Source organism: Adiantum capillus-veneris, chromosome 29, assembly GCF_014529385.1.
Source record: "Adiantum capillus-veneris isolate H3 chromosome 29, ASM1452938v2, whole genome shotgun sequence".
NCBI classification, from domain to species: Eukaryota; Viridiplantae; Streptophyta; class Polypodiopsida; order Polypodiales; family Pteridaceae; genus Adiantum; species Adiantum capillus-veneris.
Window position 1 is genome coordinate 108,704,766 of NC_140959.1, and position 72,089 is coordinate 108,776,854.

At 43.3% G+C, this 72,089-nt stretch overlaps 1 protein-coding gene and 1 pseudogene across 1 annotated transcript; one reads left to right on the forward strand and one right to left on the reverse strand.

Annotated features, from left to right (window-relative positions):
- Positions 1-18,182: 18,182 nt before the first annotated feature.
- LOC147419730 (uncharacterized) lies at positions 18,183-23,172 on the reverse strand. Its single transcript, XM_086506358.1, has 13 exons — positions 22,884-23,172; positions 22,216-22,760; positions 22,078-22,122; positions 21,889-21,945; positions 21,679-21,796; positions 21,513-21,608; positions 20,625-20,665; positions 20,544-20,548; positions 20,376-20,449; positions 19,963-20,184; positions 19,867-19,879; positions 18,953-19,780; positions 18,183-18,866 (listed from the first exon to the last, which is right to left on the reverse strand). Exons 1-13 carry the CDS (start codon positions 23,142-23,144, stop codon positions 18,511-18,513), a joined length of 2,661 nt encoding a protein of 886 aa, XP_086362484.1. The 5' UTR covers positions 23,145-23,172; the 3' UTR covers positions 18,183-18,510.
- A 30,543-nt stretch (positions 23,173-53,715) lies between these two features.
- On the forward strand, positions 53,716-54,644 carry LOC147419731 (uncharacterized; annotated as a pseudogene).
- The last annotated feature ends 17,445 nt before the right edge of the window (positions 54,645-72,089 follow it).

Here is a 72,089-nt window from a genome sequence, read left to right on the forward strand (position 1 = left end):
ATGAGAAAGCTGACACTCATTTGGTCAAACAAGGCTTTCGTAACAGTCCAACAGAAAGCACATTGTATGTAAAGCGTGAGGGTGATGTACTTCTCATTGTGGTTCTTTCTGTCGATGATTTGCTAATCATTGGACCAAGTGAGAGACATATTGTTGAATATAAGGCTGATTTGAATGCTACTTTCAAGATGAAAGATTTGGGGTTGCTGCATCATTACTTGGGTATACAGTTTAAGCAGTGTGACTTCTTTGGTGTCATTTCTGTGACATTGATGGGGCAGTAAGAAATGGCAACCTGTCATGTAAAAGTGTCATTTCTTCAGCAAGAAATGACAAGCCATTTTTTGGGTGCCATTTATGTGGCATAAATGGCAGTAAGAAGGCAACCATTATGCGAAAGTGTCATTTAGTATGTAAGATATAGTGGGCCATTTATTTGGTGCCATTTACATGGCGTAAATCTCAATAAGAAATCGCACCCATTATATAAAAGTTTCATTTTTAATGTAAGAAATGGCAAGACACTTGTTGGGTGCCATTTATGTGTCAGAGTGAGCAACAGAAGGTAGAGAGAGAGGAAGAGACAATGGAGACGACATGGGACAAGTGTGGAAAAGACTGGCAACCCAATACTCCAAATGGAAAAACACTGCTATTGTACAAGATGAGTGGAGAGTGCAACCCCCCCACCCTATATATATAGCAAAAGGGGGGAGGTCGAGCACCGACCTAGAGGCCCACGACCTAGCAGGTACAAGCCATAATGGACCAAAATAGGTCTAGTGGACAGCGTGTTGGAAAAGCTCTATGTGTGTGCCTGATATTTTTGTCCACAACGGTGTACGGGTGGCCAATCCATAACCAAGGGCCATTGCACGTGATGAAATGGAGCATGTATGCAGGGTGCAAAGAATTTGGAGATGAAGAATCTAGCACCCCTCCTCAACGACAGATGCAGAGTCGCTAAAGAAAAAGATGCAACATGCCTGGAAAATTTGGATTGTGAAAAGGAGCGCCAGCCAAAGAAAATTAAGAACCATACAACACTAATGAGCAAAGCTAGGCCAGGCTGATCAAGTCGCACAAGGTAGTTGATGTCAGAGTGCTAGGTGAAAAAGTGACGCACGGTGCATGCGGAGTGCAAGGGAGGAGAAGGGTAGAAGACACATTGTGTGGGTGGAGCAAGACTCAGGAATGATATGCCCCTTTTTCTTTGTATATATACAGAAGAATAAGGTGTTAGTGGATGGGCACCCATAGCCTGGGCAATTGGGCAAGGCACATGCGCTTGTACCGCAACAATGTCCCACTTAAAGGCGAATGTACTGATAAGTGTGTTCTACTAGCTAAACTACTAGTATGTACAAGAAAATAGGTCAGAGACTCTCTCAACCTATGTCCATTGGCTTGCTCAGTCTATCTACATGCAGTCGTATCGGCTCTTGTGGTAGGTGAGCGTGCGTACCCACGCTAGAGTCTGCATGTAAATCTCGCAAACAACTCTGTATGCTCTGTAAAACTCCACTATGCATCATGCTTGTTGGAATTAGGGTTGCAAGGAAACGTACACAGCCTGGAGAAGACGAAGGAAGCTCAAGGCACACAATAGAGAGTGTGTTACTTAGTGTGCAATGAAAAGATAGATAGCCCTAGAGAGATGGGTATATATACAATGCACGGGGGAAAAAACCTCCTAAAGAGGAAAAAAATGCCCCAGCGGTCCTAGTGTGTTCACACACATCACTACCACATGTATATGGTAACAAATCCCCCTTGGAGTGATGCGGTGAACGAGAGCTGGCACATGAGTAAAGGGAAGTGCCATGCCCTGAGGACATGATCGGTCCACAAAGGGGAGTAAGCCCAAAGCTTTGTGGAAATCTTCAAGCTTCTCACGAGACAATGCCTTTGTGAAAAGATCTGCAAGGTTGTCTTGTGTTGGCACATAAGCCAAGCTGATCTCTCCTGCTGAGAGCTTCTCCCTGACATAGTGGTAATGCACCTCAATGTGCTTTGTGGGAGCATGAAAAACTAGGTTTCTCGCAACTGCCAATGCGCTTTGACTGTCAGTGTAGATAGTGTTGGCAGTGTCCTGTCCAACACCCAAATCAGCCATAAGGCGTCTGAGCCATACACACTCAACCGTAGTTGTGAAGACTGCCTTGTACTTAGCCTCACAACTAGAAGTGGCCACAGTAGGTTGCTTCTTGCTCAACCATGATATACATGAATTGCCAAGCATGAAACAAAAGCCATTTGTGGACACTCTCGTGTCAAAACAACCAGCCCAATATGAGTCCGAAAAGGCATGTAAGTCTGGTGGCAATGATCCCCCCTTGGGATAAAACAAGCCAAGATGTAAAATGCCACTAAGGTAGCGGAAAATCCTCTTGACAGCCTGCCAATGCTTAGACCCTGGGCTATGCATAAATCTACTGACTTGTGAGACTGCAAACTGAATATCCAACCTCGTGCTGCATACATAAATGAAGCATCCAACAATATTTTGGTAAAGAGTGACATCTGCAAGATCACCAGCATCATGAAGACTCGATTTCAAACCTATTTCCATGGGAGTGGCAATAGGTTTGCAATCCTCAAGTCCAAACTTACATAGCAATGTCTCTATGTAACTTTTCTGACACAAGGAAATATTTTGGTATGGACAAATGACAGCATGGTTTCAGTCACATGGTTGCAGCATGGATAGATTGCCTCCATTTCAATACTCCCTTGATGCACCCTCTCTATCTCTCACACGGACAAAGATCACCAGACTCATTCCGTACTCATACATGGTATCAGATTCACCAATTGTAACTTTTTGGTCTCATAGGTCATTTTGGCCTTTTGAAGATGTTAGTATAACATTTCATTTCTCTCTCTCTCTCTCTCTCTCTCTCTCTCTCTCTCTCTCTCTCTCTCTCTCTATATATATATATATATATATATATATATATATATATATATATATATATATATATATCTATATATATACATACTTTCACCCCCTACATATATTATACACAGTTCTAGCTAGCTGCTTAGTTCACATCTAGCAGTTAAGATTTTAGTTTTTCACTTTACTTCTTATTATTTTTGTACCCAAACATTGTATTAGATCCACCAAGATTGTATCAATTTGATCTCCTAGGTCATTTTGGCCTTTTGAAGACATTTAATATAACATTTCATTTTCAGCTCTCTCTCTCTCTCTCTCTCTCTCTCTCTCTCTCTCTCTCAATATAAAGCATTTCCTAGCAGTAATATACTAATTAATTAAAGGGTGTCGTGAATATGATGGAGGAGAGTTTGTTGGTTTCATTGTAAGGAAAGAATTCATTTGTGAATCCTTGAGGTGATAATGAGGTTTGTTGCCTTTTGGAATGATTTTCTTTTTGTTACGTTAAGACATACTCTTTGAAAAAAAATTGTGGTACTAGCACGGATGTAAATTCTAGAAAAAGCTCTAGAAAAAGAAAGGTATAATTTTTAAGCACAAGTTACTCTTCTTATTCTCTCCACTCTATTGAAACTTGTTTTAAATGTTTTAACTAAGCTCAAAGAGCTTCTAGAAACTCATACAACGTTTTGGTTTCTTGTAACTAAGCTTATGTTGCTTATGATTTCGGAACCATTAAGAGAGGGTTCACAAGAAGTTTTGGACAAATTCTCACAATATTTCCCACATTGCGACTCACCTCAACATCATGAGCTTCTAAGAGGGAGGCGTTGCATACCTAGCTAGGTATGCGGTACCTCTCGAGCAAAATCTCATGATGTTATGCATTGTATGAGAAACACTGAGAAAGACTCTTGAGAAAGACTCTGTTTTTCTACATGAGAAAATTTCTAAATCTTCTTGTGGTTATGTAGCTTGGAACCAAAATAGTGGAAGAAACTTATGTGTTGATGAAACTTCTGCTCGTCTTTCAACTTATTAGATGACTTACTACATTATCTTAAAATTATTTGATCAATTACTAGTTTGTACTTGCTAGTTTCAAAGCTCACATCTTAAACTAGTAAGTATTAAACTCTCTTGTTCCTTTGGCAATTTTCTTACCATATAGCAACTGAACTTCCTATATGGTCTACTTGAAACATCTAGGAGTATTCTCACACTTACTAGTTTGCACTGTCATTAGATGTGCGTATTCAAACTAGTAAAACATCTAACAATTATATATTTTTTCCTATGTGGTAAGTTGTCCAAAATTTCTTGTGACGTGCTCTATGGAGACTTAACAATGGCACAAAACTCTCGCCAATACCAATTGGGTTCTCTAATAACCTTTTCAAAATAGATTACTATCAATCATATGTAGCCATAAAGGATCTACTAAGACAAACCCAATGATATGCATGACAAAAGCACAAAAAGTTAAAGAACTCATCATACTTAAAGCATTATCATTCTCTGCTTTGTTCACATCTCCACAAATAACCTTAATCTACTTCACCTTCTGTACACGGTTGCACTTGAGACCTTTCTTGACACAACTTGCACTCCTTGCCACCTCCTCGCTCACACTCTCTATATGACACAAACTGAAGATCTGGCAGTAACGACGGACACAAATTAGCATTCTTCTCTAACCTACACTCCTCGCCTCCTCCACACCATCTCTATTCGCCTCTTTGGGACACTTAGGATCTTGCTTTGCCCAACAGATATCTGCACCACAAATGCATCTATACTTGTTCGGTGCGAGCCCATAATTGCTCCTCCCCAAATCCTAGTCTTTCACGTCTTCTTTTGCCAACACAACATGCACAACCATACACTCAAATACTAGCTCATCGTCCTTAGCAATGCATATCGAAATTCCAGCGTGATGAAATACATGGAGCCCACTACAAATTCTCACAAGCTCTCACACTACCATTTGGAGTGCTCGGTAGCTTCTTAGCAACCCCTTAATCACTTGCAGCAGAATCATAAGCAAGAATATGAAACTTACAGTAAAGACTGTCGCAACAAAAGTAGACCCTGCTCTCTGTACGCGTCTGCCGCACGTGTCGGAGCTAGGGACTTGCCGAGCACCGTGTGCGAGCCACGAAGGCTGCAAGTACACAACTAGCAGGCTTAGCAAGCTCACAGAGAGCAGGGGTGTGTCACTCACCTCCTTGCGCTTGTCGCCGTGAAGGATTCCTCGCCGTGAAGAAGAGGGAGCCGCCGTCGTACTGCACTCAACCGTCTCGTCGCCGCAGGTGCCGTCGCAATGCTCGATCACACACACACTCTCCCTCAAGCGCGCGCGCACACACACACACACACACACCTGTGAACACACAATGGAGATGGGGATGGAGATAGGGCAAGAGCACTTCTTCTATTGCACACTGAGAGAATGACTCAATTTTAGGTTTAGGTGACTTTTAAATGAGCTCGCCCCATTCACATTTGGGCGCCCATGCTTAGCCAACTAACCCTTGCGTGTTCCAGTTAGAGTGCGCCTCTCATCGGCGATCACTCTACCCTTTTCCTATTGGATCGACAAGCCCGGTGCCTGACTCTACTAAATAAATAATAAGGCGTCCGTCGTAGGTGATAGGGTGTCCGTGAGCCACGAGGGTTAACATGCCCCCCTTCCTGATGTAAATTCCGTCCTCGGAAGCTATTGAGTTGAAGCTTGTTATGTCCATGTTGTAGAGCATCTGGATTTGAATCTGCAGGGCAAAGTCATTGTTTCAGCAAGCGGAATTATATGGCCATAAATCAGGAGGAGAATGTAAAGTAGATGTGGAAATGAATAAATGTAAGATTTATGAAATGTTAGACTACCATTAAGGACAAATAAATCGCACTTTGAGTAAATTAATTAATTAAGAGTTTTGGGCTTATGGGTGAGTCTATCAATTAGTTAGCTATGACTAAGGTTAAAACAACTACTCTAGTACTAGCTAAGCTAATACGATTATCTAAATGCAAGATTTTCTAATTGTGCTTTTCAGCTTTGATTAGCCAACTAGCTCTCACAACTGCAAACAAAAGTTTCAAATGTTAACTGTAAGCGCGATGGAAATCTTTTAAATGTCATTCATTTTTTTTCTTTTTCTTTTTTGGTTCACAATCATTTGACACGTGTGCTTATTTGTATATCCGGGGCTTTTTGCTTCTCAAGAAAAGCGTCCACACTGGGAACCTCTAGGGCTCTAGTATCATAGACAATACATGTGAGTGAAGTACCAAATCAAACCAGGATTTCTCTTCCAGCATTAGATTTTTTATTTGTGACACTTATGTTTTTTGCTTCCATTTCCTTTGTATTCTCACTAGTGTTTTGTTGTTTAAGTGAGCAAGCTTCTCTATGCCTTAAACATTCCTAAGATCTCAAATACTTAGATAACTTTATTAGCTAAGCGTAGTGGTCAAGTAAATGAGTTAACCTAAACTCACGGTCTCCTAATCTCAAGGCTCATCCATAAAATTAAACTCTAGTTCCATGAACTTAAGCAAAGACAAATTTATACATCTATAATGGCAGATAACAAACATAACTATTGCACTCAAATAAACCATGAAAAATCATTATTAGCAATTATACATATCCACCAACATGAATCATGGAAAGTAGTACACTTGGAGGTATGGAGTTGTTCATTTCGTCGAAGCAGATGTCCTCAGCCATGTGGATGGAGATCCATATAAGTCCTACCTAACATATCCAAAAAACAAGCACTATACCTCTAGGAGGCATGTTAGTGTGAAAAAATTAAAACTCCTAGAAAATAAACTCAAAACACAATTCAGACCCCTAACCTACCATATGTCATCCCTTTTAGAATCAAGGAAAGAGGATATTACATAAACCGGGTGGCCACCCTAAGGCTAGGTCTCTATCCTCATCATCTAGATAAACGAAATCATTTTCCGTGAGACCATAGTCTTCCTCGGTCTCTATTATTTCTTCATCATCCTCTTGCGCAAGCGTGTTAATCAAGAACCTCGCGATGCGTGGATACTCATCCTTTGCAAAAGAATAAGGATGTGCCACCGAAGAAACATTCGCTACTGGGTAGGGATCACTAGTTATCCATAGACGTATCAGCCATTCTAACTCCTCAAAATTTCGCTCATGTGCAAGTCTCTCTACCAAATCCATTCGCAAGAATATACAGGGTAGCAGATGTGAAACACTTGAGAAAAAGAAAAAGGATACCTTTCATAAAAAATAGAAGCGCATGTCTCTGGTGAACTAACCATATCTGAGAATACAAATAGATTTGGTTAGGTCTTTAAAACATGAGTTGTTTTTGTGTGTTGCTTGATGTGACATGATGAATTTAAACTTATGTGTAAGATCTGATAGGGTGCTCTTTCGTTGCTAATCGCTCTTGCTCTTTTACTTTTTTATATTGTTTTTGTGAGTATAAGGCTTTATATATACATTCCCTAAGATTGTAGATTAAGAGGTCAGGGAGAAAGGTTGAGAGGGAAGCAAGTGAATGATGGATGTCAACAAACACTCCCCCCTTCCTTGGGTAGATCATACCGTTTGAAATGATGTCGTCACCCTTTGAAACCAGTTGTTCCAAGTTGTTATAGGTGAAGGCTTTAACCAATAGTTTTCGACCGCTCTGTGCGTTTCATCTAGTTGCAAGGGTGGTAAGATACTCTCCCATGATTTTATTTGCAACATCCTTGTAGGTGGTGAACTTACAACGAGAGGTGTAAACTCTTTCTTGCTTGTATAGATATGTACAATGGTAGGTGGAGGTTGTATCGAAGCTTCTATTTCCGTATAGGAACTACATGAAGAGCAAGAAGCTTCATTTGCTTTCCCTGTTCCTGAGCTAGGTGGAACAAATCGTTCTTTCTTTGGTACCCAAACTAGCTCTGGAGCAAGTGTGTCGCATTCTGTGATTTTTTCCTTTCCACGATTTTCAATTTGTTTTGGAGCCACAGGATTGAGCTCACATGGGCCCGGTGACAGGTAAGAACACAATCTACATTTTGGCACCCAAATTTGATCATTTCCTTCATAGTATCCTTGGGCTTCCAATAGTTGTTTAGGAATCCAATGCACTGTTTCTTTACATTTCTTGGAGTGAGGGGGACGTTTCTTACGAGGCTTCCGTTTTTTAGCATCAGCCATAGTTACTAAAGAAGCTTTAGGGACCCACTTGTATGTTTTCTTTGTTATATTAGGATGGTTCTTGTGTGTCTCAAGCTTTCTTTCAACTACATCAGTTGAAGCTCTAGAGAGTTGGGCTATGGGGACGTATGGGTCAACCTCTTGGATATGCAATATCTTGGGTTTTATTTCCTTAGGCAATATCTCAGGGTGAGTGGTAAGGATAAGAGTTGGTTTTTGTGTTGTGACACCCCCAGTCCTCCAATCAATAGTGCATTTGGTGGCTATCATCCACGTGCGTCCTAGGTTTATATTACCTTCCATAGTTCCAACAGGTATGACCAAAAAGTCTTGAGCTACAACCCCATTGTCATAATTGACAGAAGTGTGTCAGATTCCAAAAACCGTAGTTTTTTTTTTGTTGACACCCTTGACTTGGATAATACTCTCAGATAGAGGTGGCTTCCCTAACTGACACCACACCCCATATGATAGCAGATTATATTTAGCACCCGTGTCCAATAAAGCAGTATATAGCACTTTTCCATAGGTGCTATTTAGCTCAATAGGGTATCGTAGAGGTGTGTCAGATTCCAACCAATCCTCATCGATTTCAACGTGGAATGCATATGTGACTCCAAGGTTAGCCTCTTGTTTTCGTCTTATACGTTGTTGTCGCTCCTTAGCCTCAGCTTGAGCTTGTATCTTCTTCAATTCTATTTGTCTTGGCTGACTTTTTTGTATGGATGGCACGCAACTCCTCTTGGCTTAAAGGATCATAGTATCTTTTAAATTTTCTCCCATTGAGGAATCCAATGGTTTCAACTCCATCAAGAGTCTCCATACGAATGGTTCCTTGTGGGGTGATCTCACATACTCTATATGGTCCTTTTCCTGCATATTTCAACTTTTTCTTTTCGTTACGCACTCCATACATAAGGATTTTATCACCAACATTTATATCTTTGTTCTTTAGATGATGGTCAAACCATTTCTTCCTCCTATCTTTCTCCACAAGTGCATTTTGCACAGCTAATTGTCTCTCTTCATCTAGCCTTTCAAGGATATATAATCGCTCAACTAAAGGGTTACCATCCCAACCTTCTTGAGAAGCTACTCGAAGACTAGGAACGACAAACTCCCGTGGCATAACCGCTTCTTTGCCATACACCATCTTGTATGGTGTACAGTTAATGGCAACTTTATACGCAGTACGATAAGCCCATAGAGCTGATGTAAGCTTTAAATCCCAATCTGTGTGATAAGCTTCCACCGTTTTGGTTAAGATAGAGATTAAGGTCTTATTGGTGCTCTCAGCTTGGCCATTTGCCTGTGGATAATAAGGTGTGGATTTATGGTGAGCTATCATAAAGTTGGTAGTGAGTTCTTTTATTACTCCATTTATAAAATGAGTACCATTGTCACTCACAATCTCAAAGGGACAACCAAATCTTGTAACAATGTTCTCAAAGAGAAACTTGGCAGTTGACCTTGCATCGGCCTTACGTGTCGCCCTAGCTTCCGTCCACTTTGTCACATAGTCAGTGGCAACAATAATATATCGAGATTGAGTGCTACGAGCTGCCGGACTAATTGGGCCTACAAAGTCTAAACCCCATTTTTCAAATGGTTAAGTCACTTTAACAGGATGTAAGGACATCCTATCCTTTTGTTGTGTGATCTTGTAACGTTGGCATTCATCACATCCTTTTGCAAAAAATGATGCATCCTTAAATAAGGTTGGCCACCAATAGCCTGATTGCAAGACTTTTCTAACTATTAGTTCCCCTGAGAAATGTCCTCCGGCTATACCCATGTGGGCTTCTTGCAGTATGTATAAAATACTCATCCCCACGGGCACAACGCCTAAGAATATCATCCTTCCCTAGCCTGTAGAGAGTCCCTGCAATGAGAGAGTAAAGTTCACATTCTTTTAACAGTTTTCGAGCTATGTCCTTACGAAGCTCTTTGGGTGGAAAACCATTTACTAGAAAGTTCACAATCTTCTCACTCCATTCAAGTATGGTTTCGACTAGGAATAGAGAAGTATCAGGCAATTCATCATCGACTCCAGTAGGGGCTTCACCATTGGGTATGCGAAACAAATGATCAACCATGACATGTCTTTTACCAGGTCTCACCACAATGGTAAAATCAAACTCGAGGAGAATTAACAACCATCGTGTAATTCTTCCCGTGGAACAAGGTTTATTTACTAGATACAACAAGGCTTGATGATCAACATAGAACACAAACTTGTTGGCCAGAAGGTAGTAGCGAAATTTCTTCACTGCATAAATCATACCTAAACCTTTTCGCTCTATAGTGGTGTAGTTTCTTTCGGCATCATTCAACTGACGACTTGCAAAGCTAATGGGGTAGTCCAGTTTATGTTCTCCTGGTTGAGCTAGAACACACCCAATAGCAAAGTTCGATGCATCAATATGCACATGAAAAATTACATTCCAATCGAACACTCGTAGAATAGGAGCGCTAGTCAAGGTCTTTTTCAATGACTCATAAGCATGGTCACACTCCGTAGTCCATTGGAACTCAATAAGAAGCTTGTACAAAGGACGAGCTATCTCGGCAATGTTTAAAATAAACCGTCGGTAATAACCAACATGGCCCATGAACCTTTGAACTCCTTTATAGTTTGTAGGTGGTGGCAATTCAGCAATGGCTTTAATTTTGTTCTCATCTGTGGAAATCCCATTTTTGGACACTATATGCCCTAAAATGACTCCATGTTTAACCCAAAATTGACATTTGAAAAGGTTTAAGGAGATACAATACAATCTACACTTCTCAAACACTTTTCGTAAGCATGATAGATGTTCTTTCCAAGAGGAGTAAACACAAAGGTCATCTAAGAAAGCTTCACAAAACTCCCTCAAATATTCTCTAAAAGCAGTGTTTATTAATCTTTGAAAGATAGCCGGGGCATTGGTTAAGCCAAAAGCCATAACACGAAATGCGAACACTCCAAATTCGGTTATAAAGGTTGTTTTAGCTTGGTCCTCCAACGCAATTGTGATTTGATTGTAGCCAAAGTACCCATCTAAAAAGCTATAAGCTTCCTTCCCTGCAACTCTTTCAAGCACATGTTCTGAATATGGCAAGGGGTAATGCTCCCTCCTAGTGGCGGCATTGACCTTCTTGAGATCCACGCGCACTCTGAGTTTCCCATTCTTCTTTGACACAATCACTATTGGAGACACCCATTCTGAGTGTTCAATAAGGTATATGAATCCACATTCCACAAGCTTTTCAATCTCTTCTTGAACGATCTTTGCATATTTAGGATTCATTGGGTAGGGTCGTTGCTGAATTGGTTTAGCCATGCTATTCATAGGGATTGTGTGTTGCACCACGGAAGGTAGAACACCTTTCATATCATGATAAGTCCAGGCAAATATATCCCTGAATTCCTTGAGAAGTTCTTTAAGTACACATTCCTCAGTCGCTGTCAGATCTTGGGCAATAAAGACAAGTTTAGACTCTTCTCCTGGGTCGGCTAACTCTATTTCCTTAACTATCGTTGGACCATCATAGACTCCATTGCTACCATCGATAGGTTTTCTTTGAGCCTTTGTATACACAACCTTACGTTCCTCTGTGATATAGGATTTGAAATGTTCAGGTGTAGGGTGTAAGTCTGTGGGGTCCTGTTGTTCTATGGACTGTGTTTTAACTTCCGATTCCTTTTGTTGTTGAGCTAACGCTCGATTTTGTCGTCTCCTTACGGTATGGCTCAACTTTGGCTTATCTGTAGCCTCTAGTTGTGCGATGTCAATGGGTTGTGGACTACACCACATAATGCTTTAAAGGTATTCACCCCAGTTATCTACCAACTTTCGATGAGCATCACATGCCCCTATATAATTAAGCCATTCTACGATAGATTTCTTTTCATTTATCCTAGCACGCACATTTTCTCGATATTGTCGCCTCTTATATCTCTTACTCTTCTTGTTTAATTCTCGATTACGGTCGATTTCTAGTGAAGACTCACTAGATGAATCACTACTTGTGTCTTCTGCTCCCTTGGATAGATTATCATCTAGGTTACCACTGGGCCCTGAATGGTTTGTCCCCACATTTGCACTAAGATTTAACTCAGATTCTTTGTCCTCAAAGAAAATTTCAACAGATGATTCTGACCCCAAATCGTGTGGGCTATAGTCTTGTGAGGCGCTACTGGTTTCAATGCCAGTGAAACTTTCATCTTGTAGATCATCAGAAGCTATATGCATTGCTTCTAGCATGTTTAAGGGTATAAGTGGTGGTATTTCATCCCCCTCAGGTGTTACCCAGGTCGTCCCCCTATTTCCCAAGTGTCTATGGTTGCTGCTAGGTGGACCCAATCCACATTGTCCGACTCAGTCATCCCAGGTAGTTCATCCATATAAGGAGAATCTTCCCCAAAATCAGTGTCCGCTTTACACGTGTAACAATACTACAAAGGGGCCGAGTGAACTGTGGTGTCAGATCTATGATCGATTATAAACCTGTTTCCTAGAGGATGTGCTCGACCCGTCACAAGATCCACTTGAATGACAGAATCTTGGAACTACAAGTAGACATGGTTTTTCGACCAGTCATGCACCATTTTTGCTTCCCTCATGAAAGGACGTCCTAAGATCATCTCCGATGCCATAGTGTGTTTGGAGAAATCCATAACAATAAAGGTAATCCTTATTTTATGTCCAAAGACCTTGATCTTGAGATCTTCTAGCATCCCAATAAGTTTAACAATAGACCCATTGGCCATCTTCACTATGATGGTTGTGGTCGCAAGGTGAGGTCTTTCCATAGTTTCCCAGCAATTTTTAGTCACAATGCTAATCCGAGCGCCACCATCAAGGATTCCCTTCACAGTTAATCCCTTAGTAGTGATTGGTATAGTCGCATTAGATTCATCACCATCAAAGTATTGTCCCAACTTGTTAACAGGTATTTCTATAACAAGGTTCTCATCTAGGTTCGGTTGTGGATCTATGTATTCCTCCTCTATTGGCATCTCCCCAGCTCCATCCATCTGTGCAAATTGTGGTAGCCCAAACTTCAGTTCTCCATTGAGGAAGGCTCGAAGGGCTGAGACTAGCTCGGGGTCTTTATATAGTTTGGACATGATGGTGGTTCTAACTTCCGAAGACATGAAATCCATCAATTTGGCAATGTTTAACAGCACCTTTTGGCCTTGAGTCCCTTGACGTGGGGAAGATGGGATCTCCATTTCTTCGATAGGATCAGGTAGTCCCTCTGTAAACATTCTTTCCATCAAGAAGTGAGTACGCCCACTGTCCCATGACTTTAAGTCACTTTCTTCTTCGATGACACTAGGTATGTCCAAGGGTCTATGGACTTGGTGAGGTTGTTGTTGCGTAGGGAACACGGTGTCTGTAATCTGGATCTTCCTAGATGCAGGTTCTAGATCCCTTTGGGTATCTTCTACCAAACTCCTTAAATGCTTGACTCGCGCAATCTCCTCTGTAGGTTTGGGTAAGTTCCTATCTTCTTTTTGGATCCTGGCCATTGTGGCTCATGAAAATCTTCCTTGTTGGTTTCTATGTTGGTGGTCGTTTTGGTCTCCATGGTTTCACTTGAATCAGAATCTTCTTCAGCATCGTTCATATATACGGGGTCATCACCAGTCCCTATGTTGGTCTTTGAACTGGGGTTTGATTTCGCTGCTTTTTGCGATCTCTTTCTTCATGTTTTCTTCTTTTTTTGAGATTGGGAAATTGATGTTGTGTCTCTTTCCTCAAGAATATAATTTTGTTTTTGGAGCATCGATCGTGTGAGTACGTTTACTGGTACCACGAGTGTACTCGGTGATGGCTCCTCGGTAACTTCAATCAAGTTTAATGGCGTGATCTTCGGTGCATTTGGATTATTTGGACATTGGGCAATCAAATGATCTATGCCACATCGATTACACATGAGTATCGGCATTGTAGACGTGCTCGCTTGATTGGTTTGCATTAGTGTGGCGTTCTTTTGTAGCCTAATAGGACACTCGGCTACACGATGTGGACCTCCACACTCATAGCATTGAAGAGGTGGTCTCTTAGCGGTGTAATTGATATTTTGGCCTCTTGCCACAAGAGCAGCTACTTGATATACAGGTTTGACTTGTCCCCAATAGTCCTCCATGTAGTATTGTGGACTTTCTTCAAGCCCATCCATCCCATAGGCGATATTAGGATCTATAACTTCCTCATAGCCTTCCAAACAACAAATAGATGACTCACAGCCCACTTGATTCACAGAAGTGATTCTCGGATGTGGTGGTTGCGGTCCTAGCACTGGAGGTGGTAAGGGTGTTGTTTGAACAACATTTTGGGCCCTAGGGACCATATGTTGTGCTGTTTGTTCAAGAGGTGGGGCCGGCATCAAGGCAGGCACTCGAGGTGTGTCTGTCCATGCTAAGGTTGGTCTATTGGCCATCGCACGCTTAAATACTATGCAATCCTTAGCTTGATGACCATACCTCCCACATGCATTGCAGTTCCCATTGAATTTTACTCTAAAAGTAGGGCATTCACTGGTACTATGCGGTCCATAGCATACTAAGCACCATTGCTGCTCCCTTCTTGGATACATATGATTGTTTTGCGGAGCACGATTGTCTCTAAGACTCTCTTGAATAGCCTTGGTGAGATCTGCTAAAGTCATCTCAGATATCCTTGGCTCCTTAGCAATAGGCTTTAGGGTCATTGGCTGATGCTCTGATGCTTGCGAGCTAATAGATTTAGTCTCAACAGACACTCTTTCTCCTTGAATCATTAAATTATCCTCCAATTGGATCGCATTGGTGGTGATTGCTTCCCAAGTGGTGATACCTCTAATGACTAGGCCATTGTAGATATCCTCATGTCGTAACCCCCTAATGAATCTATCAAGCAATTGGTTATTGTTGAAGCCCTCATTTGGATTACAACGAGAATTCAAATGCTTAAAGCGACTTATAAAGTCTCTCACCGACTCCTTCCTCTCGTTGGGCTTTCTGGAGCTGAGAGGCTACACCCCAAAGCACTCCCTCTTGTATGTATTCTTTTAAGAACAGTCTCCTAAGAGTAGGGTAAATCGTTTTTTCTTCCACCCTTAGGGTTCTATACCAATCCTCAGCCTTTCCACTTAAGGTTAGGCTTAAAGCATTGCTCTTATGTACGTCATTGTGTTCTCCTAGAGAATCGCATATTTGTTCAAACACTTCGATATGCTTTCTTACATCCCCGTCTCCACTAAATTTTTGTGTGAGCTTGGCTATTTGTACTGCCTTACTTCTAGGCTCTCTATCAGGCGTGTTACGCATATTCTCAGCTATAGATCGACCAATAGCTTGAGAAAATGTTGCCAAGTCACCTAAGTGAGCAGGTACCGTAGGTGAAGGCGCTCCAGAGACTACATGTGGAGTAGGCATTGGCATTGGGCTTGGCGAATAGGAAGCCCTTGGGTTCCACGTTGGGTACGATGTTGTGCCATGTGGTGGTCCATAGTTCATATGAGTGGCCCTAGGCAAGCAGACGTCGGATGTGACATGCTAATGCTAGCCGGTATAGTCCCATGGAAATGAGAACTTGTGTTTTGTGGTTGTGGAGCATAGGTAGTTGAAACAATGGGAGGGGTAGGGACTACATGAGTGTGATGACCCATAGGTGTATACGATTGGTACACACTTGTAGGTACTGTTGCAGGCATTGAGCTACCATGTAGTGATGCTTTACTAACAAATGAGGTCCATGGCATGTTTCTCGGCATGCCCATCATTGCGGTAGGCATGGTAGCCGTGGTGTCATCAAGGGAAAGATGAGCTAGACTTGGAAAAGTAAAGCTATCACTTGTGGGCTCAGATTGCATTGAGACCCCCGGCGAAACAACATATGGGGGATCGATGGGACTCACTGGGGGAGTCTCCATTTGTGACAGAGTGGGTTGTTTCCCTTTGCTCGTGTCTAAAAATCGCATAGGACCCGTCGAAGGTATGTTCATTCCTCGATTTTGCCTCTCAAACTGGATAATTTTATGGATGACATCGCAGATCATGTGTTGTTCCTCTAAACTAGTGGCACTAGATGTGGATTGTACAACTTCTAACCAACCCACATGGTATGTGTAGCACATGTATAGGTCGGTCAAAGTCTCCGTGTGTAGGTCATATTCCCAATTTTCATTGAGAAATACCCCGTCCAAACTTGGTGTACTGGAGGGTTGCCGTGAGGTGGATGCAATGTTGCTTCCCATGTTTTGACTTTTAGTCACCGCTACCTTAGAGGCGACTTTGGAAGGTGGTAGCTCGGTAGGGCCCTCATTAAATAAGGTAGGTAAAATGTCCACGTGGACACTCTAAGAGAGTGTGGGGTCTACAGGAGATGTGAATGGTGATTCTACTTCTCCACCCCCTTCGTTTACTTCACTAGCCGTAGGTTCAGAGCGCACAGCTCTACTAAAAGTTTCCATCAAACGGCTAAGAACACTAGTTCCATGTTATTGGGCCCAGCTAGGTATGGTTTCATTTGTTCCCCCGGGGCTTTGTGTAAGATGCTCTTCCATAATATCGTAGGCAGAGGAAGAGTCGTTAGCCGCTATATTTGAGTCTTGGGTTGCAGTACCTTGGGTCCCCACCGAGGGCGTAGACCCAAACGTGGAAGGATAGTGAGTACCCCCGTAAATCGAAGCACTAGCTAGTTGTTTGGACTCTAGCACACGACCAGAGCGTAGATACATGTGCTTTAGGCGCCCTACAAGTGTCGGCAAGTACCCTCAAAGGTTACTTGCTTTGTTTTGTGGGTGTTTTGCACCTCGTTTTTTACTTGATTTTTTCTTGTTTTTGATGTTTTTAGAGGTTCAAAAAACGGATTGGAACGTGCGATAGCTCGAAACGAACGTATCGCTTAGGAGATCTAGGCGCAGTTTATAGAACACTGTTTGACTATCAGAAGCTCCCAAAGTCCCTAAAACATTCAATTTCTCCTAGTTTCTACTTGGACACATGGCTTAAAATAGAAAGTTGAAGGGTGACTTGTGGAGGGAAAGGTGAAGGCTTTGCCCACAGGCTCTCCTTTCACTTGAGCACTAGCCTGTATATAGTGAATAGCATTTACCTTATATCATAAGACCAAGCCCAAGCTCAAGCTCAAGCTCAAGCTCAAGCTCAAGCTCAAGCTCAAGCTCAAGCTCAAGCTCATCAAATGATCCCGATCTATCTTTTTGGGACAAACTTACAACTAATTTCTTTTTTGTGGAAATAAATATTCCCCTCACAAGAGAGCCTTGCGCATGAGACCTTACCCAAAAAAAGATTTTTTTTATTTTTTTTTAAATTAACAATTGTTTTTTTCTTTCTTTTTTTTTCTTGAAGATAATGTTGACGGAAACGTGCTGATCTATGGGACGTGAAACTGCTGCGCACTGGACTGAACTATGTGCGGATAACAAGATCGTGCAAACCAGATCTGAGCCGTTCCAACTGTGCAAAACACAAACTGGACTAGATGTACCAAAAACGAATTGACTGTGCTGAGCTGAACTGTAAGCAAAAATCGAAATGTGCAAACTTGCTGTGAGCTCAAACAGAACTGTGTGAGCTGTAACAGAACTGTAATAGACTGTGCAAATAAACAAACCTTTCGTACACTAACCCACAACACAAAACTCTTGCAAATCTACACAAGATCTGCGCACACAGTCACCAAGCTTCTCTTTCTTCCTTCCAACTTAAGCTTAGTGACTCCACGAGGCAGCACAGAGTGCTTCCCGAAGCTTGGTGCAGGACAACTCCCCGACAGCGGCACCAAAAATGTACGGTCTGCCGCACGTGTCGGAGCTAGGGACTTGCCGAGCACCGTGTACGAGCCACGAAGGCTGCAAGCACACAACTAGCAGGCCTAGCAAGCTCACAGAGAGCAGGGGTGTGTCACCTCCTTGCGCTTGTCGCCGTGAAGGATTCCTTGCCGTGAAGAAGAGGGAGCCGCCGCCGTATTGCGCTCAATCGTCTCGCCGCCGCAGGTGCCGTCGCAATGCTCGATCACACACACACACACTCTCCCTCAAGCACACACACATGTGAGCACACAATGGAGATGGGGATGGAGATGGAGCAAGAGCACTTCTTCTATTGCACACTGAGAGAATGACTCAATTTTAGGTGTAGGTGACTTTTATATGAGCTCACCCCATTCACATTTGGGCGCCCATGCTTAGCCAACTAACCCTTGCGTGTTCCAGTTAGAGTGTGCCTCTCATCGGCAATCACTCTACCCTTTTCCTATTGGACCGACAAGCCCGGTGCCTGACTCTACTAAATAAATAATAAGGCGTCCGTCGTAGGTGATAGGGTGTCCGTGAGCCATGAGGGTTAACACTCTCTTTCTTTATTCTCCTCCTCTGAAGACAGAGGGTTGCAAGCCACACAGTCATAAATTCAGTCACCTTTGTAAGGGGGCAAGTGATACCAAGAGCCAGTCTCGCTGTTGTAGACAAGAGGACGATAGTAGGTCACTGATCCATCAACGTCATAGCATACACCTGTCATACAGATAAGACTTACATGAGGTTCAAATCTGAACGTCCTTCGATCCCATTGATAACCTCCGAGCCCTACAGACCAGGAGGTGTTCTTGGCACTTCTATCCAGTCCCCAGCAGGTGCAGAAGAAGTACCCAAGCAGCTGGACTTCGGCTGATGCTGCTGCTGCTGCTGAGCCAGCTAGATAAATGTCGTCAGTGCTAACAAAGCGAGAGTTGTCTGTGCTAAGAATGGCAGCAAGGAGAATGCGATCTTGTCAAAATGATTTGGCCATCCACATACCTATTTAATAATGGGAGCGGAGGCACTCTCACTTGACACCAATCACCACGTTTTACACTGTAGGCCAAAAATCTGAGGTCGTCTAGTACATCGGAAAACTACCTGCACGAACTCAAAAAAAACCATTTGATCTGCCTGCTTTAGGTCCACTGCAGTAGCAAACCTGACACCTCGCTGATCATCACAAACAGCAGCCCTCCCTACGGTCCAGGACCTGCTGCTGGAGTCGTAGAATTCCAAGTTTCCATTCCATTGCTCATGACGGAAGAGACGATAATGATTAGCAGGGAGAGACTGTAATGAGATGTGAAAAGGGAAAGGAAACCAGCTCTTGAGGCGAGCAGCACACTTGGGATTAGGCGGCAAGCGCATGGACAACCCAGTGACTGGGTTGAGCACCATCAGGTAGTATGCCGTGGAATCATGGATGCACTCATAATATTCCGTCTCCGGCTCTTTGAGAGGGCTGCAAAGAAAGCACATTATCCCTGAAGCATTGCTTCTGACCCTGAGCCCAACTAGGCAGTGGCACTCATGGTTCCGGGGGCCATTTGCGACCTGCGAGCAGAACATGCCCCCCAGATCAGCCAGAGTATTTTGGGAGCATTTACTCCCTAACAGAGATGAGAACGAGAGCCAGGCGCTCGAGCTGGTGTCAAACGCAATAAGCTCCTGTTCCCAGGGTGAAGATTCTGGCAATGGTCTCCTGGCCATTACCAGCCAGGAGCCACTGTGCTTGGGGAACCAAAATCTCCCGAATTCTGGAACAGTGTTCCAAGCCTTGCACACGGCTCGAAACTGGAGGACATTGCGCAGGGGTAATAGGGCCATAACACACCACTGCCAGTCCGGGCCATGAGGGAACTCCATCCCTCGTCTTGCTCCTGGACCAGTCCTTCTGCTCTTGATCCTGCCTCCTCTGCTTCTTCTCCTCCTCATCAAAGCCCGGGCGGCGGCCAAGGGTGCTTACCTTCCTCACCAATCTGCACGCTTGATCGGATGTCTTCTAGGCTGTCCTAGTCAAAGAAAAGACCCTACCTTCAGAGCACAGTCGGAGGGAGCATACCTTTATCACCGATGATGCTCTGCAAGACGGCATCTTTTGCCTCTTCTTCTGGGTCTGGGCTGCTAGTGTGGAAGAGGCCTTGCCTTTGAAGGATCTGCAGGACCCTGCAGTGCAAGTTGGCACCTTCCCCCCCTCCCACCCACCCCCCAAAACACACACACACCCTGCTTCCTCTCCTGAGTCCTCCCTCTTTTCGGCTGTGAACATCCAAACGCTCTCGATCTGCAACCGACAAAGAAAAGTAGCAAGAGGAAGCATAAATCATAACTAGCCATAAAGAATCTACTAAGACAAACCCAATGATATGCATGACATAAGCACAAAAAGTTAAATAACTCATCAGACTTGAAGCATTCTCATTCTCTGCTTTGTTCACATCTCCACAAATCTCCTTATTCAGAATTCTACTTCACCTTCTGTACACAACTGCACTTGCGACCTTTCTTGACACAACTTGCAATCCTTGCCACCTCCTCGTTGTTTATCTCTATACGACACAAAATGAAGATCTGGCAGTAAGAACGACGGATACAAAGCACTCTTTTCTGTTTTGTCACACAAATCCCCTTATTTTACTTCACCTTCTCTACAAGTTGGTTGCACTTGCGACCTTTCTTGACATAACTTGCACTCCTCGCCTCCTCCACACCATCTCTGTTCACCTCTTTGAGACACTTAGGATCTTGCTTTGCCCAACAGATATCTGCACAAACTAAGCAGACTAATGCATCTATACTTGTTCGGTGTGAGCCCATAATTGCTCCTTCCCAAATCCTAGTCTTTCATGTCTTCTTTTGCCAACACAACATGCACAACCATACACTCAAATACTATCTCATCGTCCTCAGCAACGCATATCAAAATTCTAGCCCACTACAAATTCTCACAAGCTCTCACACTACCATTTGGAGTACTCAGTAGCTTAAGTGGCTATGGAATCCTGCATGCCACACCAGAATTGAAATGGATTGTTAGAAAGTATTGCACACATAGCAGAGTTTCCCAGCTTTCGTTGGCTGCTCCGACATCAGACCCAACTCATCTCACCTTTTCCCACTCCTCGTGTAGAAAAAGCTGCAATTTCCACTGTAATATCCACCACATCAAATTAAGACCAGACTTTCCTTACTCCTAAAGACCGCCACTTAAAACATATCCAGTACCCAGACTAGTTAGTGCGCTCCCAATCATAGAGAATAACAACCTCCAGATAGTTAAGATCTGGCTGGAACACAATCCCCATTTTCCACTAACCCCTTTACTTGCAGCAGAATCATAGCCTTTCAGTACGCTGGGTAGGTCATAGGATAGTAAATGATGAAGGAGATCAATTTGGGCAAGTGTAAGAACTTGGTGTCAAAAAACACATAAAGCATACAACCCACATTAAAATTGTAAGCCAGCAACAATATTCCTTTAAGTTAAGTAAGAATATGAAACTTCCAGGTAAAACTGTCGTAACAAAAGTAGACCCTACTCTCTCTCTCTTTATTCTCCTCCTCTGAAGAAAGAGGGTTGCAAGCCACACACAGTCATAAATTCATAGTCACCTTTGTAAGGGGGCAGGTGATACCAAGAGCGAGTTTCGATGTTGTAGACAAGAGGATGATAGTAGGTCGCTGATCTATCACAGAAATAGCGTACACCTGTCATACAGATAAGACTCCCAAAGGATACGAGGTTCAAATCTGAAAATCCTTCCATCGGATTGATAACCTCCAAGCACTGCAGATGAGGAGGTGTTCTTGCCACTTCTACCCAGTCTCCAGCAGCAAGCAGCTGGACTTTGGATGCTGCTGCAACTCCCATATCACAAAGCCAGCTAGATAAACATCTGTGCTAACAAAGCGATAGTCATCTGTGCTAACAACGGCAGCGAGGAGAATGTGACCTTGGTGCCTCAAAATGATTTGGCCATCCACATACCTATGAAATAATGGGAGCGGAGGCACTCTCACTAGACACCAATCATCACGTTTTACACTGTAGACCAAAAATATGATGTCATCAATTACACGCGAAAACTGATCGCATGCCAGTAAAAAACCCATCAGATCTGCCTGTGGCAGTAGCAAACATGACATCTCGCTGATCACCAACAGGGGCCCTCCCTACAGTCCAGGACCTGCTGCTGGAATCGTAGAATTCCAAGTTTCCATTCTGATGAGGAAGAGACGGTAATGATTAGCAAGGAGAGACTGTAATGAGATCTGAAAAGGGAAAGGAAACCAGCTCTTGAGGCGAGCAGCACACTTGGGATTTGGCAGCAAGCGCATGGACGACCCAGTGACTGGGTTGAGCACCATCAGGTAGGATGCCGCGGAATCATGGATGCACTCATAATATTCCATCTGCGGCTCTTCGAGAGGGCTGCAAAGAAAGCACATTATCCCTAAAGCATTGCTTGTGACCCTGAGCCCGGCTAGGCAGCTGCACCCATGGTACCGGGAGCCATTTGCGACCTGCGAGCAGAACATACCCCCCAGATCAGCCAGAGTACTCTGGGAGCATTTACTCCCTATCAGGGATGAGAGCGAGAGCCAGGCGCTCAAGCTGGTATCAAACGCAATAAGCTCATGTTCCCAGGGTAAAGATTCTGGCGGTGGTCTCCTGGCCATTACCAGCCAGGAGCCACTGTACTTGGGGAACCAAAATTTCCCGAATTCTGGAGAAGAAAGCACAGTGTTCCAAGCCTTGCACACGGCTTGGAACTGGAGGACCCTGCGCAGGGGTAACAGGGCCATAACACGCCACTGCCAGTCCTCCATGAGGGAACTCCATCCCTCGTCTTGCTCCTTCTAGCAGGACACTTGTGCCCTCTCGCTGCCTTCTGTTTTCCTCCTCGTCCTGCTGCTCCTGATCTTGCCTCCTCTGCTTCTTCCTCTCCTCGTCAAAGCCAGGCGTCGGCCAGGGGTTCTTACCGTCCTCGCCAAACTGCACGCTTGATCGGATGTCTTCTGGGCTGTCCTAGAAGAAGAGGCCCTACCTTCAGAGCGGCGGCGGGAGCATACATTTATCACCGATGATCCTTTGCACGACGGCATCTTTTGCCTCTTCTTCTGGGTCTGGTCTAAGAGGCCCTGCCTTCGAAGGATCTGCAACACCCGGCAGTGCAAGTTGGCACCTTCCGCCTCTTCTGTTGTAGAAGAGGCCCAAGCATCGACGGATCTGCAAGATGGCATCTGTCATGTTGCTCACCCCCTCGGGACTATATGACTAGGGCATGGGGGCATGGGATCTATGGTGAGAGCATCGAGTGTCGTAGATCTTGTCGGCACCGCAAAAGTAATCTCGGGTATAAAAAGTAATTTCGGATATCCGAGATTATTTTTTATACCCGAGATTATTTTTGGTCACATTTGGTATAAGAGTAATCTCGGGTCCATACCATCACAATAAACACGCGGGTGCTCGTGGTTAGGGCATAGGAGTCGCAAAGCCTGGGAACTATTTAACACGGGCTTTGAGGGGGTGGGATCTACGGTGGGATGAAGGAGAGCCATAGATCGTGACAAAGTAATCTCGGGTGCGGCAAAGTGATCTCGGGTACCCGAGATTACAAAAAGTAATCTTAGGTACCCGAGATTACTTCGCGGCCGACCTTCGAACCCTTGACCTCACCTTTGCGACCCCCCCCCCCTCGGGACTATATGACACGGGCATGGGGGCATGGGATCTATGGTGAGAGCATCGAGCATCGTAGATCTTGTCAGCACCGCAAAAAGTAATCTTGGATATCCGAGATTACTTTTTATACGCGAGATTACTTTTGGTCACATTTGGTATAAGAGTAATCTCGGGCCCATACCATCACAATAAACACGCGGGTGCTCGTGGTTAGGGCATGGAAGTCGCAAAGGTGAGGTCAAGGGTTCAAAGGTCGGCCGCAAAGTAATCTCGGGTGCGAAGTAATTTCGGGTGCAAAGTAATCTCGGGTACCTGAGATTACTTTTTGTAATCTCGGGTACCCGAGATTACTTTGCCCACCCGAGATTACTTTGTCACGATCTATGGCTCTCCCCGCTTCCGATTAATGCATCCCCTGCCCCCCATCAAAAAGCTCACGCACACATACACACACACCCTGTGAAGTGAAACGCTCTCACTTCTGCAACCGACAAAGAAAAGCAACAAGAGGAAGCTAGGCGCTCCACATGCATCCGGACACCATATAGCGTTGCATTTACCTCCGTTAAAAGCTAAAGGAGAAAAAAAGAAGAGTTTCGCATTGACGGCTACGTCACACTGCAAACGCTGACAATAGTCAAATCAAATCAGAGTGAGACTCATGGAGTCTAGACTCGTTGTTTTGAAGCTCACGAAAAAATTAGCCAAGTTGCAGCTTTTAATTGTTGCAGACGAGCTGCTGGAGAAGATAGACGTTATCTTCAGCTCCTTGCTTCCTCTCCTCTTGAGTCCTCCCGAGTCCTCCCTCTTTATTGTGTTGACTAGTACGGCCGGTCGCCTTCGATGGCCTCTCTCTCTCCCCCTCTCTCCCTCTTTATCGCGTGCAAAGGGGCTTGTTTTTGTTTTGGACTTTAGCCTTCAGGTAGATTGCGACACGTGTAAAGGGCTCCCCCTTCTGCCATATTATGTTAGTAGATTGTGTAATAGAGAGAAAAGAAAAGGCATGCATGGAGATGGGTGCCGCTTGGTGTCATGCCATTAACTTAACAAAAGATAAAACTAGTTTTGCTTGGTTGGCCTCGAGAAAAACATACCTAGTGTTAGGGTGGGTTCACGAGGGCGGCGGCAGCACTCCCGTCACCATAATACTTCCGCATTGCTTGTTCACAAAGGCCGGCAGTAGCAAGGGTTAATAGCAGCAAGCATAGCAGCACCTAATTGGCTCGCACCTACGCCCACCAGGCTGACGACGAATAGACGTCCTTCCCGCCTGCTGGCTACTACAGGCGGAAGTCTACTTCTTCCGCGGGGGGGGGGGGGGGGGGGGGGGGGGGGGGGGGTTGCCAGTTCTGAAGGTGGGTCCGAAAATGTAGACGTCAAGCAGATCTAATGGTTGAGCGCCATGTACTCTCCATGCCCCGTTGCATTTGCTTGCCTCCGCCCCGTCTGAACCCAACCTTAATAGACACACATTGTGAATTTGAGGTAGTAGAGTGCAGTAGAAAACATTAAGGAGACCAAAATAAAAATTGCAAAATCACACTCTAATTTAGGCCAAACGCAATTTGAAATTAGAAGAAACACGTACGAATGTGGCAACAGGTGGAAAATGGGGTAGTAGAGGTGAGCATACAGCATCAGCTAGGGTGCAAATTGTTCAAATTACAATGTATTCAAAATTGAATGCATTTCGAAAGTAAGTCCCGTTGAAGTTATCAAAATGTATATAAATGCAATCACATTAAGCTGAAACGTGGAAGACAAGATGAGGAAGACGTTATCAGGATTTAGAAGATTTCATATTTTTCCTGTTTCTTTTAGATATGTATATTTTGTGCAATGCTGCGGGTGAGCTTGCAAGATGTTGTTTCCTATGGAGCTTGTGGTATTATACTTACAAATCATTGATTTTTCTATTATTCTTGCTACATGTAATGTTCTACAAGTGACGAGAGGTGCAAAAATGAAGTTTTTAACAAAAGGTTTGAAGCAGAGCACATCATTACACATCTTTGAAGGAGGGTTTCGAGTGTGCTCCCTCTTCCTTATATCATCGTTGTTAGTGATGCCTACATACTTGCGTCCATTCCTGATGCACGTGATGGAGAATATTGTGTATCTACTGTTCGATGCCTCTTGATGCCTGGGTTGTCCTGTTCGAGCAGCACTACATGGTTCTTGTTGTCATGTTCTGAATGGCAAGTCATGGCAGTTTGAGATGAAAAAAGAGAAATAAAAGAAAAAAGCATTACATGAAAGAGTACATGCAATTAAATTTGATTAACTCAAAAAAGAAGCTCATCTATAGGCTGGGCTTGGTTGTTAATGTAGGCATATGCGTCAAACTGTTTGAATTGATTATTGCAATGCGTAAAGCTCTTTGTCATGCTGCCATGTGACTTTTTGTGTTGTGATAGACGGTGTGTATTCTTTGCGCTCTTTCTTGAAGTTGGTCAAAATCTCGCTTGTGTCGTTGTTTGACATGTCCATTAGTTCTATGGGTTCAATATCGTAGGTGTACAAGAGCATTTCTAGAACATAGGGTCCGACTCTTGTCTTTGTCCGTAGAAGGCGATTTGCATCCTCTATAGTCATGTGCTCCTCGGGCACGTCAATATCTATGCCCAACTTTATGATGATCTCTTTTGTAAGGCATGTGCAAGTAAATTGTGTTGGTCCATTGGCATGTATCTATATGTGTAAAAAAGGAGTTTTGTGTGTTGATAAAACTGACATGTTGCTTGTCTGATTCCCACAGTCTTATTCTCCGCGGACTTGTTCGCATGCTTGTCCATAAATGCGCGCAATTCTGTGTAGTTCAGGAATCCCTTCATGTATGTGCTCGGACGACAGCCCGCAAGGTTGAGCAAAGCAATTTTTTTGTCGCTAACGTAGACTCGCTGCTCCAGATTTGGTTTTTTTCTTGTTGCAATGTTCTATTTGAAAAGGTTGAAAAGTCTCTGCATAAAAAAAATGGAAAACCAACATTATATGTGCTAGCAAACATCGAATGCAAACTAAGTAGTAGTGCTTAACATATACTATCAGACCTTGTTGTTGCTCATGTTGTTGATAGAGGATGTCGGTCTACAATAGAGAGGAAAGAAACATAGATTAGAATGTCAAAGAATCAATATTTAGAGAGGTTAAGAAGAGCAAAACGTGACGTTATTCATATAAGGTAGAAAATGAGAAGAGTCCAACGTGATATTTCATTAAAATGAACTGCCATGAAAAATCTGTGGTCAAGAAGAGGAAAGAAAAATGTTATTCATTCAAGAAAGAAAATGACAAGATGACAATGTGGTATTCTAGTAATGAGCTAACAGGAGGAAAAAAATACAAGTACTCAAGCGTGATGCACTCCATGAACAATTTTTATTGGAATGGGTTGAAAAGTCGCAGGTGTTGGCATCGCAAGGTTACGTCGGTCTGTGATTCGTGATAGCATGACATAAGCAAGACCTGCTGCGAAAGCGTCTCTAGAGACTAGTAGTACTCTAGTGGATATTGTCGCACCATGTGCCTTGTGTCCAGTCATCGCATATGCCAATGTCGATGGGAATGTGGATTTATGGTACCACATTCCATTAACAGAAGTCTTTTGTGCTTTATTTGACGTAGGGTGATTGTTTTTCTAGTGCAGTGAATGACAATAGTGATACTATTAATGTGTCCTTCAGTTGTATGTGTAACATGGTTGACTGTGCATGATGCCCCATCTGCTGCACCGATTGTCAGGTCTATTTTCTTTGTGATCATGCAACAAGTGCCTATGTCTATTGAGGAAATCTCGTTGAACCTGGGTTCGTGGAGCCATTGTTGCAGAACTTTGATATCTCTTGCATTTGTCTTTAACTCGACGTTTCCTTTCGCAAATAATGGTCAGGAAGTTAAGAAACTCCAGATCGGTGGCATGTCTGAGAGAGCATGACATACTATAGAAAGTGGCATGCAACTAGTACATAGAGCTTGTGATGTGACACGTAACATAGTTCCATCGCATGGCTGCACATAGGAGGTAGTTGAGCAAGGTCTCCAAGCAAAATACACTTTTCACTGAAAGGATCGGCCAATCTCACACCTGTGACATTGACAATTTGTCTGACAACAAGATCAAAAGTGGTTTTTGTGAGCATGGATAGCTCATCGATGATTATCATGTCTGCTTCCTTAATGTCGATATATCAATCATCAGTTTCCTAAATGGATAGTGGGTAGAGTTGATTTTTGGTTGTTTGGTTGATTTTTGGTGGATTTTTGGTTGCCGTCCCAGTTGATGCAGTAAGCACCAACTCTTGTCTTGCTTGACATAGTTGTATGTCAAACATCTGATCAACTGTGTTTTCCTATTGCCTGGGGTTTTTGTGACAATGTGCAAACCTTTTGTGGCATTCACCAAGTGGTCGTATATATTTTGTTGTTCGTTTGTGAGTGTCAACCAGCAACACTAGCAAATTCTGTTAGTACAACCAATGAATTTAGGCGATGGTGACTTGTGTCCAGGACATTATCTAATGAAGCTGTCGATGTTTCATTTGCTTTGCGCAATGCAGTCTTTTGGATGATCATTTGGACAAGTTGGTCTATATGATCAAAGATTAGCATGTTCCGTTATGTGTACTCTATAATGTACATCTCCAAGTCCTCGTTGCTCTGAATTAGATTCCTTATTTGACACTCCATGAAGTAGGACGATGATGTATTTCCAGGCGATATTAGTTCGACCTTTATACGAAAGGATGTAATGGGAATGGCCTATGAACTTTGAGAATGGTGGAATTAAGAGAATTAAGGTGAGCATTTTTGTGAGATCACTTTGAGAACATAGAGGGTGAACTTAATTGATGGTAGCAACATAAACATAGTACTTAATTAACTTGGTATGAACAATACTTTTGCAAGAGAGAGAGTATTAGAGAACATGACAATAGTTGAGGACCGGATTTACTTGGAGCCGGTCCCCCCTCCAAAAGGCGTTTGTATTATGGATTCTCCCATCAAGAGAGACTTTGTTACAATACAATCTTTGTGTTCCTTGTGATCTTGGTGATGCTATGAAGATGAAAAGCTTCATGCATCACGAGCTTAACATAAACTTTGCAAAAAGCAATTAACTATCCAAGCCTCAGTCCCAAGGCCTCAAACACCTTCGAAGGTGGAGAGAGCTAGCGGGGAAAGAGGGTAGGGAAGTGGAAGAAGAAACATTCCATAGGAGAAAGAAATAGTTTCTCACTTATCGTCACTCTTCTTGCTTAGCATATCATGATAGCATAGTAATGAAGATGAAGAAGATGGCAAGCTTAAGTATTGAAGCATGGCTCTTGGTTGGATTTGCATTCCATAGCCAAGGGTGTTGGTGTAGGCTCTCCACTTCTCAACAAGCTTGGAGAAGGAGATGGAGCTCTTACATTTTGCACTCCACACAATGAGAGAATGTGTGTGTGTGTGTGTGGGGGGGGGGGGGGGGGGGGGGGAGAGTATACCCTCCTCTTCATGCTTGGTCTCTCTCTCTCTCTCTCTCTCTCTCTCTCTCTCTCTCTCTCTCTCTCTCGTATTATTTTTATTATTTCATTTGGACATGTATCCTCTTTTTTCTCAAGAGAATTTGAGTGGCTTGAAAATTTTTGTCTATCGTAAGTTTGAATGAAGCTGGAGCATTTGTCAGTGATCGTATTTAGTGCTCTAAAGTTGACACATGTGATATGCGACATCTTTCTTTTGCACTAAAAGTACTGGTGAATAGAATAGAGAGGAGCTAGGCCTCACCATCCCCTTTTCCACCAATTCATGCAATTGCCTCATGATCTCCTTTTGTTGAGCTTGTGAAACGCAATAAGGAGGTTTATTAGGAGGCAAGCTTCCTAGTAGAAGCTCTATTGCATGGTCTCATCATCCTCTCGTTTTGGAGGTAGCTCACTAGGGATGTCATCATTGAAAACATATTGGAATCCATTTAGGAAACTAGACAACTCTAATTCCTCTTGATTCCCTTTATTGCTACTTGTGAAAACATTAGAATCATTCACAGATTCTCTAACAAAAATCATATATTAAAAAATAGAGCTTTTCATTGACTTATCAAAAGCAAGCATATTTACCAGGCATATGGTGTTCCCCGACTCGTTAGCATCTATGTACATGCTCTTTTTCCTATAGGTGAAGTAGAATCTCCTTTCAGAGAGCTTGATGTTGGCAGTCATGCGATTGAACCATGGTGCCCCTAGGATAACATCCTCATGTTGGAGAGGTAAAAAGAAGTCTTCTTTGTCGACATAGCTTTGGACATGAAGCCTCAACTTCCCAATCAAGGGAGTAACGGAGGCTTTCTATCCCTTGAAAGATGTTACAATATCTCCCATCTCAAAAGCTTGAATGTCCAACTTGGTGGCCAACTCCGTTGATATGAAGTTGTGAGTAGAGCCAAGGTCAAACAAAATCAAGGCATCATGTTCCCTTACCTTTCCCCAAGCATAGGAGAGGAATGAGCCTTTGCAATGAGTATCCTCTTTTGGAGCTTCAACCATGGAAGCTCTAAGAGTGTCATTGCGTACATTTCTTTTGGGGCAAGAATGATAACCATGTCCTTGCTCCCCACACGTAAAGCATTTATGGTCTTTACGAAAGGCCTCTAATTCTTTGGGAGAGAGCTTATTTTTTTACCGTTGTAAGATCCTTTCTCCTTGGCCTTGTTGTTGTTGTTGTTGGTGCTGGTGTTGCCTTGGGAAGAGTTTTGAGCATTGCTCTTCCCTTTAGATTCATTTTGATCCTTGTTTTCCATGGGCTTGAAATTTCTTCTCACCCCTTGTTGGAAATTGATCCTTGAAGCAACCATACTGTGGTGGATGGCTTCGGGCATAGTGCTAGGCCGTTGTGAGTTGACATACTTGGCCATTTCTTCAGGTAATACCACACAAAATTGTTGCTTTTGTTTGACAAAGTCTATCCTTTGAAAGACTGTAGCTTTGAGATGTAAACCCCAAAACTTGTCTACATATTTGTGGATAGACTCATTGAAGAGTAGTTTCAAACTCCGCCATTTGGTAAGCACTTTGTCCTTTGCATCGCTTGCAAGGAATTGCTTCATGATGGAAACTCGTAGAGTTTTCCATGTCTTTGGGGACTCACCGTTGCCATGAAGGCTAGCGCACCATTGACGCATAGATTTCTGGAAGTGCATAGCTACATGGTGTAGCTTGGAGGACTCCGTGAAGCCCTTGTTTCCAAAGGTCTCATCAAATTGTTGGATAAAGGCCAATACTTTGTGGTGGCACCAAAGGTGCCGTTGTCAGGATTTTTTTTGAGCAAGGGATTGCGCATATGTACATATACATGCATGGTGCATCAAATAAAGAATTGCCCATTTTTCAGAGCCAGGTGGTTACGTGGGGCCCACATGTGTAAAGGTAGGACAGGGTGTACATAGTGCATCGATTTTCACTATTACCAGTACCACTGTGTTTTTCTACAATAATGAGGAGTTTATAGCGTGTAAAACTTCTCGAGGAAGCTATCCACGGGCCGACGACATGAGGTCAGCAGGTGCGTCAGATGGCATCTAGTGGCGTCAGGAGGGCGAACGAGGTCAATATTTGCACGCAGATGAGGACGGACACAACGTAGGTGTTTTCTTGTGAGAGTTACGCAGAAAGGTCATCATTAGGACCACTTTTTGGGGCCACTTCACGTGGTGGCGAGATGCATCATTGGAAAAAAGCTGAGTGCTAGGTGTGCGGATGATGCAAAAAGGTGACAATTATGCACTGCGAGGTCAGTTTTTGGCCTGTTCGGGGTCCGTTTGAGGTCATCTAAAAGGCCAAGGGTGCCCAAGTAATAAAGCTAAGTGTGGGAACTGAAAAAAGAGAGAGAAGACCAGAAAAAACGTGGAGAAGAGAGGAGGAACAGCCACAGGTGTGTTTTTGGGGTTTTTGGGGTTTTTGGAGCCTGTTTTGGCCGTAAACTGCTCATCCGAGGTCAGATTTGAGCACTTTGACATAGTAGACTGGGGTTTTGGGCCGTTCCGGACGCGATGGCGCTGTCCATTTTGCCAAATTCCTCACTCTTTTTTTGCTGTTTTTCTGTGTAATCTTCTGCGGTGAGTGAAGCTTCTTCTCCAATTTGTGATTGTATCTGGTATCTTTTACCCATATTGTGTGAGCTGTTTGCCCCATTGGTGTTGGCCCAAGCTCATTTGTATCTAAACATCATAAGTTCTCCTCTTTTGAGCTGAGTTTGTGTGTGTGTGTGTCTCTGTGTGGAGTGGGCAAGTGGATAGTCTCTCTCCTCTCACTCCAGAGGTGTGTTCCCTGTCTCGGCCAGGTGTGTTGTGTAAGCCGAGTGGTGCCCCATAGTGTGTGTGTGTATCTTCCCAAGAGTGTGTGTCGGGTCGTTATAGAGGCGTTGTGTGTGTTTTCATCCCGCTCACATTCTTTTGGCGCCCCCACGGAGGATCTTCTTCGAGTACCTTCTGCTTCGAGCTTCAAGCTTCGAGATTTGGGATTACAGGTTACAGGTTACAGGGACAGGTACAGGTACAAGTGATTCACACAGGTACAGGTAGCTGGAGTACAGTGATATACTAGCAGTGATGTCACTTGCAGTTGTTGTGGGTATGCATCACTTGGCGCCTATTTGAGCGCATTGTCTGCTGGATTGTACGTTACTTGTGGAAACTGCCATTGTACGCATTTGTGGAGCCATACTTGGTTGTATTTGGCAGTCCCAGCCATTTCTGAGACTTGGTCTGGAAGATAGTCATTTATGAGACTTGACTATATGCGATTTGCATTAGCCTTCGTGTGAGGGTCGATAGCGTGAGGTTTTTATTGAGCTGGGGGATTCTCAAATGTAGAGATCCTTTCGGTGATACAGGTAGCTGGAGCACCCTTTTTGTGACCTCGCCATAGGCTATGTACTAGTGAGTCCTACTTGATGCTTGGGTTCTATTGTTGATAGTTTATGCATACATAGACAGTCTATATTTTGGGTTCCTACTGCTCTACTTCTGGGGAAACTCTGTCGAAATTTTCCCAAGTTATGATGGCTGTTTTTTTGGTATTTTGAGCCATTTATGCTGTTATGCTGCTGAAATTTTGGCAAAATCAGAGGTTGAGTCAGGTGTGCCTTCTTGGGAGCTTCATGGTTGGCTTTAATGGATGATCAAAATGGCCCTCAGTTCACTCCTTTTCATTTAACTCAAAGAATTCAGATTAATGTTTATGTGTCCAGGAAGATCTTTTTCCAGCAGCGCATAGTCTTTATGTTTGGGCCAAGAAGATTGAGAGAGATCCTGGAACGTCCTTTGCCTGTTGTCATTCCGATGATTAACTATGAAAACTCATTTGATGTGCATGTGTTTGTCCTTATCTAAAGCTGAGCTCCATTGAAGTTTCTGGGGATTGGGTAGTGAAAAGTTTTGGGTTCTTGCACGTGTGTTCGAAGGGGTTCTCAAAGCATCATAATTTGGGTAGCCATGGCTTTCTCTTATCCGGAGTTTCATGGAAGAAGTGATGAAGATGTGGAAGAATTTTTGGAAAAGATGGAGGTTGCCTGCATTAGCAACCAGATTCATGACCCTACGCAAATGTTACGCCTTCTCCAAATTTGTTTGAAGAGTGATGCACGAGTTTGGTCTAAAGCATTTGAAGAGGAGTTGCGTGTGGCTGATCCACCTGTAAGGTTGAGTTGGGACAATCTACGACATGGGTTGGAAGTGGAGTTTGTGAAGATAGAAGATCCTGACAAAGTGTGGCAAGAAGTACAGGCTTTGGTGCAAAAGGAAGGTGAGCCAGTAGATGCGTACATACGTAAGTTTTCATTGGCATGGGAGCGAATGTGCAAGGCTTTAGCACCATAGGTACCCCCGCCTGACATGATGAAGAAGGACAGGTTCTTGGCTAGTCTTTGGGAGAATATACGTTGGAGAGTGGAGCTAAAGAAGCCTAGGACATATGAGGATGCACTAGAGGTAGCAAGGAACAAAGAGTGGAAGCTGAGGAAAATGAGCCAGTTAGGGGTGGATTCTTTGCCAATGAGGTCTGAATTTCAGCCTATAGAGTCTTTACAAGGGCGCATTGTGCGCTCCTTGCCGCACTGTCGAAGCAAGGGACTTGCCAATACACCGTGTGCGAGCCACAAACGGCTCCAAGCACACAACAAGCCTAAACTAGCAAGCTCAAGAGAACAAAGGGTGTGTCACTCACCGCTCTACGCTCGCCTTTGTGGTGGATTCCTCGTCGCGATGAAGAAGAAGCTGTAGTCGTGCCGCGCTCAACCGCTTCGCCGCCGTCGTGCCTTCGTAATGCTCGATCGCACACACACTCTCCCTCTCTCTCTCTCTCTCACACACACACACAAGGAGGTGAAGAAGAAGAAGATGGAGATGGAGATGGAGCAAGAGCACTCTTCTATTGCACAAATGAGAGAATGAGTAAAAATTAGGTTTAGTTGGCTTTTATAGGAGCTCACCCCATTCACACTTGGGCGCCCATGCTTAACCAACTAATCCCTTGAATGTCCAAGTTAAAGTGCGCCTCTCATTGGCGATCACTCTTACCCTTTTCCTATTGGTCCGACAAGCCCAGTACCTGACTCTAAATAATACAACGTTTATAGATCATAGGGTGTCCGTGTGCCGTGAGGGTTAACATGCCCCCCTTCCTGATGTAGATTCCGTCCTCGGAAGCTATTAAGTTGAAGCTGGGTCGTCGAGGTGGAAGAGCATTTGAGATGAATGTCCTTAGCCTTCTTCAGTCACTGCAAAATCAAACAACATTGGCACAGTAATTGCATTCTCTTAAAAAGCATATGCAGTTTTAGGTAGACAAATTGATTGGTCAAAGAATTTCAAACAATTTGGTAGCAATGAACATTAAATTGCAATGTAATCAAATGCATAAACAGATGTAAAGGTAGAAAATTAAACAAGTCTGGTGTCGCTAATTTGACGGTCGAAAGGCACTAGAGATCGAATATTAATACCATGGGTAAGCTTCTTAATTATCTGTGGTCAATTAAGTTGTTTAATCGCGAGAGCCAAGTATTCATGTTCGAGGGCTGACTAGAGGCTATATCTAGAAAACCTTGTAGTTAAGCTACCATAAAAGGAATTTCTCATGAAATCATTGCCTGACTGATTACTTTTTCTTTGACCCCCCAAAGTCTTTTCACATTGATTCAATTATGATGTGTGTGCTTATTTTGTATGCCTTGGGTTTTTTGCTTTTCAAGGAAAAGCGCCCACACTGGGAACCTCTAGGGCTCTAGTACCATAGGCAATACATGTGAGTGAAGTACCAAATCAAGCTGAGATTTCTCTTCCAGCTTAAAATTTTACATTGTGGCACTTTGATTTTTTGTTTGTTCATTTTCAGCATTTTAATTTTGTAACTTTGGGGGGTCATATAACACTGATACACTCCCCAGGCTCATCACATTAGTAAACTCCCTTTATAATACTTAAGCTAAAGGTCAATAGGTTAAGCCCACTAGAAAGCCCTAGTACATTTCATACAATGCTGCCTAAATCGGATTAAGAACCTAAGTAACCATTGCTTATTAGGAAGGCATTCCCCATGGTATTAAGAGAAGATTTCTAATACCTAGCTTGGTCAAACTAGCTTAGTCGGACTGCTTGATTTTTAAACCTAGACAAGTGACTATGACAAAACATTACATTGAATAAATGTTTGATACTAAGCAAGAATATTATGCTACCAATCACAATCAAAGCAGACAATCATAGATGCAAAAAGATAACGGCAATGCTAATGGACAAGAAACACCTGTTTGTGTTGATGGTCGTGCTTGATTTGAAGGTTCCATGAAGGTCCAAATCCTATCAATAGCAACACACTCCTGTACACACTATGAAACACAAACAATACCTCTAGGAGGCACATCAGTGGGAAAAGAGAACTTTGTTAATCACTCAACTCTAAAACAGAAACACTCTATCGTACTAATCTTACCTACCCTCCATCACTCAAGTGATGAGGATCAAAGGTGTTTTATGGCATAGGTTTCTGTTTCACTGTACCAGATGTGACATGTGTAGGTCTGAGTCAATGTTTTGACTTTTATTGTGCATACTCGTTTGCTAATTGCTCTTGCTCTTTATTTTTTTGTTTTTTGTGAGTATAAAGCTTTATATGTACATTCCCTAAGATCGGAGATTAAGAGGTCAGGGAAAAAGGTTGAGAGGGAAACAAATGAATGATGACAGTCAGCAAACACTCCCCCCTTCCTTGGGTAAATCATACCGTTTGAAATGAGCTTGTCACCCTTTGAAACCAATTGTTCCAGTTGGTAATAGGTGAGGATTTTTGCCAGTAGTTTTCTGTTACCCTAGGTGCCTCGTCAAGTTGTAAGGGTGGTAAGGTACTCTCCCAGGATTGAACTTGAAGTGGTTCATCAGGTGATTCTTGAACACTGGGAGGTGTGGATTCTTTTGTAGCTTCATGGAGATCCACTACTATAGATAGAGGCGGTGTAGAAGCTTTTACCTCTATGGATGTATTACATGAGGAGCTAGAATCTTCATGGGACTCCCCCCTTCCTGAGCTAGGTGGAACAAATCGTTCTTTCTTTGGTACCCAAACTAGCTCGGGAGCGGTTGTGTAGCATTCTGTGATTTTTTTCTTTCCACGATCATTGATTCGTTTTGGATATACGGGATTGGGCTCACTTGGGTCAGGTGATAGGTAAGAGCACAATCTACGTTTTGGCACCCAGATTTGATCATTTCCTTCATAGTATCCTTGGGCTTCCAATAGTCGTTTAGGAATCCAACGCAGCGTTTCTTTACATTTCTTGGAGTGAGTGGTACGGTTCTTACAAGGCTTCTGTTTTTTAGCACTAGCTATGGTCACTAAAGAAGCTTTAGGGACCCACTTGTATGTTTTCTTCGTGACATTAGGATGAGTCTTGTCAGAAGCGATATGCATTGCTTGTAGCATATTTAAGGGTATAGGCATTTCATCCCCCTCAAGTGTTACCCAGGTCGTCCCCCTATTTCCCCAAGTGTCTATGGTTGATGCTAGGTGGACCCAATCCACATTGTCCGACTCAGTCATCCCAGGTAGGATATCCATATAAGGAGAATCTTGGCCAATGTCTGTATCCTTCTTACAAGTGTAACAATATTGTAGTGGGGCCGAGTGAACTGTGGTGTCAGAGCGATGATCAATAATGGTTTTACTCCCTAAGGGGTGTACCTTACCAGTCACCAAATCCACTCTAAGGACAGAGTCTTGGAATTGCAAATAGACATGATTTTTAGACCAATCATGAACCATTTGTGCTTCCCTCATGAATGGTCGTCCTAAAATCATTTCATATGACATAAGGTGTTTAGAGAAATCCATTACAATGAACGTATGTCGTACCTTGTGTCCTAGAACTTTGATCTTAAGATCCTTGAGCATCCCCATAGGTTTGGCTATGGTACCATTTGCCATCTTTACCACAATGTTAGTAACACTGAGGCGGGGTTTTTCCATGGATTCCCAACAATCTTTTGTAACGATGCTAACTCCCGCACCACCATCAAGAATTCCCTTTATAGTTAATCCCTTGGTAGTGATGGGTAGGGTCGCATTAGACTCGTCGCCTTCAAAATACTGCCCTAATTCGTTAATGGGTACCTCGATCACAGACTCGTGTCCATCTAAGTCAAGTGATTGCACATGATTTTCCTCATCAATCATAATTGAGTCAGGCCTATTTGGTTGCGCAAACTGCGGTAATCCCGTTCGTAGCTCTCCGTTAAGGAATGCTCGAAGTGCAAGGAATAACTCAGGATCTCCATACAGCTTTGCTATGATCGTGGTTCGAACCTCAGAAGACATGAAGTCCATTAGTTTGGCAACATTCATTGGCGTTTTGCAGGGTGTAGGTCCTTGACTAGGAACTGGTGAGGATGGAATCTCATATTCCTCAATGGGATCAGGTATTCCTTCGTTAAACATCCTTTCCAACAAGAAGGGTGTATGCTCACTTTCTGATGTCCCGTCCTCACTCCCTTCTTGGATGATACTAGATATGGCTAACGGTCTATGGTTCATGTGGGGTGGATGAACTTGCGTGGGAAACACTGTGTCATGAATTTTGACCTGCATGGGTTCTGGTTCTAGTTTCCTTTGAGTCTCCTCTACCAAACCTCTTAGATGTTTCACCTGCTTAATCTCGTCTACTGGGTTTGGGTACGTCCCAATCTTCTTTTTACGATTCTTCCCTTTTTGCCCCTGCGGTTTATCTTGGGGGTCTTGGATTGGATTTGGAAACACTTGTGGTGTTTTCAGAGGCTCTTTATGGTTTTCTCTTATTCGGTTTTCATTTGGTTCCATGTTACGGTTTTCTTTGTCGGTCTTTCCCTTTGTGGTATTGGTTCTAGTCTCCATTGTCTCGATTGAATCTGAATCATCCTCGAGGTCATTCATATGCACGGGGTCATCTCCTGTTCCTATGTTTGTTTTGGAACTTGGCTTTGAATTTTCCGTATTCTGCGACTTCTTCCTTCGTGTCTTCTTTTTCTTTGCTTGGATAACTGACGCGGTATCTCTCTCTTCGAGGATATGTCCTGGCCCTTGAAGCATGGACCGTGTAATCGCATAAGCGGGTGTGACGGGTGGTATTGGCGATGTCACACTAGCAATTTCGACCAAATTCAGGGGTGTGATTTTAGGCGCATTTGGGTTATAGGGGCATTGGGCAATCAAGTGATCTATGCCACAACGATTACATGTGAGTATTGGCATTGCAGACGTGCTCCCTTGATTCGTTTGCATCTGTGTAGCATTCTTTTGTAGCCTAATAGGGCACTCCGCTACTCGATGTGGTCCACCACACTCGTAGCATTGAAGAGGTGGCCTCCTAGCCTGGGTGTTGATATTTTGACCTCTGGATGCGAGAGTAGCAGCTTGATAAACCGGCTTGACTTGTCCCCAACAATCTTCCATGTAGTATATAGGACACTCTTCCAATGTATCAAGTCCGTAGGCAATACTAGTGTCTATTTCCTCCTCACAACCATCTGCATAAGCATTTGATGGCTCGCAACCCACTTGGTTCATAGGGGCGACTCTTGGGTGCGGGGGTTGCGGTCCTAGCACAGGAGGTGGTAGCGGTGTAGCTTGTACAACATTTTGAGATCTAGGGACCATGTGTTGCGGTAGTTGCTCAACAGGTGGAGTAGGCATCAATACAGGAGCTCGAGGCGCATCCGTCCAGGCTACAGGTGGTCTATTTGCCATCATATGTTTGATCATTAAACAATCCTTAGCTTGGTGACCATACCTACCACATGCGTTGCAAGTTCCATTAAATTTTACTCTAAACGTAGGGCACTCACTAGTGCTATGTGGACCTAAGCAAATGGAACACCATTGTTGCTCCCTTCTCGGATACATGTGACTATTTTGAGGGGGTCGATTATCCTTAAGAGACTCTTGGATTGCCTTGGTGAGGTCTGTCAAGAATGTCTCAAATACCTTTGGCTCATTGGCAATGGGCTTTGCAGTCATGGGTTCATACTCAATGGCTTGTGAGCTAGTGGATCTCGTGTCAGTAGACACCCTCATACCTGCTATCATCAAGTTGTCCTCTAATTGGATTGCATTGGCAGTGACATCTTCCCAGGTTGTGATACCTCTAATCACTAGTCCATTATAGATTCCTTCATTCCTCAACCCTCGAATGAATCGATCAAGCATTTGGTTATTGTTGAAGCGCTCATTTACAAGGCAGCGAGAGTTTAAGTGCTTTAGACGACTAATGAAGTCCCTTACTGACTCTCCTTCCTTACGTTCAGCCTTCTGTAGCTGAGATGCTACACCCCAAAGCACACCTTCTCGTATGTACTCCTTTAGAAACAACCTTCGAAGGGTAGGGTAGATTGTTTTCTCGTCCACCCTTAGGGTCCTATACCAATCTCCAGCCTTCCCACTTAATGTCAAGCTTAAGGCATTACACTTATGTAGTTCGTTGCGTTCCCCTAAGGAATCACATACTTGTTCAAACACTTCAATGTGTTTCCTAGCATCTTCGTCCCCATTGAATTTTTGCGTGAGTTTGGCAATTTGTACTGCCTTACTTCTAGGCTCTCTATCAGATGCGTGACGCATATTTTCCACGATAGATCGACCTATGGTTTGAGCAAACGCTGCCAAGTCACCTATGTGAGGAGGCAGGGCCGGTGGAGGTACTCTTGGAATCATATGTGGGAGAGGAATGGGTACCGGTCTTGGCATATGTGTGGATGATGCAGGATATGGAACATAACCGGGCATAGGTCCACTCGGATAAGAGCTAGGGAGCGGCACTCGAGGAGCATAAGCAAGTGGTACAATTGGAGGTGTGGGGGCCATGTGTGCATAAGGGGCTAGAGGCACATATGGTCGAGGCCCCATATTAGGTACTACGACACTAGGTAGTGGCACTGCGCTAACCGTAGATGTCATCGGTACATTCTCTGTCAGGCTTATCCCTGGAGTGAGCACTGGGTTTTCCTTAATAGAGGGTTGAGCCAAGTTAGGGAAGCTAAAGTTTTCGCTCGGAGGCTCAGATTGCATAGAGACCCCAGGTGAAATGACGTAAGATGGGTCCATGGGGCTGATTAGAGGAGTCTCCATTTGTGATAGAGTAGGCTGTTGAGCCTTGCTTGTATCCAGAAATCTCATGGGGCCAGTTGAGAGTATATTTACCCCTCGGTTTTGCCTTTCTGATTGAATAATGCCATGGATAACATTACAGATCATTTTTTGTTGATCTTCGATGCTCGTGGCACTAGAGGTGGATTGTACAATCTCTATCCATCCTACATGGTAGGCGTGGCCAGAGTGTAGATCCGTCAACACCTCAGTGTGGAGGTCGTATGTCCAATGATCATTAATGAACAATCCTTCTAGAGTCGACGTGTTAACGGTTTCTTGTGAGGTAGAAGCAATGTTGTTCCCCGTGGTTTTACTTGTCACCAACGGTACTCTAGAGGGACCTTCTGAAGGAGGCAGCTCAACAGGGCCTTCTTGGTAAGAAGTTGGCAGGATATCCACATGGACACTCTTTGGGGGTGTGGGGTCCACGTGCGATGTGAAAGGAGAGTCCACTTCCCCACCCCCTTCGTGTGCTTCATTTGCATCAGGTTCCGAGCGAGTAGCTCTACCTAATGTTTCCATGAAACGGCTAAACATACTAGTACTAGGCTGTGGAGCTTCGGGAGGTGCATGGCCTTCTCTCTCAGTGTTTTGGGTAGGGTATGCTTCCATGCTTTCTGAGTCGGAGGAGGAATCACTAGCGGCTATTTTAGGGTCTTGGGTGGTGCTACCTTGTGTCCCCGCTGAGGGTCTAGAGCTTATCGTGGATGGGTAATGGGTGTCCGTATGAACAGAGGCACTACCAATGTGATCGTGCTCTAACACTCGTCCAGAGCGTAAGTGCATGTGCTTCTGATACCCTAAGGTGTCAAAAAGCTGCTCTAGGAGGCCTTGTGACTAGTTTTTAGCGTGTTTTTTGTTTGTTTTTTTGCTAGATTTTTTAGAGCGTGTCGTGGAATGGGCCGTGTGATAGCTCGAAACGAGCGTATCGGTCAGAGGGTCGTGCCGTGCTTTACAGCCCTCCGTTTGGTCACTCTATGCCCTCGGAATCCCTAAAACTGTCAATTTCCAGTAGGGAACTAGGCCCAAACTAAAAAGTCTAAGGGTGCAAGTGGGAAGAGAAAGGAGGAGAGTGGAGGACTTGTCCCACATGCTCTCATTCTCTCTTGAGGGAGTAGGGTATATATATAAGAGTGAGTCTAGTATATATCATAGGATTGAGGCCTGGGCCTGGGCCTGGGCTTGGGCTTGGGCTTGGGAAAATGATCCCGATCTACCTTTTATACAAACCAACCCGTCCGTTTTAAGAGTCACGTTTTTTATTTTCGAAAAATTTAACCATCCGCTCGCTCGCGTTTTTATTTCCGGTTTTTTTTTTGATTTTTTTTTCAAAGAAATTAATTTTTTATTATTTTTTTTAAATGCAGAAAATACAGAAATTGAAAACGCAGAAATTGAAAATGCAGAAATGCAGAAAATTGAAAAACGCAGAAAATACAGAGATTGAAAACGCAGAAATTAAAAATTGCAGAAATTGAAAACGCCGAACTTGAAAATGCAGAAATTGCAGAAATTGAAGAAACGCAGACAATAACAGAAATTGAAACTTGACAGCAAATGCAGAAAACGCAAAAAACAGAAATCTCCACACACTCCTTCCCTGCCTTCCTATGATAGAAATTGCACCACAAGGAAGCGTAAAGTGCTAACCGAGCTTAGTGTAGGGCATATCCCCGGCAGCGGCGCCAAAAATGTGCGCTCCTTGCCGCACTGTCGAAGCAAGGGACTTGCCAATACACCGTGTGCGAGCCACAAACGGCTCCAAGCACACAACAAGCCTAAACTAGCAAGCTCAAGAGAACAAAGGGTGTGTCACTCACCGCTCTACGCTCGCCTTTGTGGTGGATTCCTCGCCGCGATGAAGAAGAAGCTGCAGTCGTGCCGTGCTCAACCGCTTCGCCGCCGTCGTGCCTTCGTAATGCTCGATCGCACACACACACTCCCTCTCTCTCTCTCTCTCACACACACACACACACACACACAAGGAGGTGAAGAAGAAGAAGATGGAGATGGAGATGGAGCAAGAGTACTCTTCTATTGCACAAATGAGAGAATGAGTAAAAATTAGGTTTAGTTGGCTTTTATAGGAGCTCACCCCATTCACACTTGGGCGCCCATGCTTAACCAACTAATCCCTTGAATGTCCAAGTTAAAGTGCGCCTCTCATTGGCGATCACTCTTACCCTTTTCCTATTGGTCCGACAAGCCCGGTACCTGACTCTAAATAATACAACGTTTATAGATCATAGGGTGTCCGTGTGCCGTGAGGGTTAACACGCATGTCAGGGGTTCATCAAGAACCAGTAGTTCCTGTTACTACTCAGGTTATGCCAGTAGTGGTCACTACAGCAGTGCAAGATGATGGGCTAAGGCAAGACATGAGGCAAATGGTAGATTTGATGAAGAATCTCAGCCTAAACATGCTAGGTCAAGTGGGAAATAATCGAGGTCGAGGGAGGTTTGCAAATCAGCAAGGAGGTGAAGAATGGTTAACCCAATGGAGAAGGAGCTAGAGAGAGGTTCAGTAAAGGTGTTGGCAATGGATGAGCTACCAGACATTTGTCCAATAGTAGATGTGTGGCATAAAAGGAAAAATTTGGGACAAGGTTATGTGGATGGCGGAGCCCAAATATGCGTCATAACACACTCATGCGTTGAGAAGATGGGTCTTTATCATGGCCGGGAAAGTTTGGCTCAAGAAGAGGAGTTTTTGCTGACAGGAATCATTCCAAAGGAGATTCATAAGTCTAAGAAGTATGGCTTTGTGCGTAGAGCATACAGGTACAAATTGATTGGTGATGTCTTATACATGAAAAGGGCTGATCTCGTGTTGAGACGTGTACCTTGGCGGGAGGAGCTTTACAGAGTGTTGGAAGAGAATCATGAAGGCGCATGTGGTGGCCATTTTGCTCTAAAGATCACCTTGCATAAGATTTTGCAAGAGGGGTCTGTATGGCCTAGTTTGCACAAGGATGTTCACCATTGGTGTAGGTCTTGCAATAGGTGTCAAGCATTTGGGAAGAGAGTGTTGAAGCCAGAGCTACGAAAAACCATTATGGCGTTTGATGTGTTTGAAAAGTGGGGAATTGATGCAATAGGCCCGTTACCTATCACAAGCAGGGGCAAAAGCTATATCTTGACGGCAGTGGACTATCTCTCTAGATGGGCAGAGGCTATAGCAGTAAAACAGATCACTGCAAAGGATGTGGCAAAATTTGTGTATGATGAAATATGTTGCAAGTTTGGGGTGCCATTAGAGCTACTTTCAGATAAGGGTCCAGGATTTAGAGCTAAACTGCTAGACTTCTTATGCACAAAGATGAAGATTAGGCACCAACATACCACTCCTTATTACCCACAGTGTAATGGCTTAAATGAAATATTCAATGGTGAGTTGGTACAGATTCTTTCGAAAGTGACAGAGCACCAAGGAAAGAATTGGGATTTGGAATTGCCTAGTGCATTATGGGCTTACCGTACTTCGGTGAAGACAGGTACATGGTTTACTTCATTTCATTTGGTGTATGGAAAAGAAGCACTATTGCCTGTGGAAGTAGAGTTGCCTGCGGTCAAGATGTTAGAAAAGTTGCTTGGGCCGCCCAGTGATGCATTCGAAGAGAGGCTCTTACAACTACAAGAGGTTCAGTTGGATAGGATGAGTGCATTGGAACATTATGGGCAGATGCAAGATAGGGCTTTGGCAAAGATAAATGAAAAGGTCAAAAGTAAGGGTATCAAGAAACATGACTTGGTTTTGCGCTACAACAGTAAGCTGGACAACACCTTCCAAAAGAAGTTTCAAATTAAGTGGGAAGGCCCTTTCAAGGTAGTGGAGTGTTTTCCAAATGGCACATATCAGTTGGCTAACCTGGATGGTGTTCTACATAAGTCAAGGGTAAATGGGTTGCGTCTTAAATTGTATCATGCTAGATTGATGATGGTGGAGCAAGATGAGTTGTCTGTGGAGCAAGCAATGTTGGTGAAGGATGAGGAGACCTGTGATGCGGCGAGTCTCATATCTCTCTTTGCTACTGCTGATCATGAATGATCTAGCATGCTAGGGGATGGGCAAATTATGTCAGGAGTTTTTTTGAGCAAGGGATTGCGCATATGTACATATACATGCATGGTGCATCAAATAAAGAATTGCCCATTTTTCAGAGCCAGGTGGTTACGTGGGGCCCACATGTGTACAGGTAGGACAGGGTGTACATAGTGCATCAATTTTCACTATTACCAGTACCATTGTGTTTTTCTACAATATGAGGAGTTTATAGCGTGTAAAAATTCTCGACGAAGCTATTCGCGGGCCGACGACATGAGGTCAGCAGGTGCGTCAGATGGCATCTAATGGCATCAGGAGTGCGAACGAGGTCAATATTTGCACGCAGATGAGGACGGACACAACGTGGGTGTTTTCTTGTGAGAGTTACGCAGAAAGTTCATCATTAGGACCACTTTTTGGGGCCAATTCACGTGGTGGCGAGATGCATTATTGGAAAAAAGCTGAGTGCCAGGTGTGCGGATGATGCAAAAAGGTGACAACTATGCACTGCGAGGTCAGTTTTTGGCATGTTCGGGGTCCGTTTGAGGTCATCTAAAAGGCCAAGGGTGCCCAAGTAATAAAGCTAAGTGTGGGAACTGAAAAAAGAGAGAGAAGACCAGAAAAAACGTGGAGAAGAGAGGAGGAACAGCTGCAGGTGTGTTTTTGGGATTTTTGGAGCCTGTTTTGGCCATAAACTGCTCATCCGAGGTCGGATTTGAGCACTTTGACATTGTAGACTAGGGTTTTGGGCCGTTCCGGACGCGATGGCGCTGTCCATTTTGCCAAATTACTCACTCTTTTTCTGCTATTTTTTTTGTGTAATCTTCTCCGGTGAGTGAAGCTTCTTCTCCAATTTGTGATTGTATCTGGTATCTTTTACCCATATTGTGTGAGCTGTTTGCCCCATTGGTGTTGGCCCAAGCTCATTTGTATCTAAACATCATAAGTTCTCCTCTTTTGAGCTGAGTTTGTGTGTGTGTGTGTGTGTGTGTCTCTGTGTGGAGTGGGCAAGTGGATAGTCTCTCTCCTCTCACTCCAGAGGTGTGTTCCCTGTCTCGGCCAGGTGTGTTGTGTAAGCCGAGTGGTGCCCCATAGTGTGTGTGTGTGTATCTTCCCAAGAGTGTGTGTCGGGTCGTTATAGAGGCACTGTGTTTGTTTTTATCCTGCTCACACCGTCATAGGTGAGAAAAGAGATACTCTTTCCTCAGCCTTTGAATTTCTTAAGCTTTTGGGACCTTCTCCATGCAGGGTAAGTTTTGCAATGTCCTCTCCTCTTGTATTCTCTAGGAGAATAACTATTTCTTTTGTCGGGAGAGGAGGAATGTGAAGAAAAAGGAGAAGAGGGTGACCTTTTTCTTGCCTTTTTCTTCCTTTGTTTCTTCTCTTCCCTTTCGGAATGACAAGGAGAAGGACTATGGGTTGACTGTTTCTTCTTGGGAGGAGTTGGCGATAGTTTAGACCGCTGTCTTCATGGACCTACATCTTTAGAGGAACTTAGGGATTCACTTCTTTCTCGTTCTTTGGATTCCTCCTCTCTTATAGGAGAGAGTCTTCTTTTGGGGAGTCTCATAAAGAGGCCTCCTAAACTCTCTCTCCTCTTGGAGAGGAAGGGAAATCCCATAAGCACAAGGTTATTGGGTAACTTCGGCTTGCAAAGTAGGGTTGCCCATATCTTGATGCAACCTAGTAACAAGATAATTGATAAACATGGGGGCATCAGCATTAACACCTTCATGTGCAAAATCAGAGTTATCAATGTTCATTCTACTCTCTTGGTTATTGTGTCAGCCATGCTAATTATACTTACGTGTTTACTTAGTGTATTCTTTGGCAACTCAAAACCTTAGTTGCTACTCCTCTTAGCCTTTGAAAATAAACACTTAAGTATCTACATCCACGACTCGAATTGGCTAATTATAGAGAGTAGTGGGGTGGGTCTAACATAGCAGAATTGCCGAGGGATAGCTCCTTTCCGACTTCTTATGGCTCAATAATGGTAAAGCCATAGGAAAAAATAAAAAGACCCCATTATTAAGACCAAAGCTCTCGAGGTGTGCACCATACCCCACATAGTGGGCTCAACAAAATCGATAATAGATCCCAGTCCACTTACCCTAATATAATTAACAAAATCAACCATCAATAGTCTACTTAAGGACCTCTCTTCTTAAGCAGAAAAGAGAAACCAAATGCTTTGAGACCAATGTAATGGGAATGGCCTATGAACTTTGAGAATGGTGGAATCAAGAGAATTAAGGTGAACATTTTTGTGCGATCACTTTGAGAACATAGAGGGTGAACTTAATTGATGGTAGCAACATAAACATAGTACTTAATTAACTTGGCATGAACAATACTTTTGCAAGAGAGAGAGTTTTAGAGAACATGACAATAGTTGAGGACCGGATTCGGTCCCCCCTCCAAAAGGTGTTTGTATTATAGATTCTCCCATCAAGAGAGACTTTGTTACAATACAATCTTTGTGTTCCTTGTGACCTTGATGATGCTATGAAGATGGAAAGCTTCATGCATCACAAGCTTAAACTTTGCAAAAATCATTGACTATCCTAAGCCTCAGTCCCAAGGCCTCAAACACCTTCAAAGGTGGAGAGAGCTAGCGGGGATTGAGGGTAGGGAAGAGGAAGAAGAAACATTCCATAGGAAAAAGAAATAGTTCCTCACTTATCATCACTTTTCTTGCTTAACCTAAGCTTAAACATTGAAGCATGGCTCTTGGTTGGATTTGCATTCCATAGCCAAGAGTGTTGGTGTAGGCTCTCCACTTCTCAACAAGCTTGGAGAAGGAGATGGAGCTCTTGCATTTTGCACTCTACACAATGAGAGAATGTCTGTGTGTGTGGGAGAGTATACCCCCCCCTTCATGCTTGGTCCACACCTCTCTCTCTCTCTCTCTCTCTCTCTCTCTTTCTATTATTTCATTTGGACATGTGTCCTCTGTGTCCTCTTTGAGAGAAAGAACTTAATTATTTATTTTGTGTATCTAAATTCTCATTGGACTCTTTTAAAACCTAACCTATAGCATTCAAGCACATCGTGAGGGCCACATGTGGAGGATCATTTGAACATGTGTCTTTTATGCTTATTAAGTCATTTGGTTGAATTGCATACTTCAAAGACTTAGTCAATTAAGCAATCATGTGTCTTTTATGCTTCTTAAGTCATTTGTTTTGAATTGAATACTTCAAGCCTTAGTCAATCAAGCATGGACCTTCATGCCTCTTCAGAATTTATCTTTGAATTTAACATTTCAAAAAACTTAGTCATTTAAGCATAAAAATTACCTCAAGCTTTGGGCAAGGTTCCCACAACCACTTTAAGCATCTTAGCACCTCATGCTTGGGTACGATTCCCACCTCGAGGTTAATCCTAGCTTGCGTAAGGTGAAAGGACTTTTTAACACTAACTTTTGGAGGTCTTTAATGAAGCTAACCCTAAGGTCTTTTAAGTTCCATTAGATGCACGTTGCTCTTTTATAGACTACCTTCATTTGGACCCCTTTTGAGATGTAACCATCTCTCCTCTTGGTCCCTTGATGAGGTAAATCTAGAAGCACTTATTGCACATTGCTCTTTGGTGGATTGTCTCCTTTTGGACCCCTATTGAGATGCAACCATTTCTCCTTTCGGTCCCCTGTTGAGATAGGTCTAGAAGCACATATATATATACTAACTCTTGTTCCCCTTTTATCTTCGCATATTAAGTGATCAATTTAAAATGAGAAAATCATTTGGTAAAGTTAGATATTATATTTTATGACAAAGGATGTACAACGAAGCAATACATTATAAAAAAAAGCATCTGTGTGGTATATTGGGTGGTATTCTATGAATTTGGTGAGCCTTTTCTGATGTGTGATGGTGTTCCCATAGTTGTCTGTGTTGCCGAGCAGTTTTCTTTGTGATGCAGAGGGATCTGAATAACATGATTCTTGTGATATTCGAAGAATGTCAAATTCTCGAGCGCAGCTGGCCTTGCACAGTTCAACTCAACGGGGTGCATGACAACATGCTATGATTTGGACAAAATATACTGCCTCAGATTAGGAGGGGAGGAGTCTATGTAGTGAACAGCCTCACTTTTTGATATAATTGGAATCTGCAAGCGATTTAATGCAGCTTTTGTTGCTGAAATTGGTTTGGTTAGCAGGGATGCAACTATTAGTTGCAATTTAATCTTGTCTAGTCCCTCTAAGACCAATTTGATTGTTGATTATGCAGACATGTTAAGTGTACCAATTGTCTCATCCTTCATTGTGTATTTGAGCAGATAATACGATATTGATGAGTTTGTGATGTGTTGGATATTCATATGAGCTCCTCAAAGGAGAAGTATGGTCGGGTGGTATGGCACAACATTTTGATGCTCAAAACTTGGTCGATAGTACATCCACTTCAAGCAGTGAGGGTCCAAGACTGGGAGAGGCTTTTGCTGGATATCATATGGAAACCCATTCTTACACTTACCAGTGTTGTTATGTATGCAACACACATCACAACAGACATTCATTTGTTTTTGGAGGACAAGTTCACGTAGTGTCCCTACATGTATATCATTGACAGCTGTTATCGGGATATGGGCAGTAATCTTTGATGTAGTTTGATCAATGTATTGATCATCAATCCATAAGATAACATGGGCATGTGTAGATCCCCTATTTTGAATCTCATATCGTATAAGATGGTGGTGAACACGCCCTAGTATTTGGTTGCCATGATAGATATATCGTTGCATGAATTGTAGCGCACATTCGATCGAGCAGTCCTTCCAAGAAAATTGAGGGTTCATAGTTCGGGCTATATTTTCGAGTGTGTGTATCTCCGTCCACTTGGTGGAGGTCACTTCATCTATCGTGAATGTAATGAAAACGTTTGGCAAACCCCATGTATCCACCATGCTGATCAAATCCTTTAGAAATTGTCTATGCCATGATGGAGTGCTAGCAATTGTTGCAGGAAGGCTGAAGCAAAGTATGTTTTGGATAGCCTCCTCGTCATTTGCATTGTTGTGTGTCCTTTTATATTTGTCAATATCTCGTTGTAAAACAGATGTTGTTGTACAGTTTGCAATCAATATTGCTTGCTTCAACTGAAACATCAAGAGGAGGTATGGCTTGTGTAATATAAACAACGAGAATAACGTATGAGTTTGCATCCTGATATAGTCATTGTATCAAATATGGCCATTGTAGTGGCCATGCCCAAATGGAAACAAGAAGAGAAAGACTGCCGATTCTATTGTGATATCTTTGTAGACTGAGTTGTGAGCGGGTAGGCCATTGTCATGAATGAAGCTGCACGGTTGACAAGAAAGTTATCATTGCGAAGCTGAATGGAGCTAAATGTTTGTGTATCAGATGTGCTATATGCGCGTCGTTGTGATGGTTCAACCATTGTTTGCAAGATCGAGAAGCTGTTATTGTTCTCCACCTGAGTCATGAGATCAAAGGGCTACAGTTCAGAGCATGGCGTCGGATCAAATTTCCCAGAACATCTTCAGATAGTAAGCATAGTCCCAGCCTCTTGTGCCTTTTCTCGACCATTCTCTTGTATCTTTGTAGTGTTATCGTTCTCCACTTGAGTCATGAGATCAAAGGGTTGCCAGAATGGCGTCGGATCAAATCGCTGTTAACCCTCATGGACATTCCTATCACCTACAAAACGGGTGCTGTATTATTTATTTGGTAGAGTCAGGTACTGGGCTTGTCGGTCCAATAGGAAAAGGGTAAGAGTGATTGCCGATGAGAGGCGCACTCTAACTGGAACATTAAAGGGATTAGTTGGCTAAGCATGGGCGCCCAAGTGTAAATGGGGTGAGCTCATATAAAAGTCAACTAAACCTAAAATTCACTCATTCTCTCATTTGTGCAATTGAAGAGTGCTTTTGCTCCATCTCCATCTTCTTCTTCTTCATCTCCTTGTGTGTGTGTGTATGCGTGAGAGAGAGAGAGAGAGAGAGAGAGAGAGAGAGAGAGAGAGAGAGAGAGAGAGAGAGAGCGATCGAGCATTGCAGCGACGGCACGGTGGCGGCGAAGCGGTTGAGTGCGGTGCAGCGGCGGCTCCTTCTTCTTCGCGGCGAGGAATCCTCCACGACAACAAGCGTAGAGTGGTGTTAGAAGCTGGACACACCCCACGGAAAATGACTGCTCGACGGATTATTATTTTTTGTAATTATTCATTTATGGAGAAAACCCGACATTTCATCTTTGTAAATATTGGGGCTTACAGAAGTTTCCAGATTGTATCCCAGTTTTGACACTTAGATTGAGTAGATGGTTAAATTGGAACATTAGGGTTTGAGAATTGTAAGGTATTTATACCACTTTTTGACCTTAATGAAAGACCTGTCATTTAAAAAAAAGTTTGAAGTCTGTGAGTGAGCGTACTGTGTACGAGAGAGAGTGAGAGTTTCATCTTGACTCTACGCGTGCATCGATGGTCGGAATCGAGTGCGGAGATGTGCAGTGTGTTGCCCTCGACGAGAGCTACGTGCCGATACCTACATTGCGAGCGTACGGTCCGGTTTTGCGAGCTCGACCTACAAGCTTCATCTGGTGATTCGGTGAGCATACATTATCCGTTTTCGCATTTCAGTATATCCACGCGTTTGCATTGAGTAGAGCTACACATTAGGCACCTTAGTTTTTCGGAAACGATGACCTGCAGATTTCGACCAGACATCCTACGTGATTTTGCATCGGGTGTTTAGGGTTGGGATTTTGGTTCATAGACCTTAGGGAGAGTGACCTATTGGCGTTAGTAGGGTCTCCTTCAAGTTCTGTGGCATTTCGAGAACGTTTGATGGGTATTCGGCTCTTGAAAGCGTTGTAGGAAACCTCTTCTTATGCACTCCTGAAGGTTGTAGCTTAGACATTGGGTAGAGACCTCTGTAGGAATTAGTTAGGAGTCGGTCGAGTGTAGGTTGACACCCTATGCTTGCTTCCACGCGCCTGCGGGTCTAGCTTCGTCCTTAGTTGACAAATCTTGTTAGGTGAGTTCTCGCTGTGCTGACGTCCGTCGTGGCGTATCCATCCAACATTGGCGCCGCTGCCGGGGACAAAAACCCTAGGTAGGTGACTGAGACTAGTCCTTGAGGATAGGGATTCTTTGGCTTGCCAAGAGTCTTGTTTTACATTTAGATAGGATTAGAGGGTGGAGGACTCTCTAGGTCTTAGAGGGAGTCTAGGGAGCTTGTGTCTGGCCTAGATCCTTTGACTTAGGTAGACTCAGTTAGTTTTAGGTATTGTTTGAGTTTTGGAGTTGATGAGTAGGAGTTGGAGCGGGAGAAGTAGTGAAAGGAGAGCTTGAGAGTCCGGAGAGGCCAGGAAGCAACCAAAACACCATTATCACCATTTCACATGATGAGTAGGAGTAGGGTAAGTAGAACATCATGATTTATGATCTAGAGCTGTTATGGAATTGATATCTTATTATTTATTGCAGCTGTGACAGGTGGAAAAGGCTTGACCGAGCTAAGCTATTGCAAAAGTATATCATATTTTATGTACATTTTATTATTCAAGTGCTCTTTATGAGCTTTGGCCATTTATGACTGGCCGGCCAGTTTGTACTCATTTTTGGGCATTCAAGAAATCTATAAATAAATACGTGCAAGAGGGAAATGCTCACTCTTGCACGGGGGAGATTGCACCCAGTGTCTGTGTACTTCTTCTCCCCTCTCCCCTCTTCTCTCTCGCCGTGCCGGCGTAGCACTCCGTTCTAGGAGGTGCACCTGCACGTGCTCTCTCGTTCTATCGCGCTCTCTTTCTCTTTCTGCTCGTGTACAACGTGGATTAGGCGTCGTGTGATTCAAGGTATGAAGATTTAGTCGTTTATGTCTCGCTATGTGCTATTTTCGAGTATTTTGCAGGGCTTTCCACACTCTCGTTTGTAGTAGTGGTATCAGAGCTGTGGCTATGCTCTTGGGCTTGCAACGGTGATGGCTATGGAGATTGTTATAAACAAAGATAAGTCATGCTTCTTAAACTTATTTTTTCTCGCTTAAAATTGTATGTATGTGATTAATACAAATCTCCTAAGACAAGCCTAAACATTGTTAACATAGTGTTTAACACTCTTAATAATAATACTAATAATATCGACGTAGCTAGTGTACGTAGTTGATTAAGAGAAACCCTTAGTTTTATCGGGGATGTGTACAGGAGACGAAGAAGAAGAAGAAGAAAAAAAAAATAAAAAAATCGATGTTTAAGATCATAGGTGAATCAAAGACATACAAGAGGAGCTCGAGCATAAATTTAAATCGAAATAGGTGTACACATACATATATACATATATATCTTTCTCGTCTCTTCCCTCAACGTAGGGGGCAAACATAGGAAACCTTGCAATGGATATGATCAAGAGAATTCATAGCTCCGTCTCAAGGGACCCCCCCACACCAAGGTTCAGGAATATATCACGAGAAACATCACTAGGGAAAATATTAATAATAATAATGCACTCCTTATTTTCAAAAATAAAGGATGCAAGATGGGAGCGAGGCTCGAGCCCCGTCTGCACAGCATTATGAGGACGATATGCAGTAGCCGCGGGTTCCAAGCATAGGCGCAGGGTTGTCAGCAGGCAGACCAAAACAGCAACACTATTGGTAGCTACGGCCACATGCAACCCCCAGATGGTGGCAACCAATAACAACGCATCGTGTTCACAACCACCAGCGAATCTGATTTTCTCTCTCTCCCCACTGTTGTGGGCCGTCAGTTTTCCCTCTCCCTGCTTGATCCGCAACCAACCCCCTCCCCCTTTTCCCGCCAACCACACCCTCTTCCTCTCCCTCTCAATATCTGCAGTTGCGATAACATGCAGCCACACGAATTAACTCTCTCCCCACTGGAGTCAGCCGCTATCCCTATCTCTCCCTGCCTGACCTGCAACCACACATTTCGCCAGTCGCAACCGCACTCTCTCCCTCTCCACACTTTGTCCATCACAACTCACACACACCACACAAAGCAGTGGTTCTCTGTGGTGACCTCCCGTCGTCTGCTTAGCCACCATGCAGAGTTGCAAAAGGGTGACTCTCTCTCTTGGTCGTGTCCTCAGCCGGTAAACATTACATTCTCTCTCTGTCTCGGTTGTTGGACACACCCGCACCCCTACACGTTACCCTCTCCCTCCTCAATTGCTGGATGCCAACACTGGGCTGTGCAAACTGAGGTCTTCACCCTGCTTTGCTCATGGCACCCACACCCACACACCCACAAAGGGCAAAGCAAGCAGCATGCAGACGAACACATAAGCACCCAAGACTACGGGCCTAACAAGCAGGGCTACTTCCTTATGTAATCTGGCACGAATGCATACAAACTAGCAATGCTTATACTGCATGCCCAGAGAACTCTGCAATGGGCTGATGGTAGAGTACTACCTCTGCAAGCTTACAATATTCAACATGGAGATGCTGCCAGCAAGGGGGTCTCACAGTTTCAGTGCTGTAGGATGAGCAGGCAAATCACATGTACAGAGAAGTTGCTGGCCAGGAGTCATAGTCCTTGACACTCACTCTATCTCTCACTCGTTCCGCCCTCCCTCTATCTCTTGCATGATGCCGAGTCTCGTCAACAACTGAAGCAGCAATATGATTCAAATTTTTAGAAACATCTCCCAGCCCCTTCTCGGCCGCTGGCGGCCATCCAATACTCAAGAAACTGTCAACCTCCTGTCACACAAGGAGATAACCTATCCAACCCATTCAATGCTGATTATCATGTATATGACAAATGGTTCTATATGCTTTTGATCAAGATCGGCGCGCTGGATGAACGGCATTGGCGCAACGAGACAAGGCTGCATGTTCACAACCCCAGAGGCAAGGTGAACTGGGAAGAGACTGACACTCACATTGACATATTTGATGACAACATTGATGACTGGCAAAACGTGAGCCATTGCGTACATCATTTGTGGGAGCTCAACAATTTTGCTGCTGCAAATTCCAGCTCCGCCGGATGGACCAAGCGACAAGCCATGAAAAGGCACTTCACTGTCAAGGATAAGACCGTCAGAGTCGTCGTTCGCACCAACTGGATCAACACTTACCAATACGAAGTCTCCATATCGCTACTTCACAGTGTTGCCCCTCTTGTGGAGTATAAGGGCAATTGTGCTGATCTACAATGTGCCATCTACCTTTTCACTGCCTGGGCGTGGTTCTCTAAGGAACCAGGCTGTGGTGTGATTGATGCAACAAGAGGCGGGGTCTCCAGAGAAAGTAAGTTCATTTATACAGCTCAGCTTGCTCACTTGCATAAAGCCCTAAGTACTCGTGAGTATGAATTGAGAGTTTGTCAGCATGAAGATCATGGCTTCTACGTAGCATAAACATCAATCATCACATTGAGCTGCATATGAGAATTTGCGCGCGTGTGTGTGTGTGTGTGAGAGCTCCTCGATCACGACCTGCACATGCTGCGTTCTCTGTAGCATTCGTTCCTTCATAACCTGCAACTTACCCCCCCTCAGCCAGTGGTGCTCTCTCTTCATTTGATACGGCAGCCTCCCCCTCATGCAATTGGCGACCATTGACAATGCTCTTGAGCGACTATTGCAAGGTTGTTTTTCCACATTTTTTTTAAACTTTAGTCTTGCCATTTTATTTTGTATGCAGACATTGGATTCGATTCACATGGATTATCTCAGTTTGGCATTTTGGCCTTTTGAAGCTGCGTAATATATATAGCATTTCATTTCATTTTCGCTCTATCTCTCTTCCCCCTCCGAGAATGACTACCTACCACAGTAGACATCGACGAAGCTATGTAGTGACCGGTGCAATACTTTCTCAGACGATGCCCACTGTACAACATCCTTAGGCATTGACACTGATGTTGATGACAATTTTTTCAATCTTTTGTTGTACTACATTTTATTTTGTACCTAGACATTGTATTGGATCCATAAGGATTATATCAATTTGGTCTCATAAGCTTTTTGCAGACAGTTAATACATCAAGGAAGTCATGATGTCCTTTGTAAGCATATGTGCTTGTATTTTTATCATCAACTCCGGTGTTCTGTTGTTGCATATTCTAGATGTGGTAGCATAAACAAATTTAAAATAATACTAATCATAATAATAAAAATCATCACCTTATGTAGGTTCCATGACTATCATTGGCCAATTCAAAAATTGATGACCACATTAAAATTAGAGACGATAATCACGATCCCAGACCTTGGTTGATGAATGCAGATACTCATCGACTGCAAGGTATCCACAGGGCTGCACAATCTGGGATGATTAGGCTCATCGACACAACACGATATGGAATTATATCAAATCATTATTATAATTTTGGCCAGGCAGTGATAATTTTTTCATTACTGGTTTTTGCATAATGTATTTGCTACTCATTTTTCTGCTTGCCGCCTATTAAGAATAACAATAAAAGTGGATACAATTAAATTTTTACACGCCTTGGGTTACATTAAGGCAAAGAATCCTTCCACATTACTGATAGGTCCTTTCCTTTTATCTCATATAAATAGTTAGAATTTTCTAACTATGTACAATTCGTAAACCTTAAAGCAAGGACATCCTTAACCAATACCTCGTGCTAATTGCCCAGCACAAACCTATTTTAATATTGTTTGATTTTGTCAATGTAGGTAGCAATATTGCAATTTTGTGTGCTTATTTTCTAGAAATATCACACTCTCACCTAGCACATGAGCTGAGTATTCTAACAAGATAAATTGAACCGTTTGCTTTCTGATTTCAAGTATGTATTGAGACACAATTGATGGGATAGAAAATGGTGTTTACAAGAACAAAATTTCAAGTAGTACGAGAGTTACACTGCTCAACACATGAGTTGAAATATTACAAGACCCTCATGCTCGCCACACACAGGAATTTTTATCGAGATGATTTGTCAATAAGCTATGTAGTTACTCTGGTGAGCTAAGGTGCTTTGGGATACTGAACAACAATTTGTAAGTACTTTGATATACTCCAAAGTGGTGTCACACAGAAAGCTAATATTTTTATGTCTAGCCTAGTCCATTGGTCACCAACACGCAGATTCCCCGATTTAGGCAGTGTGGAGATACTCATCTTGGTGCAAATCTGCCAATTTAGACAGCACATTGATAAATTGCAAATTCATGATTTTTTTAAACAATATCAAATGCAGATTCGCCGATTTAGGTAGCACGTCATATTGGTGTAGATTCGCCGATATAGGCAACACCAATCACAAAATCATGTTGCAGTGGTGGCTGGCCACCACTGTAACTGGTATGATTTTGTTACCCGGGTACATAATGAAAGTGATTTGGATTTGGACTTATATTGTGGAATTGGAATTGGATTGGAACTTGGTATCTGGTGATTATTATGGGAGTGTTTATGTGATGAGACTTGCCATTATGAGATTAATGATGAGTGTGACCAATGATATCCTGATTCACCAGGGTATGACATATACTGCTTATTCTAGTGGTATGGGACACTAGAATAGGTAGTATGTGGATGACGGCAGGCATAAGCTAATGTTGTTTCGTTTCATAAATTTTTCTTTTATGTGATGTTTTTGACACAACATACTAATCATTGTTTTTGACAAGTATTGTTTTGCAGATTTTTATCTTCGCACAACTGAGGACAGTTGCTTTCCAACGGAGAGGTATGTTATGGAATCGATATCTTATTATTTATTGCAGCTAGGACAGGTGGAAAAGGCTTGACCGAGCTAAGCTATTGCAAAAGGATATCATATTTTATATACATTTTATTATTCAAGTGCTCTTTATGAGCTTTGGCCATTTGTGACCGGTCGGCCAGTTTGTAATCATTTTTGGGCATTCAAGAAATCTATAAATAAATACGTGCAAGAGGGAAATGCTCACTCTTGCACGGGGGGAGATTGCACCCAGTGTCTGTGTACTTCTTCTCCCCTCTCCCCTCTTCTCTCTCGCTGTGCCGGCGTAGCACTCCGCTCTAGGAGGTGCACCTGCACGTGCTCTCTCGTTCTATCGCGCTCTCTTTCTCTCTCTGCTCGTGTACAACGTGGATTAGGCTTCATGTGATTCAAGGTATGCATATTTAGTCGTTTATGTCTCGTTATGTGCTATTTTCGAGTATTTTGCAGGGCTTTCCACGCTCCCGTTTGTAGCAAGAGCACTTCATGCATGTTATACTTGCTGTTAGGTTCATCACAAGGTTGTAAAAGACGCAAAAGAGTGTTTGAAAGCTGAAGTGAAGTTCAAAAGTTGCTGTGAGTGTTTCTGATAGAGTTGCAGAGCATCAGGAGCATTTTTGTCAGGAAAAAATTAAATTTTAAGCCAGGAGACATCCTACGCGTAGGATGTCCTATAGGCTAATCTGGGGGGAATTTTGAAATTTTGAGTTGACCAGTGTGTTCAAAAGGTAGGATTTACCCTATTTTCACTTGGAAAGTGGAAATTTGACCATATCTTGACAGGATAAGGCCAGATAGACAAAAATTGCCAGACATCCTACCCAAATTGTGCCAAGGCATTATTTTAAGACCAAAACCATAGGATGGCTGCATGAGCATGAATCTGCATGATATATTGAGTGACCGAGCGAGGTTTCATCTCATTTGGGAGAGAAAATTGGGTTCTAAGCAGACTTTAGCACTTTTGACTAAAAAAGGCTAGAACAGCTAAAATTGGGGACTTTTGAAATCCAAACCAAAATCTAAGCATAGCACTGAGTTGCTGACATCAAGGGGAAGCTGCGGGTCAAGTCTGGGGTCAAACAGGCAAAAAAGACATCCTACCCGTAGGATGTTTTTTAGGTGATCTGGCACTCCAAATCCAGATTTGAGCATACCAAAGTGATCAGCATCTCAAGAGGAGTCTATTCTTTGAGTTTGAAGCCATTTTGAGCAAAAAGACATGCTACGCGTAGAATGTTTAATGCATGAAATTTGAGCCAAAAACTGACTGTAGGCATAGCAGGGTGTTGTATAGCCTGAGGCAAGCCTCCTAGTCAATTTTGGTCCAAATTGGAGTTGATTTGATTGATTAGACCAACAACACGCTGTCGGAACAGAGTTCTGATCCATTGACCAGCTTATGGGTGTCCAAATCAAAAAGTAAAAACAGCTGTGGACTCAGCACATCAAGGGAAGTCCATAGTGCAAAAAATCCAGGCAAAACAGAGCAGGAGACATCCTACACGTAGGATGTCTACTGGGGCTTAGTAAAGAGAAAATTTTACTAAGGACATACAGTGATGTTCCATTTGACTTAAGGGTTCCGAACTTCTTTCAGAAGTGAATTTGGACCTTGTTTGACCTTTTGACGGAGCAAAGAATGAATTCAGACTTATCATGTAAATTGACCAACATTCGAGAGAAGTACATTTCCAGATTAGCAGACCTAATCCAGAACATCAGAAGTGTGTAAAATGCAGTAGTGGTTGAGGTTAACTCTCAAGTTACACCAATCATTACTAAAATCACCTCTACCGATTAAAAGGCTTTGATTCGATTGCCAAAATTAAACGCTTGTGTACATGTATATTCAGAGGCAAAGCAAGAAGTTGTGCGGAGACTGATCATTTGCCAGGTAAGTGGTTGAATTTGTGTTAAGTTGCATTGCTAAGTTGGATGAATTTAAGATCAGGAAGACACATTCTTAGAGATCAAAAGGTGGCAGGTGACCAAGGTAGCTTAGTGTCCACCGAAGAGAGTGTAACTTAGGCAAGGCTAGATCCATTAGCACCGATTATTGAGGAGGGTAGTGATACTGACACTTCATCCGATAAGTCCTTCTTCATGATGGGTAGTCAACAACCAGGAGGTTTCTCCAATGAAGGACCAATGCCAAGGGGAAGCACCTCCCTAAATCCTTTGAACGATTCCAAGTTCACTATGATCTTCTTAGAAGGAACAAACGCGAGGGGAGCCCTAGTTTATTCTGACTTTCGAGGACGCAAGGGTATTTGTATTGAAGAAAGAGCAGCTCAGAGACTGGAGATAATTCGAGTCTACGATGATGGAGATAGATTTCGAGACGAAAAGGGGAACCACTATCTGATAGTTAGTAACCCTGAGGACTATAATAGATATGGAGATAACGTGGCGAAGGGGAAAATGGTTTCAGAAACTCAAGAACCACCTCCAAACATTGATCGACCTGGAGAAATTTTTATGTATGATAAGAAAACAACCAGGGTTTCAACTTGTAATGACAATGTGGGGATTTACAAGCATGAGAGCGAGGGAATAGTCTCTTACTTCCGTTGCAAAGAACCCTACCCAAACGAATTAAGCAAAGACAAGGTTCTTTACTTATTCTCTTATGAAATTGCTATGGGGAAGGATATCGTTTTTGTTGATAGGTACGAGCGAGAATACCAACGTATTCTTCCAGAGGAGGTAGAAAAGGCAATAGATCCAGGAGCATCAACATATGCCCCCGAAAAAGTGCCAAGAGTCACCTACACCCCAAGCAAATCGACAAATCCATTTTCAAAAGAGTATGACGCTACCTCACATTCTACCTGACAACATATATTCGACTACCAGAATCAACCAGCAACCCAGCCATCATTGCAGGCATGGCTTCGACAGAGTGCAACATTAGAACAAGACCGGAACCGAGAGGGTTATCCAGCCGCACGAGGGCTAAGGGATTTACAAGAACCACCACTCTATTCACGGTATCAAGGCAAGAGTAAGCCAAAAACTCAAGGGTCAACAGAGCCTGGAAGACCACCCATAGAGCGAGTTCGAAGAGATGAACCATCTCCTGGTAAAAACCTTCAGAAACTACGGCTTAGGAGCACCACTGGGAGAGGAAGCAACCTACTACAGAAGACCAGAGGAGGTATATCGATTAGGACGTGGAGATCGAATGATGAGATTTGTAGACCATCGTAGAATTAGACCTTCTCAAGTGGAAAAATGGGTAAACAAGAAATACACGGTGTCGTGAAGCTCTACGACCACAAGGTGAAGATTTTAAGCATTATTACTGCTCCGACAGATTATTAATTGCCACCCCTTGAAGTATATTGCATACAGGGTTGTGCGTGGCAAATCTATGGTTGATACATATATCTACTGCAGTATACTTCAGAGAGCAATAAGTCCGGCCAACATAGCGACATTTCAGTCGATATGTGCTCAAAGATGCTTTGGTTAATATGTAAATCAAAAGAAGTGCTATGTGATGTTTCAGTTCTCAAGTATTCCAATGTGATGTACTTCAAAGAATCTTAAAATGTATTTGAGGAGCTTGTTGCCCACCTAGATCAGTTTGGCGACATGGCTTAGTAAAGCTTGGAGCTATTGGATGCAAGGGACGACTTATCTCTAATGCATTCACCTATACGTGTGCCTTGAAGGTGGAGATCGACAGTATTTTAATCGACGTTCAAGAATAGTGTGACCAACTACTTAAAGTAATAAGAAGCAAGACGGTGTGGTCGTCATCGAGGAGCGAGGAGAGAAACCCAAGCTTCATGTCGAGGCCAGGGCTGTGGAGCTTCAACTTTGAGGAGCTCGCAACTAGTGCTAAGAGTCAGCGTGTCGGCGGCCACTGCAGGAGGGCCAATGTGAATGGCCGCATGTTGCTATATATAGAGAAAAGCAAAGCTAATTATATAAGGTGAGTTGGCCGTATTAAAAAAAAAGCGCACGACGTACAAGGGGCCGCCGGGGGACAAAGTTTAAGCAGGCAGGAGCTTTTGGCGAGTGCGTGCAAATTGACGAGTATTCCATCGTCGGGGTCGCTTTTCACGGGCAAGGGCGACCAGTCGAAGAGGAGGGCGGATTTTGGCGACAACAGTTGCCATTGAAGAGCCAAGGGAGGAGCTTTTGGGCGAGCGCTGTGCAGCAGTCGAGCAGGGGTCGGCAAGTGAGGGTAGAGGCGAGCCTGAGGGGACCCGACAGCGAGGCAGAGCGCCGTCTGGAGAGAGAGAGAAGAAATCAAGGTGTACTCTACTGAGGAAGAGCCATCGTCAAGTGGGGAGAGTACAAGAGCAGCACGAGGAGGTTCTACATGGCGGTGGTGCAGGGCCGTCAAGCAGTAGGACCTCCGTCAAATAAGACAAGAGGAGTCGTCGTCAAGCAGAAGAGAGTAGAAAAGCGGCCAACCAAGAAGACAAGTGAGATTGAAGCGAAGGCATGTGCAGAGGAGCGAGGAGCATTTTTTTTTTTTGAAGAAGTTTTTTTTGTTAGCAAAAAGGAAAGTCACTTAGGATATTAAAGGGGTGATTGGTGGTCGACGATGCATGCTATAGCATCTCTGATCTAGAGAGAGGAGTGCATGCTTTGGACAGAGAGCGCATTCAAGCTAGCAAGCAATTATAGTGAAAGAAGGAAGCAGAGATAGCCGGTAGCAGAGCAAGGAGGATTGTCGAGCTAAAGAGTGTCGAAAGCAGCAGTACCATGAGAAGGAGATGATGCTTATTGAGTTGACTACATGCAGTGTGGTCTTCTATGAGATACTACAAGATTCAGCAATGTTAATATTTCTACTAGATATCTGTCAAATTGAAAAGAGAAGAAGGGAATACCTTGGCGAAGTTATGACGTTGGAGACGCAGTTTTTAAAGTAGTATTCATAGGTTTTCTTGAGTTAAAAGAAGACCGAAGCAAGTGACGGCAAAGTGAGTGCACGTGAAGGTGGTCGGGAAGAGCAAGGGAAGGGCATTGAGGCCATACAGATTTGGCATTTGCACTTTCGCTCACAGTCTCGCTCACAGTCTTGGCGGGGTTCAAGAGCACTTGTTGCCTATTGCGATCAAGTTATTTTTTGTATTCAGATTTTAGTTCATCTAAGTAATTCAATCAAGGTGTTCTTTTGTGCTATATTCTCTTGAGATGTGCATCTTTCTCTCACCGTTTCCCACAACGAGCAGCCCGGTGCTGACCCGACTCAACTCATGAACATAAAAATCCCCCGACGTCTTTGGTGAACTCGACGTGAAGCGAGCGAGGGTGGGAAATTTTGGCAGAGAAGATGACGACGACATCTCAAGTAGAGATCATGCAGCATATGATGCAACTATTTGATGTTGTCTTATAGCAGCAGCAGCAGCAGCAACATCGGGTTACTTATGAACAATTTGCTTTGGGCCAGGCAGATTTATCGCGAGGATTGTCTCTTTTAGATGAAGCCGAGATAAAGCAAGAAAAAGTGGAAGGAGCATTGGATAAGTTTTATGCTAAAAGAGGTACATTCGATGGTTATGATAGTGATGGATATCTTTCATGCTAGAGGTCAGAGATGGAGCTTATGGATATTCCAACTAAGCGTATGATCAAGGAGTTTGGCCAGTTAGTAGCTCCAGAATTATGTGATCATATACAGAAGCTTATCAATAAGTATGCAGGTAATTGGGAAAAATTTGAAGAAGGAGTTGTACAGGTGGGTGACCAACACATAGCCTTGGAAATAGAGCAGATGGATCAACAAAAGCAGGTTACTTTCAGTAAAGGTAATGGAGATCAATTGCAGACAATCAGCTATGAAGAATTTTGGGAGCAGATTGATGCAAGAAGTAAAGCTAAAGCAGATGCAGATTTGCAAGTACCAGATTTTTTCCCAGAGGATCATGCTTCAATTAATCTAGCACAGGTAAATAACGAATTTCAGACCAAATCCATTGATGAAAAACTTTCAGAGCTTGCTCACATGGTAGCTGCTTCTATCATTGATTCTTGTGAAGAAGGTGAAAATTTTATTGTGAGTGTTCCACATACCATTAATCTTTGCAGCATGGATTGTTCTCAAGAAGTTCAAGATCTTCATTTACAAGGTGTTGATGGTCCTCTCAGCACAATGAAAGTATGTGAAGTCAAGCAGGACAACAGATTTCCTGAAGACGATTGCATTGATAAAAATATTTATACTTTAACAAATGAAGTGCAAGAAATTATGGAGTCAATAGAGGATGTGCATGATGGTACATATGAGTCTACAATTGCTGCTAATGATATTTTTACAGGTGTTGATATCACAGAGCAGGATGAAGATGTGAATAGTGATGCTTCTTTGTCAGGGTTGTGATGTCTTTTTATCTGATTGTGATATGTATGAGAAACATATTATGGATGATTTCTCTACCGCTAGTACCTATTTAGAGGAGGTGCATGAAGAGTCTTCACAGAGTATCGATGGATCTTTGGCTACCATATAAGTACGTGAAGCAGAACAGGATGAAGAGATCTATGAAGACTGCTTAGATGATGTTCTTTGTGTGCTTGACATTTCTGACATGACTGAAGTACAGGATACCCATGAAGTTTCTCCTTGTGTTATTTTGCATGAGCTTCAAGAGGAAGCAACCAACAATTCTTTGACAGATGATGAGAGTATTTACTGCTCTATTGATCCAAAAGAGGATGACAATTCACAAGTTACAGTTCTTTTTCATGGTGAGGATGAAGTTTCAAGTAATGATGTCTCTGACACTGATGCAAGATACTTAGAGGTTCGTGACAGCTATGAAGTCAGAGGGGGTGATGATGCTAAATCGCTATGGATAAAGCAAGGGATGCACATGCTTCTTCAAAATTTCTGGCAAGGTATTGGCTATGGTTGGGTCCATATACTCTTTCTATTAATACTTATGTCAGTGCTATTATGGTTACGGTAAAAGGTATGGAGTGTTCCTATATGCTTGCTGAGCAAAAGCTGTCAAATGTTTATGAGAGCTCGGTGTTGCATAATGATTCAAGGGAAATTTTACTTTACTGTGAGTCTCATATATGCTGTGTGCTTGTAACGGTATTTGTCTCGAGGGATTTTAATGAGGTCCTTAAGAAGCAGGTAGAATATGGTTGGGTTCTTCTAGGTACACAATGCCATCGAATATTGTTGATTGATCCAAGAAGAACAAGCTTACACCAAGGTTGTTTGATGTTGATTGAGACCGATAATGTATGCTCATGCGGATTTTATGTAGCTCTAGTGCTTGGGCAATATCTTCTTAAGACATTTGATCCAGGACGACAGGTTTATGAGAACGGCTTATGGTAGTTGATATATAGACCATATGACCCAGGTGGTGTTCATCATACTTACAGGTTATGGCAAAAAATTTACAGACTTTGCAGTGGATCATGCTTATGCGTTATTGGATGGAACTACTTGATTGATGAAAAGTTTCAAAGTTTTCCCTTCGATCCTGGAGGCTATGACTGCCTCAAGTCAAAATTTTTATGGTTATTCAAAGCATGCTTACAGTGGACCACTGTTTGCATGCCAGCTGGTTTTATACTTGCACTTTTTGAGGATGGTTGGCACATGTCGGAGGATGTGCAGGTTCAGAGGGGGTGGATCGTGACGCTCTATGACCACAAGGCGAAACTTTGAAAGAACACAAGATTTTAGGCATTATTAGTGCTCAAAAAGATTATTGATTGCCACCCCTTGGAGATATTGTATACAGGGTTGTGCTTGGCAAATCTATGGTTGATACATATATCTACTGCAATATACTTCAGAGAGCAATAAGTGCGGCCAACATAGTGATATTTCAGTCGATATGTGCTCAAAGATGCTTTGGTTAATATGTAAACCAAAAGAAGTGCTATGTGATGTTTCAATTCTCAAGTATTCCAATGTGATGAACTTCAAAGAATCTTAAAACGTATTTGACGAGCTTGTTGCCCACCGAGATCAGTTTGGTGACATGGCTTAGTAAAGCTTGGAGCTATTGGATGCAAGGGACGACTTATCTCCAATGCATTCACCTATACGTGTGCCTTGAAGGTGGAGATCGACAGTATTTTAATCGACGTTCAAGACCAGTGTGACCAACTTCTTAAAGTAATAAGAAGCAAGACGGTGTGGTCGTCATCGAGGAGCGAGAAGAGAAACCCAAGCTTCATGTCGAGGACAGGGCTGTGGAGCTTCAACTTTGAGGAGCTCGCAAACTGGTGCTAAGAGTCAGCGTGTCGGCCACTGCAGGAGGGCCAATGTGAATGGCCGCATGTTGTTATTAATAGAGAAAAGCAAAGCTAATTATATAAGGTGAGTTGGCCGTTTATTAAAAAAAAAGGTGCACGACGTATAGGGGGCCGTCGGGGGACAAAGTTTAAGCAGGCAGGAGCTTTTGGCAGATGAGGGCGTGCAGGTTGACGAGTATTCCATCGTCGAGGTCGCTTTTCACGGGCAAGGGCGACCAGTCGAAGAGGAGGGCGGATTTTGGCGACAACAGTTGCCATTGAAGAGCCAAGGAGGAGCTTTTGGGCGAGCGCTGTGCAGCAGTCGAGCAGGGGTCGGCAAGTGAGGGTAGAGGCGAGCCTGAGGGGACCCGGCAGCAAGGCAGAGCGCCCTCTGGAGAGAGAGAGAAGAAATCAAGGTGTACTCTGCTGAGGAAGAGCCGTATTCAAGTGAGGAGAGTACAAGAGCAGCACGAGGAGGTTCTATAGGGCGGTGGTGCAGGGCCATCAAGCAGTAGGACCTCCGTCAAACAAGACAAGAGGAGTCGTCGTCAAGCAGAAGAGAGTAGAAAAGTGGCCAACCAAGAAGACAAGTGAGATTGAAGCGAAGGCCTGTGTAGAGCAGCGAGGAGCGTTTTTTTTTTTGAAGAAGTTTTTTAGGTTAGCAAAAAGGAAAGTCATTTAAGATATTAAACGGGTGATTGGTGGTCAACGAAGAATGCTATAGCATCTCTGATCTAGAGAGAGGAGTGCATGCTTTGGACAGAGAGCGCATTCAAGCTAGAAAGCAATTATAGTGAAAGAAGGAAGCAGAGATAGCCGGTAGCAGAGCAAGGAGGATTGTCGAGCTAAAGATTGTCGAAAGCAGCAGTACCATGAGAAGGAGATGATGCTTATTGAGTTGAATACATGCAATGTGGTCTTCTATGACATACTACAAGATTCAGCAGTGTTAAAATTTCTACGAGATATCTGTCAAATTGAAAAGAGAAGAAGGGAATACCTTGGCGAAGTTATGACGTTGGAGACACAGTTTTTAAAGTAGTATTTAGAGGTTTTCTTGAGTTAAAAGAAGACCGAAGCAAGTGACGGCAAAGTGAGTGCACGTGAAGGTGGTCGGGAAGAGCAAGGGAAGGGCATTGAGGCCATATAGATTTGGCATTTGCACTTTTGCTCATAGTCTTGGCGGGGTTCAAGATCACTTGTTGCCTATTGCGATCAAGTTATTTTTGATGTAGCAGCCTTTGTGTGTGTCATTAGAGCTGAAGAGGTGTTGGATTTTTCCCTACCCAATTTGCAAGGTTTGGACTAACCCTAGAGGATGATGCTGCTACTTGGTTTGTTTCTGTGGAGCGTAGAGACTTTGAGTCTATGGAGGTGGTGTTTGACGAGTTTATTGAGGAGTTCTCACAAAGGGGGATAGCTCATAATACAGTCTCACAAATCCATAAATTCAAATAGAAAGACGGGGAATCTGTGCAAAAGGCAGCCCTACGACTAAAAAAATATTTTAAGTTCTACCCTGTGGAAGAACTGCCAACTCAGTCTAGGCTTATGCTTATATTTATCCAAGGACTAAGAAATGCAGATCTCTTGAAGGACTTACATATGAAAGAAGCATGACGTTAAATGAGTTAACTAAGGAGGCTCTTTACCTTGTGGACAATTGTGTGGTCTACAAAGAGGGTGAGTTCAAGGATCTTGATGATGATTCATCCTCGCAACAAAGTGAAAGCAAGTCTGCTAAGACAACACCGAAAGGAGAAGTAGCTGTAAGCCAGGAGAAGCTTGTAGATGAAGTGCTAAAAAAGATTAACCTGTACGCCAAACCTCAGGCTAAACAACCAAAGTGGTGTGCTATTGAACAAAATGGACAAACCATGGGATGGAGGAATGTTATTATAACAAGGGATACGTGAGAGAGAGACCTTATGCTCCCCAAGCTCAGGTAGCATCTCCTCAAATTCCATCGATGCCTAGGTATCAAGCATGCAACCTACCAGGACCTGTAGGTGTAGAAAGACCACAACCAGTGTTGGGGCAACAACCACCCCTACTAGGATTACGACCAATCGGCATTAGGTACACACCAACAGTAACCAAATCAGAAGAGAAGGCTTTGGTGCCTATGCATGCATATTATGAAGATCCCAATGGATATGATGCAAATCCTCTCTATTATCCACCGGAAGAACCCTCAACACCAAAACCATGGAGCATGATAGGAAATATAGGACCACCAACAACTGCACAGGCAACAGGAGAAGGAAGATATAGCTTGGATGAACAAACATTGCTGTTTATAGCCAACGGAGGCATGGGCGGACAGAGACATGCATACCAACAAAGAGGAGCTCAAGGAGCACCTCAACAGCCTAAGGGACCCTGCTACAAGGGTGGTGGAGACCATTGGCTGAGGGACTATCCTCATGAAGAAATCATTAGAGTCAACGCATATTGTACCGAGTGCGGAGTTACTCATTTGATTACGGATTGCCTTAAGCACCCAAGCAAAGGAGCAAAAACTGCCTTGAACATACTGGAAGCAGTGCCTTCCAGTGGGGGGTCAGAAAACGAGACAATAAAGAACAGAAACAAAATCACAAAAATCTCAAAAATCAAAACAAGAAACAACGAAAGACCCAGAGTGGACCAAATTGGAGCGAAAAAAGAAATACCAAGAACTAGAACGGTCATTACGAGAGGTATGGACTACTGAGGGAGAAAGTGATGGTAAGGAGGAGTCAGAAAAAGGAAACATGAATGTACCATCACACTATCGAAAATTCACCATCCAGGATAGAAAAATCATAATAACACCACCCGTCAGGGAAAGAATACACAAGGAATCTTATGATGGGCCGGAGAATGCAAAACGGATAGACCTCGATGAGCCAGGCGAAGAGCCTCAGTTGCGGTCTATATCACAATTGATCTAGAGCCTGAAGAAGAAGAACTACTAACACAACTTCTCAAGAAGTATAAAGATGTGTTTGCATGGTCCTACAAAGACCTCAAAGGAGTTGATCCATCGATATGCCAACATACAATTCCTTTGAAATCAGATGCTAAACCTAGCAAACAACGTCCTTATACATATAATGACACATTTGCTAAGCGAATCAAGGAGGAGATTGACAAGCTGATGGATGCAGAATTCATCTACGAAATCGAACATACAGATTGGCTGTCACCCATTGTGGTTGTCCCCAAAAAGAATGGAAAGCTGCGAGTGTGTGTGAACCTTAAAAAGGTAAATGCAGTCACCATAAGGGATAATTATCCCCTACCGATCACAGAACATGTACTTGAGAGGGTGGCCAGGAAACGGGCTTATTTCTTTCTAGATGGGTTTTCAGGATATAACCAACTGGCAATTGCAATAGAGGATCAACACAAAACAACGTTTGTTGCAACAGAATGGGGAATATATGCATATAGAGTTATGCCTTTTGGCTTAACTAATGCCCCAGCTACCTTTCAGAGGTTAATGACTCATGCGCTCAAAGAATACCTAAGAATATTCTTGGAAATATATATGGATGATCTTTGTGTACACTCTCTTCTACAAGAAGAACATATTGACCATTTACAAAAGGTATTTGAGAAATGCAGAACATATCGAATCTGTCTTAACCTGGAAAAGTGCATTTTTATAGTTAGGCAAGGCCGCATCTTAGGACACATTGTCTCAAGAAATGGCATTGTTACCATATACATGTGGTAGTGATGTGTGTGAACACACTAGGACCGCTGGGGAATTTTTTCCCTCTTTAGGAGGTTTTTTCCCCCGTGCATTGTATATACGCCCATCACTCTAGGGCTATCTATCTTTCCATTGCACACTAAGTAACACACTCTCTATTGTGTGCCTTGAGCTTCCTTCGTCTTCTCCAAGCTGTGTGTGTTTCTTTGCAACCCTAATTCCAACAATTGGTATCAGAGCAGGTCACGTCCTCTCGGGCTTAGTCGCCAGCTACTCCAGCACACGCCTACTCACTTTCTCCGATTTCAGTGAGCTTTGGCGAGCGTTCGTAGGTCGACAAAAAATTTGGGAAGCTCGAAGAGCTAGGTCTGCTCAGAATTTTGATTTGGGCTCATTTCGGCCTCTGTTTCCACTATAGGCAATACTGCACATGCTATTTCGTCATTTTGTGCAAAATTTCTGTCAGTGCCGTTTTCTGCATAACAGGTGCCTTATAGTCTTCTACGGTTTGCGCTAGATAGCACAGGTTGTTCCCGCTCCATTTCTCCTATTTTCGGGCAGTTTTCACATCAGGTGCAACATTTACCATGACTGACAACAACAACAAAAATGTGTTCAAGATGTTTGCTGCTGAGGATAGGTTGGATGGGGACAAATACCCTATGTGGGCTTATATGATGCAACATGTTCTTGTGTCAAAGGGTGTCTGGAACATTGTGCAGGGCATTGATGTACGTCCTGGTTCTGAGGATGTAGCCGATGTTGAGGATGTTGCAGGTCTTGCTGCAAGGATTGCAGCTGTTAGAGTTGTTTTGCCTATGGCAGAACAAGCTCGTTGGGATGTTAAGGATGCGCAGGCTCATGCATTGATTGCGTTGTCTGTGAAGCGCACCATTGTTCCTCACATCCGTTCAAACAAATTAGCAAAACAAGCTTGGGATATTTTAGCAGGTCTTTATGCAAGCCGCAATGAGGCTAAAATTGCTTTGCTGCGTAAAGAGCTGGAGTCAAAGATTCTGCATGAGGAAGATGATATGGACACTTTCCTTGCTAGTGTCAAGGATATCAATGAGCAGCTTATTTTTGAAGGTGAAGTCATTTCAGACAGTTCCCTTATGCAGACTGTTCTTGATGCCTTACCAGATTCCTACCAGACTTTTGCTAGTACTTGGAGACTGATGACCCAAGGAAATCCTGAAGTTGTCAAGTTTGATGCATTATGCACATTGATGTTGCAAGAGTCACTTTCCAGAAAAAACAGGACTAGGCAGCGTGCAGTTGAACTGGCTTTTATTGCTTCTCAAAGAAAGGGTAGTAACACTAATGCAGCCACTTCTTATGGTTCTGCTGCGAGTGGCAAAAATTCTGTTTCTAATGCTTCTGCTGGTAGTACTTCGTCTGGCAATTCTGGTGATAAGGGAAAAAAGAAGATGCGTTGCCATTATTGTAAAGCCAATGATCACTTGATCAAATCGTGTCCTAAGTTGAAGGCCAAAGAGGCTAAGAAGAAAGAGGGTGGTTCCACTGCAAATGCTGGTTCCACTACAAATGCAGCCATTGTTGAGTCTTCTGTAAAAGGAGACTGTAATGCTGATGTTGATGCAGAATGGGCTTTTAGCGTAGAGTGCACTTACAATCTTGCTGTCGATGATGCATGCTTGTTAGTTGCTGCAGATTCACATGTGTGGTATTTCGACAGTGGTGCTGCAAAGCACATTACCTCACATCGTGAATTGTTTACCTCTCTCGAATCTGTCCCTCATGGGAATTCAGTCACTTGTGCCAACAACACCTTTTATCCAGTTCAGGGAGTTGGAAAGATTGTGCTCACTGCTGCTAATGGCAGCTCCTTCACACTTGTTGATGCACTTTATGTACCTAGGATCAAGAAAAATCTCTTGTCTATATCCGCACTTGCTAGACTTGGACTTGTAGTCAAATTTGTGGATGGCAGATGTACAGTTCATGATCTCAGTTTTGGTGATGAAATTGTTGCATCTGGGCTTTTGTGCCGTGGGCTGTATAAGCTCACCTTGTATGACAAGTGTGGACAAAATTTTGCAAATGCTGTTGTAGATTCAAGGACTATTTCATTTGGAAAACTTTGGCATGCACGTTTTGGTCATCTGACTTTTTCCAGTTTGCTGCGTTTGCAGCAATCTGATATGGTTGCTTCTTTGCCGCCTCTTGAAGCACCTGTCAAACATGTTTGTGAAGGCTGTATTTTGGGTAAGATGCAGCGTTCTAAATTTCCAAAGGATGGTTCAGTTCGGGCCACATGCAGGTTGCAGCTTGTGCATAGTGATGTTTGTGGGCCCATGCAAACTCCGTCCTTGGGCAATTACCTATACTTTGTGACTTTCATTGATGATTACTCCAGGCATGCATGGGTATTTCCGCTTAAAGCGAAGTCCGAAGTTTTTATGTGCTTCAAACAATTTCTGGCTATGGCTGAAAATGTCTCCAAATGCACTATGGGCACCCTCCGTTCCGATCGAGGGGGGGAGTATATGTCTCATGAATTTAATGCATTTCTGGCTAGTCGTGGGATAAAACACCAATGTACAGTGCCCTATACACCTCAGCAAAATGGTGTTGCTGAGAGGAAAAACAGGTCATTGACGGAAATGGCACGATGTATGGTCAAAAGTCAAGCTTTGCCGCATTCTTTTTGGCTTGAGACCATCATGTGTGCCACTTATGTACTTAACAGGTGTCCTACGAAAGCTTTGCAGTCTATTACTCCATATGAAGCATGGCATGATAGAAAACCTTCTATTGAGCACATGCGTGTTTTTGACTATTTGGCATATGCTTTGGTGCCACAAGTGCAGCGTAGAAAATTGGATGATAAGGCTGTCAAATGTATTTTTGTTGGTTATAGTGCTGAAAGCAAAGGTTACAGGTTGTATCATCCGCAAACAAAATGTATTCTGGTTTCTCGGGATGTAGTGTTTGTGGAAGATTCTGTTCAGCCCTTGCTGTCATGTACTAGAGACAGTAATGTAAGCTCATAGGACATTTATGACACTTTGTTGCGTCTTTTCAGTTGTGGAAATACGAATGTAAGTTCCAATGAGGCAAATGTACAGCCTATGGGGGTTTCTGAGAATGTTTTAGATCAGCCTATTAATGATGCAAATGTACATGATGTACTTGATGAGGAAAGGGCTGAAAATGAGCAGGCTA

Excerpts from the sequence above, each read along its gene's own strand:
- LOC147419730 (XM_086506358.1), bottom strand. The coding sequence starts at position 23,144 with ATGCCATCTTGCAGATCCGTCGATGCTTGGGCCTCTTCTACAACAGAA. Across the intron at positions 20,666-21,512 it reads TCACCTGCCCCCTTACAAAG|ATATCTGTTGGGCAAAGCAA; the intron begins GTGACTATGAAT and ends TAGTTTGTGCAG. Across the intron at positions 18,867-18,952 it reads TCAGATTTTTGGCCTACAGT|ATCGCATTCTCCTTGCTGCC; the intron begins GTAAAACGTGGT and ends CATTTTGACAAG.